Source organism: Pinus tabuliformis, chromosome Q (genome assembly GCF_031772625.1).
Source record: "Pinus tabuliformis cultivar Carrire ecotype Pingquan chromosome Q, CPIR1, whole genome shotgun sequence".
NCBI lineage: Eukaryota > Viridiplantae > Streptophyta > Pinopsida > Pinales > Pinaceae > Pinus > Pinus tabuliformis.
The window spans coordinates 715,111,742-715,183,830 of NC_142296.1; the positions used below are offsets into that span (position 1 = coordinate 715,111,742).

The window sequence follows — 72,089 nt, forward strand, 5'->3', positions numbered from 1 at the left end:
CTGCTCTTCTTAAGATAATATTTATTCTAAAAAGTATTTTAAGACTATCATGATCCTTTTTTACCTTGAAGTGTCTTCCCATTAGGTAGGGTCACCATTTCTTAAGTGCATGTAGTATTGCCAACATTTCCTTCTCATAAATAGCTTTGTGTAAATACTTTCCTTTGATTGGACGACTTTCGAAAGCAATGGGTCTTTCTTCTTGCATTAAAACAACACCAATTCCATTTCCTGAGACATCACATTCCACAATAAAGGGTTTTGTGAAATCTGGTGTAGCTAAGATTGGTGCTTGGCACATTGCCTCTTTAAGATGTTCAAAGGCCTTTGTTGCTTCTGGAGTCCATGAAAATTCATCTTTCTTCAATAATGTTGTTAGAGGTGCTGCTATTCTCCCATAATTCTTAACAAACTTGTGATAATACCCTGTCAACCCGAGAAATCCTTGCAAATGCTTTATGGATGTGGGGATTTTCCATTTCTTAATGGTTTTAATTTTGCTAGGGTCTAACTTAAAACCTTCATGAGATACAATATGACCCAGATATTCCACCTCTTGTACTCCAAAGAAACATTTGGAACTTTTTGCATATAATTATTTCTCCTCCAATAGTTTGAGCACCCTGTCAACATGTTGAATATGATCCTTCCAAGACTTGCTATAGATTAGTATATCATAAAAAATTAATAACACAAATTTTCTAAGGAAGGGTTTGAAAATGGAATTCATCAAACCTTGAAATGTAGAAGGTGCATTGATCAGGCCAAAAGGCATGACCAAAAATTCATAATGACCCCCATGAGTTCTAAATGTTGTTTTCAGAATGTCTTCAGTCTTCATTCTAATTTCATGATATCCTGAACGAAGATCCAAATTGGTGAAGTAAATTGATCCATGCAATTCATCCAATAATTCATCAATGACAGGAATGGGAAATTTATCTTTAATAGTGAGCTTGTTGAGATCCCTATAATCTAGACACATGTGCCATGATCTATCCTTCTTGTGAACCAATACTACTGGAGCAAAGAAAGAACTTTGACTAGGTTGAATTAGACCAACCTCTAGCATTTCTGTAACCATACGTTCAAATTCACTCTTTTGGGCATAGGGTATATGTATGGCCTGATGTTTGGAGGAACACTTACTGGAATCAAATGAATAGCGTGATAATGATCACGAATAGGTGGGGGGCCTTTGGGAGTCTCAAATACCTTGGAATGATTGTCCAAGACTTTTTGGAGATATGGAGAAATAGATGATTTCGATGTGGGAACCTCTAGTGAACATAATTGTGCAATTCTGCCTCGTTGTTATTTCTTTAGAAGCTTTGTCATTCCGTTAGAGCTGATTATCTTTCTCGATTTCCCTGTGATACCCCTTAATTCAAATTCCTTTCCTTTTGAAGAAAATTTCATGAAAAGTTCTTGAAAATTAAAAGCTATTATACCCAAGGATTGTAACCATTGGACTCCTAGTACAACATCAACACCACTCATTGTAATGGAAAGCATTGGGCTATTCAATACATATTCTCCCATGGATAGATTGATATTATGGCGCTTTCTAGAGCAATTTATGGTTCCTCCATTTGCAACCATCACTTGACACTCTGATGCTAGATATAGGAAGCAATTCAATTCCTTGGATATTTTACAATGAATAAAATTATGGGTACTGCCCGAATCAATAAACACTATTACCTTTTTCTTCTTGATATGTGCTTCTATCTTGATAGTTTTAGGAGTGGTAATTCCAGCCAATGCATTACAGGATATGGTCGGATTTATTTCTTCTTTCTCTAGGATTTGTTCCTGGTGTATATCCTCTTCTTTTGACGTTTCTTGTTCCTTTTCTTCCTCCTCTTCACAATCTATGTAAAATAATTTATTCTCAACACACTTATGATCTTTAATGTATTTTCTATCACAACTGTAACAAAGCCCTTTTGCTCTTTTTTCTTCCAATTGTTGTGGTGTCAACCTTGTAGGTTGTGGAAGGCTAGGGGCAACAACACTTCCATCTTTATAATTGTGAGTGGTAGTCTTCCTTGTTGCTATAATTTTGCTTTCCATTTTTCTTCCCAACCTGAATCCCTTCTCCAATGAATCAAGTTCCCAAAGGCGAACTTCATGTTGGATATTATCCTTTAAAGTCCATATGAACACATCAATCCTATGTTCCTCTGGAATATCTTTTACCCTTATATTCAATTTTTGGAAGTCCTCAATGTGCTCCATCATTGAACCCTTTTGTTTGAGATTTATCAATTGACTAAAAAAAGTGTTGCTTTTTATAAATTCATAATGTGTTATCATTTCATTCATAAAAATTGCCCATGTGACAATTTATTTATAAGAGAAAAGCCATCAATACCATACAAATTGATTTGGTTCCAAATATAAAGTTTCAATGCGTACCTTTTGTGTGTTTTGCACATTATGGAGATCGAAATATTGCTCCATCTGTAGTATCCATGTTACGGGATCCTTTCCATCAAACTTCCTCATATAGATATTTGGAACATGGTGGGTCTTCGATCCAACGTTAGAGTCTATTAAATCATGATTAACATTTATTTTATTCTCATCATGAGTTTCCTTTACTACCCTTTCACCATTAGTAAGCATTTCTTATAGTAACTTTGTCAAATCTATATTCAAATATTTCATCTTAGCTTCCACGCCATTCATCTTAGATTCTATGCCTTTCTTTAAACCATCCATCTTAGATTCCACACCATCTATATTAGCTTCTACGTCTTTCTTTAAACCATCTATCTTAGCTTCTGTTACTTTTTGTGAGAGTGAATTTTGTTGCATTTGGTCTCGCAATTTTGATATATCATGTTGCATTTCTTCCTCTTCTTCATGAGTCATGCTAGAGCTTCCAGGTTTCTTACAAAGTGTTTCCATTTTCTTTCTTCAGGGCATAAATTAATGATAATTATTCTTCACTATGCCCTTTGAATTCCTTCAAACGATTTTTTCAAACCAAACTTATGCAAAAAAAAAACTACACACATTTTTTCACTTTATAGGAGCTCGATATTGTATCTAGAGTATCTCTGAAATTTCGGATCTCCAAGGTTTTAAATTGCGCATTGTGGTAGCCCTCTGAGTCCTCTTTCTAATGCCACAAGTTTGGTCAAAATTGGATTCTACAAGAAAGTATTATACCCAATCTCCCAAGATGACCTGATTATACACTTTTTCAGTAGAGCGAACTTGTACGAAGTTCCACGTGTCACTGTTTCAACCTTCAGACCTAAAAATGATGCATAGAAAACTACAACATGTCCTCTTTCTGTAACTTCTTACGAAATTTCAATCTGATACTCAGAGAGAAAGTTATGATGATTTTCCCAAGATCACATGTTTGCGATGTAATTCGGGAGCATGCAAAAACCCTAACTTCCTCAGATCATATCTCCAAAAATATAGTGAGACAAGATCTGAAATTCAAACCCGAGGATCATCGAGATTTCGGCACAAATGGTTTTTTTTTTAGCTTCTGAAACGCCACAGAAAAAAGTTATAGCCAAAATTCCACGATGACCTGTTTTGGAGCAATGAAATCCTAAAATCCAAACCTCTGATATGAAATGTTATGAAATCAACTCACAAAAAGATAGAAAAGATAGATCAACGACTTAGAAATCAACCTCTTCGAGGGGGAAACCTCCTTTACATTACACAAATGAACAATTCTTCAATGATACAAATGACAAAACCTCCTTTCTATATATAGGAGTCTAAGGGGTCACAACATACTCAAAGCCGACATAACAATAATAATATAAGGGCACAAAAATAACAATACTGGGCTTCTATGGGCCACAATAATAACAATATTGGGACAATAGGGGCACAACTATAACAATAAAGGCTACAATGACAATAGTAATGAGGGAAGCACTAGTATTGCAGGGACCTAACACAAATAATTCAATCGAATCTCTTCCTTCAAATTATCATTACGCCCCACACATAGGACACCGCAACAACTTTGCATCGCACTATGAACGAAACAACCAAATAAAGAGGGGAGAAATGGACAAATTTAAAATGAAACTTTAATAAGGCCAGCATGGAGTCGGTGATAGGAGGTCAAAGATGGTCTTAGTTGGTAAGGGGGTGGCCCATTAAAACTCCATTAAAGTTATCAGCCAATGCAATATTAACTAGAAGAGATGTGCCAACTTACTAACTAATGTACATATGCGACAATTAAATCGTTATCAGTCAACTCTTTATCCCATAGACAGGGACTTGCTACTTTGCAACCCATCTTATTTAGATATTAAAAACAAGTCAGTTAGTATTCACTTCTTTTTCATTTAGGTTTAATGAGTTTTTTAAAGCATGATTATCATGTATTTATTTTAGTCTTAAATACATTTTTTCTAAATATTATTTTTATTATTTTGCTTGTTTTTAGCTCAAATTAATTATTTAAAATAAATTTTCAACTTTTTTTGGAAACATTTTATCAATATCATTTTTTTTGTTTGAATATTATAAATATTTTTTAGAAAGGGATGTACTTAATCAAAATTACTTTTATTTAACTTTTTCATTTTTTCTAATAATTTCTAATTATATGTAATTAAATTTTATTTTTTTTCCATTTCTTTTAACTTAAATATCTTATCTTATAAATTATCATTTTGTATTTGATTATTTTTATTAAAATGTATTTATTTCAATTGTATGATTCATGTATGAGTTTAGTTAATATAAAAATTAATAGGAATGATAAGTGTTTGTTTTTTTTGTTTTTGGTTTTTTGTTTTGTTTTTGTTTTTTTTTTGTTTTTTTGTTTTTTTTAGCTTAATCGACAACGGTGGTGGTATCGTACTCGTGTTACACGGGGTCGAATCCCACCAGCTGCCATTATAACAGCTAGGAGGAACTGCCCAACCCGCAAGGAACGACCCCTTAGGATAAGACAATACTTGAACTCGTGACCTGCACAACGGCACAAACGACTTAGCAAACCGTTTGCTGACCACGAGACCAAACCCCTGCGGGCACAGGAATGATAACTGTTACTAAATATTTTAGTTACTAAATCAATATAAAAGTTGATTTGTTTCTCATTCCATTTAACATAGCAGGTATAAAAGTAACTTTGCTATTCAACATAGTGATCTACATAGAAAAACATGTTATTTAGATATCTTATCTTATAAATTATAATTTTGTATTTGATTATTTTTATTAAAATGTATTTATTTCAATTCATGATTCATGTCTGATTTTTAGTTAACATAAAAAAAATAACAGGTAAATGACAAGTGTTACTCAATATTTTAGTTACTAAATCAGTGTAAAAGTTGATTTGCTTCTCATTCCATTTAGCATAGTAGGTATAAAAGTAACTTTTCTACTCAACATAGTAATCTACCTAAAAAAATATGTTAAAAAATCGTTATAAATATAGATAATTTTTTGAGTAGTAGTAGTAATATTCTTTTTATCCTAGTTACAATAACTTCTACTATCAATTACTTTTTCCATAAGAGGTAAGTTCTAAGTAGCAATGTTGCATACTACATTTTTATTTTATAGCATTTTTGGATTTTTATTTTAATATTGTGTTATTTTACATTAATCGTAAAGTTTAGTTTGTGACAATATATAAGTACTTAGGCGTTGTGTTTTTACAAACAAATGGTATTGATTGGTTATGGGGAGAGGATGTATGCATGCATAACTCTTTCCTCCTTTGTTTGTATGTATGTGGTTGTGAAATAATAATCAAATATACTTATATTGTGGTATCTTCGAATCGCTTGTATGATTTTAAAATTGCTTTCTTCTTGCTATCTCCAAAAATGCAATAGATTATTGGAATACATCTATTTTGTAGTATTTTGGGGTTGCTTGTAAGACTATAAAATATTCATTTTTCATGTGTTATTTTACATTAGTTGTGAGAGTTAGTTTATGACAATATATAAGTGTCCAACATATTATGATACTTTTGTCAATGGAAAGAATCACAAGGGAATGATATTGATTGGTTATGAGGAGAGTATGTTTGCTTGCTCAACCCTTTCCTTCTCCAAAATGTTGTATTTATGTGGCTGTAAAACAATAATCAAATACACTTATCTGGTGGCATCTTGGAATTGCTTTTACAATTTTAGAATTACTTAATTCTCATTGCTTTAAAAAATGCAATATATTATTTCATTATATTATTAAGTTAACTATACATTTTTCCCTTTAATGGTATTTTAAACTTGGTAATAATGTTGCTTATGTTAACTTTTGTTGTTCATATTGTAAATTTAAATGCACTTGGCAAATGAAAATAATTATCCATTGTGCCATTTAGTTGATTGGATATTTTTCTTCTTTACGCTAGTTTAATGTTGGTAGCTTTGATACTTATTTTACTATTTTAGTTTCAGTATTTCGTTATATTTTCTATGCCTTTGCTAAAAATTACCATCTTTAGAATTGTTTTGAAGATTGTCTTTTTATTTTCTTTAAAACCATAGATTTTGGCTATAGGAGTGCGTGTGTTTATGTAGGGCTACTATTTTTGTTTTATTATTTAATAAAAATCGTTGAAGATTTGTGGCACTTTTTTTTACTCTATGCTTGGATCACAACCTATATATCAGGGAATTACAGTGAAGCACTATTGAGGTCAAATGTAATTGAGTCCTCATCAAAACTACGTTTATTGTATCTAATTGCCTAGAGGCATGCCTATTTTTTACCAGGTCTTTGGAAGTATAAACTCTCCAAAATACCTGCAATACCATACAAAATCTACAATACATAATAACATAGCAAGTTCATATCACAATTTGTTAATTGGGGTTATCTCAGGTGGTTGGGTAGAATGGTTATTATCTTTCCTACCCAGGTTTAATTCCCTAAGAGTGACATGTTGATGAGAACTATTATTGTAATGAATACATTCTTGTGAATATTGATATTTGACTGTCACTCTCACAAGGATGATTCCCATTAAAAAATAAAAGTTCATATCACAATTAACTACATTCTAAACTTCCCTTTGCTACCATACGGACTTCCATGTCAGGTTTAACTTCATTGCCATTTCTTTCCTCCCCGAGATTAACAAAAATAAGAAGATACTGAATTGTTGCCGACAGATCCTTGATTTGTTGACACATACAATCCACCTCATTCTTTGTTTTCCTCTACGAGTCTTGTCCTCCTCCATTTGCTCCATGGAAAACAAGATTACATTAGAAACATGATTAATCTTCACACACAAAACTGTTCCAAATTGGTCTCCACCTTGTTCAATCTTCCTTTAATTGATTTCATTTTAATTATTGCTGAGAGATTTTGACAATTGCGAGCCTTCATTATACTCCCTGCCTCCAGTTGAGTCCAAAAAGGAAGGCAATGCCATGGTATCTTGTAAGAATTCCCATGTAAAGTCTAAGAAGGGGTGTTACTTTGTCTTAATTCTGAGAGAAAACAACAATCACATAGGGTGTTACTCTATCTCAACACCCAGGGAAAATCGCATGACCGCATCAGCCCCTTAGTTCCAGTGACATGAATAGAAACCTATGGGTCTTACCACCAACATGTTCACAACTACATAACATATGATATCGGGAAGGAGAATGAGCACCTCTATAGAGCCTTACATAGGATATCCAAACAACTATAGACTAAAACCCCTTCTCTAAAACCACACCAAGGCTGCACAACCAAGTTTTCACCATAGGAACTCTACTATAATTCCACCTCTTTACCATAATCACACCTATTTACACCACCAAATTGGAAACATGGAATACCGAAAAAAAAAGAGTGGGTTGAGTGGCTAACCAATGACAATGCCAATATAACTTAAACTTCCAATTTAACTGTATAGTAACCACTATAGGGAAGGGAACTTTCTAATAAGGATGAGGAGCTACTAGTTTACCTTGTTGATGCACATCAAGACCAATATCCATGAAATACACAAATCCCCCCTCCCCTCCCCCCTTGCTCTGATTCTGTTTGAGGAAGAGCATATGCATAAAAACAAAGAGCACAATGGAATTACCCTCTTAATGACTATAGGGAGAGACTCCAATCCAATTGATATGGCGACAAAAATAAATTTCACTCACTTCTTACTCCAATTTCACCAAAACATCTTCATACCGGTGCTTGTGCCACTATAATAATTGCTTATCTCTCTCAAAGGATCCACCAATGGCTTCATGAATGTACTACTTGTCAATGACATAACATCTGTTTTGTAGAATAAACTTGATCCTTTTAGGACTCCAACATTAAATATGGTGCAATGGGAGTACATTTGAAATGGTGACATATACTTGAGCTCAAGTCTCTTAGAGTATGCCTTCATGATTAGACACTAAATTTGATTGAAATCACTGATGTGTATACCTTCCTTTACATGCAAATGGGAGGGAGAGAAGACTAGGATGATTCGTGTGGTCACCATCGCTTATCCCTTACCTTTCTTTAGTTTAAAAAACTTCATGATTAAGGATTAATGGAATTAGAAGGGTTCCCATTGTAAACAATGACCCTTTCTTCTAACTTCACACCTTCATTTGCTTAATGATCCGCTTTAGGATTGAGAGAGCTTAAGACATGATAGAGCGTGATTTTGGCAAAGGATCTTTTCATGTCCTGAATTATTTCAATTATACTTATGAGTTTGCATTCCTTTGGCAAAGTATCTTTCAATAAATGCTAGATGACAACCAAGGAATCTTCCACCACAACTAGTTTTTTGATCTGAGATTTTTTAGCCAGAATTAGACCTTGTCATAATCCATAGGCTTCAATAGTGTTAATGGCTAACTGACCCAAACCTAAGAGTAATTTATTTCTATATTTCCTTTGAGGTTATAAATAACCCCTCTTGCTCTTGCCACCCATGGATTTGTGACACTTTTGAATATGTAGATGTAGTGTACATTTGGTTAAATTTATAAAAATATTGAAGTCATAAGGGGCAAGGCCTTTGAAGAAGCATAAGTAAATCTTATAATATATAGATCCTCTTTCTAGTGATAAATTTGATAGAAATTTTAGACATGAGTAGAGTTTTACCATGATCCAAGATATGTGCATGGTGATACAATACTCTTAGGGTTTTTGTTGAATTTTGAATTGATCTAGATCGTAAAAAAATCGATTAGAGTTTTGGATTGATTAGGACAATAACTTTCTATATTGCTAGATTCCAACAACTAAAAGAAAGTTTGCTACAAGATTAAATGACTCTTTTTGAAGAGATGAAAATTTGGTCGAAAGCTTGTAAAGTACCATAAAATTGTCCATATGGTGAATTCAATAATGGAAGGTGCCTCTTGTAAGCTATGAGGAGGGGATTGACCATGTGATTGGGTTGCCATGTTAACAAATGATGAAGTCCATTGTTTGCCTTTTCCCCTAGTTAAGAACATATTACCCATGACATGAGCAAGACATGAACACTTTCAAGTTCTATAAATGGACAATGTGGATATTTTCATTCACAAATTAAGAATAATGTTAGAATATGTTTAAATGTGAAGATGAAACATTCAAAACTCGAGATCGACTCCATGTAGGAAAGAGTTATTAACCAACTCAATCTTTTCAATTTTTTTTTTTTTTTTTTTTGAAAATGATAGCGAAACAAAGTTCCACATCCATCATTTTTTTTCAAAATATTTAATAGTTTAAGTCAACTTAAAAAGGACCAAAATCTCTAAAAAAAAATTCCATAACCAAAGTTGGACCAAAATCACTTAGGATAAAGTTCCCTATCAAAATTTCAAAATCCTTAACAATAAAATTCCATAGTCAAAGTTCTTACCAGTGATATCCAATTATCACCTAATATTTTTTTTAAGGAATTTAAAAAAATTAAAATTTATTTACTCATTAACTTACCTTTTTCTTATATAAATCTTAAACCAAAATACTAAGTCAAAACATTTCATCAAAATATTAAATCAATTTCTAACCATTAAATTATAAGATTTATAATTTAATTCTATTTTTTTTTTCAAATACTAATTTATTAAAATAGATAATAAATATTGACGAAGTCTAACTTATAGACAAAATAACTTTTTTCATGGGAACTCACCAAAATCCAACAATATAATTTCAAGATTTTTTGTTGTTTAAAATAAGTTTTTGAATGCATAAATGAATTCAACGCCCTGAAAATCCCTTGGACAATCGAATTATGCAGATTTAACAATTTAAACTCAGATTTTTAAAAATGTGCCGGATTTTGATTAAAATTACCAAAAAAATATGTCATGAAAAAAAAATATTTACTCTATAAATTAAATTAGGCCATAAATATTTTCTAAAAAAATTACATATTCAAATCTTAAAAAAATTGCATGTTCAAATCTATAAAGAGTAGAACATGGAGTAAAACATATGGTCACCTCTTTAAATAAATCCTTATTTTATAAACAAAAAGTTTTATACTCCAATTTAATTTACTATACCTTTAAAATAAAATTATTCCAATTTAATTTACTATATTTTTAAAATAAAATTATTCGAGTTGTCTTTAGTAAGATTTTTTGGACGCTTTTATGGTGGTTTTTTTCTGGTTTAGTTTGTCTAAAATCCTGGTGGAATTCATTGAAATCACAAGCTTGATGCTTGGAACAATAAAAATGCCCTAGAGCTTTTATAGGGTGTTGAATCCATATATATATATATATATAATAAAAAAACTAATTTAAATAACACAAATCAAGATTTCACCTGGGGGAAAATCCAAAAAATCTCACTAAAAATAACTCTAAAATTATTATTATAATATAAAACACAAAATTATTATTATAATATAAAACGTTTAATATATCACATTGCACAATTTAAATAACTTCAAACAATAAAAATGCCCTGGAGCTGTTTTAGGGTGTTGAATCCATATATAAAATAAAAAAACTAATTTAAATAACACAAATCAAGATTTCACTTGGGAAAAATCCAAAAAATCCCACTAAAAATAACTCTAAAATTATTATTATAATATAAAACACAAAATTATTATTATAATATAAAACTTTTAATATATCACATTTCACAATTTAAATAAAAGTCCTTATAACGGTAAATTAAAATTACACACCTTACTATTATTGTAAAAATTACTGCATTTTAATAAGAAAATCATTTTACATGTTAGGCATGCTTTAATAAGTTTAGTACAATTTTACATCTTAGGCATGCTTTAATAAGTTTAGTACAATAGATTTTATATTTAAAAAAAGAAATTAAAAAAAAGGAAAAAAGAAAGAATGGGGCTTTAATAGGCTGTCGTGGCCTTCTTACTGGGCTCATAAGATTTGAGCTGTTAGCATTTCAAATAAGAATGTGACACGTGTCAAAGTAAAAGTTAATATCACCACGTGGTGCATGCCCGGTTAAAGACCGGGAGTGGCGCCTAGCCCTAACACTCCGCCCAGTCTACGTCATAAGATTCCGTCCAATATATGAGATTCCCCGTCAGCAAAATGGGGCCCACACCAAGTGACCACCCCAATTACCCTGTGCCGCGAAGGGCGAATATAAAAACAAGAGGGGGAAGTACTCGAGGCTTTGCTAAAACAAAATCGAATTCGCTTTTGATCTTCCGCTTCCACTGCCTTCTCTTTTTCATTTTTCTTTGGTGATCGTCAGGGCAGATGCAAAGCAGGAATTGGCATCCGGCTAAAACCCAAACCCGCAGCGTCGCCACCGGAATTCCTCCCTTGAAGCGCAGACACCCGTAAGCAACAGGCTTTTAGCTGGGAGGGAGCCGAGGAACGGCCCGGTGAACCCAGATTACTTTTATGGAAACGAGGAGCCGTAAGCGCGCGGAGGGCAAATCGCAGAGGCCACCTGCTGGTGTTACTTCTGCGGCCACTGATAAAAGCAGCAGCGACGGCAAGAAACGAGCTAGAATCGAACCGCCTCCATCTGCCCCCGCTGCCCCTGCCCCCACACCCACTCGTCGCCTGACCCGATCCTCTGCTCGCATGGAACCCCCCGTGGGAGCTTCTGCCCGACAGAAAGAAGAAATCGATAAGAAAGGTAAACGGGAAGCGACTGTGGATAGGGTCCGTGAGCAGGAACTGGAGCGTGAACGTGAACGAGAACGGGACCGGAGGGAAATTCCAAGCGATTACTATGAAGAAGAGGATAGCGGTGAAGATGATTACGCCGACGATGGCGACGATGATGACCTCGGCGTCCGGAGTCATCACTACCCGCCCTCAGCGTTTGAGGGCCGGCTTCGGGAATTCGCTGGTTATTACGACGTTTTGCCCCCATCCGCCTCTCAGAACGGCCGGATGAAGGAAATTCTGGCGCGATTGCGGGACGACGGTGATTATTTTAGTCAGACTGAGGCGCTTACTGAATTGTGCAATATTTTGTCAATGGCGACCGAGAATAGTCTCGCCGGCTTCTCAATCGAGTCTTTTGTGCCTTTGTTGGTCGGTTTGCTGAATCGAGAAGGCTTTCCAGACGTGATGCTTCTCGCAGCGAGGGCTTTAACTCACCTCTGCGATGCTCTGCCTTCCTCTTGTTCGGCCGTTGTGCATCACGGTGCAATCCCTGCTTTCTGTGCCCGCTTGCTCACCATTGAGTACATGGATTTGGCTGAACAGGTATGCCATTTTTACTCAATTCTCTGTTGATAGAAGCCTTAGCATTATTTAGGTAAAGGCGCAGAATCTAGGGCCAATAGGTACGGCTGAGACTAATTCTAAGAGTTTGAGGAAAATGTGCATTATCTAGGGTCAATCAGTATACTAAAAAATAAGTGCTTTTTGAGGGAATTATGTATAATCTAGGGCCAATCCATATGCTTGACGGTAAGTGCAATAACATAAATTCCGAAACTTTGAAAAGTCTTCTGTTAAATGTGGGCAACCTGGGGCCAATCAGTACATATTTGACATCAAATAATTAATTCACTGCAAACTAGTCCACTTTTGTATTTCATCGTAAAATGCGAGTAGTTTCCTTTAGGTTGTCTAGAATAACTTCGTTTTCTCTAAATCATGCATTCACTGTAAAGCTTGAATTAAATATGCAGAATTTAAGACGAGTTTTGCATCCAGTGATTGACCTTAAGTCTTAGGGCTTGATTTAGTTTAGTTAAAATTAACCTTGTCGTGGTAAATATGCGGAATATAGGGCTAGTCAGTACCCTTCACATATATTCTGAAGTTGTAGATGCCTTTTTAAGGTAGATGTGTGGAAATTACGGTTAATTAGTACACTTGTCATCAAAGAATAACTTCACTTTTGGTCGAACTAGTGAAATGTGATCGTTTTTTTTGTCTGCTCTAGAATAACTAGTTCATTTTTACATGTCTGGATATAATTGCAATATAGATGCTCTTGCTAGATTGGAGTCACAATATAGCAAGTAGCATTTGTAAACATATAAAGCTTCCAATCTCGAGATCTTCAGTTTTTGGTTAATCTTTTGCACAAGCATGTCATATTGTGTAGATATAAATTTAAACTTCCACTTCAATCATGACATATCTGAGATGCTACTTTTGTAATTATGACTGAAATAATCTGTTTATTTGGTCAGTCTAGTATCGTTGGATTTCACAAAAGTATGAAGACAATATATTGATGTTTATGTAAAAATGCTTCTTGGGCATCTTAAAATATATAGGAAATAATGCAAACAATTAATTAATATAATCAGTCTTTGTTAGTTGGGTCTGATAAAGTGATACATTATGTTGCAGTCTTTGCAAGCTTTGGAAAACATTTCTCATAGGCATGCATATGCTTGTCTTCGTGGTGGTGCTCTTATGGCAGTACTGTCCTACCTAGATTTTTTCTCCACTGGTGTAAAGGTAAGATATCTTCCTTGTATATATTATGTTGAGTATGGAAAGTGGAATCATATGGCTAATATAAATTTTAAATTCTTCAGAGAGTAGCTTTGTCAACAGCTGCAAACATTTGCAAACAACTTTCATCTGATACTATCGCTTCTGCAATGGAAACAATTCCAACCTTGACCGGCCTTCTTTCAGATAATGATACTAAGGTATTTTGTATTTGTAATACATTTTGATATTATCTTGGGTGGTTTCCTTACACTAATATATAAAGTTGTGACTTCTTGTGGGTCTTACTTATATATAAAGTTGTGACTGCTAGTGGATCTTACTTATATATAAAGTTGTGACTGCTTGTGGGTCTTCCTTATATATAAAGTTGTGACTGCTTGGGCCTTACTAATGGATTTTAATTATGTTTTAGGTGGTAGAGAATGCATCATTTTGCTTGGCTCGAATTGCAGAAGCTTGTGCTTCTTCTCCAGAAAACTTGAACAAGCTCTCTAGCTACAGTCTAGTTTCGCAAGCTGCAAATCTGATATATGTCACTAACTCAGGCAGTGCCCGGGCATCTCTTAGTTCTTCAACATACACGGTAGTCTAACCTTTTATAAAGTACTTTCAAGCAGTGAGATCATTAATTTTTAACTCTAAATTAGGGACCTTTTACTAACTGGTCTACTCAAGTTGTTCTTTGGCTTGGTGCAGGTTTTAATTAGGCTTCTTTCAACTTGTGCAAGCAGCTCTGCTCTATCTACAAAGGAATTACTTGAAATGGGGATCTCTGGCATCCTTAGAGACATTCTAGCCAGCACTGGCCTTGTTTCACAGATAGCTGTTCCTTTTTCATCAAATAGGCCTCCTGATCAGGTTACCTTCTTGTCTAATTATTTATATGCAATAAGTGTCTGTTGTAAATGGGGGCATGTGAACTAAGTAAGGTCAGGCTAGGCAGTACTCAAGTGATTTTGATTTTGAATAAATAGTAATTTTTTTTTAATTCACTCATGTCTGTCTGGAGGAAAGGGTAGCAATGAAGTTTAGTCATGAATGATTAAATTTAGAATGAAGAAAACTGTTATGATATTCTATGGAAAGTGATGATCTAGCATTTTTAAATGCAAGACTCTTACTATGATAATTAATTATTAGGAAGCTATAAACTGTATTCGTAATGCCTGACAAATTTGAAATTTATTGAGTTCGAGATCTTAGTGTGAACTCCCTTGGGTAAACTAGTTGATTATACATGAGTTTATAAGAGAGGAAGATTCCCATTAATGTAGATTTTATTGGTTTGAAATAGTAAGACTGGCTTTGTCTATACTTTTTTGGAGTAGTTAATTGATGTCAATCATTTTCATCTATATCTTTTAATTTTTTTTGTACAAGTTAATAAGATTTATTGACTAAATCTTGTTTTCTAAAACAGTTGTATGAAATTGTGTCCTTGGTGAATAAGCTTCTTCCATCATTACCTCATAAGACAATCTCGCTTCCCGCTACTCATAGTATTGGTGCAACTCGTTCTACAAGAAAACAGATCCCCAGAAACAGTAGAGAAAACGTAGTGGGAACCAGTAAAACTGTGGCAGATATTTCTGATCACGAAAAACTGTTACGTGATAAACCTGAACTTTTGGTGCAGTTTGGAGCAGATCTCTTCCCAGTGTTGGTTCAGGTGAGATTGTACCGTTGTAGATATAACACGTGAATATGTTCTTGATATTTATGCATAATATGGATATGCATGGTATAATTTTATGTGCTTAAGCAGGTGCATGGATCAAGTGTGAATTCTCTTGTTAGACACAAATGTCTGGAAGGTATTAGCAAGGTGCTGTACTTTGGTACAGAGGACATGTTAAAGTCTTTACTACAGGGAACAAACATACCAAGGTATATGACATCTAATATGTACAAGATCACAAGGTTTTAACTTGTAATTTATTTTTAAGATTTACTGCTGACATGTGTTTGTGTATACCTGCAGTTTTTTGGCAGGAGTTTTAACTGGGAAAGATGTTGAAGTTTTGATTCCAGCACTGCAAATGGCAGAAGTTCTAATGCAAAAGCTCCCTCTCACAATTTCCAAGCTGTTTATGAAGGAAGGTGTTGTCCATGCAGTAGAGATGCTTATATCCTCAGATTCTTCTTTAGTTGTAAAAGAAAGTGCTACAATGCCACCAACTCTACGGCGTAACAAGCGACTACCTGGTGGGTCAACAAATGAAGCAATTAGAATAGAGGGATCCAAAGATTCAGTTTCAGGAAAAGGTGGTTCACGTCCATCTGTGGGGACATCAGCAATTGCAAATGTTAAGTTAGATATTAGTGCCTATGCAAGGCATTTTAAAGATGCGTATTTCTCTGCAGATTCAGGTGTTGATGCTGGAGCTACAGATAGTCTTTGCAAATTAAAAGGTCTCTGCACAAAATTAAATGGTTATTTGACTGACCCAAAGTCCAAATCAAAAGGCAAGGGTAAAAGGACTGAATTTGTTGCTGTTAATAATGATCAACTATCAAATATTATAGCTGATATTCTGAGAGAGATTAGTGAAGGGGATGGGGTATCAACTTTTGAATTTGTTAGAAGTGGAGTTGTGGAATCTTTACTAAATTATTTTTCAGGGGGAGCTTTATCCAAAGAAAACTTGCTGAAGCATCACAAGCAGGTATTAAAGAGGCTCCAGTCATTTGTTGAACTTTCTCTTCCGGTGAATTATGAAGGGAAAGAAACTCCTTTAACAACTTTAGTGCGAAAACTGCATGATGCGCTAGCCTCTTTGGAACATTTTGAGCTGGTTTTGAACCATATTCCAAATTCACACAGTGCTAATACTAGCATTTCATCAGTATTAAATGCATTATCAAAGCCTTTAAAACTACGTCTTTGTAGAGCACAAGGAGAAAAGTCTCTTCGTGATCACTCAAGTGTTCTATTTATGAACCCTTTGGCTAGTTTTGCTGATCTTGAAGATCTACTTTGGTCCAAAGTTCAGACAAATGAAACTGAAACCAGATGTCATAGTGGTGAAGTGCAACCTGGTTCCACATCTGTATCAACACCATCTCAAACAATACCTGCACAAGCTGCTGAGAGTCGGCCTTCAACAAGATCAAAATCATTGACAGTATTGGGAAGCACTACAAATGCCATGGACTCTGCACATTTGAAAGCATCAAAGGAAAAGGGCAAATCCATCTCAAGGAATGTCATTGATGATTTCAGGGGCCCAGAAACAAGGAGTGCAGCACGAAGAAAAGCAACAATGGACAGCTATTCACAAGTGAAGCAACAAAATGGAGAGTCTAGTGATGAGGTATTCATTCTGTTTTTCTTTTGTTACCCCTACAAAATAGATCGCATTGCTTTTAGGAATAATGGAATTGCTTATGGGTATTTAGTTGTAGGTGTAGATAATAATTCTGTCCCACAGAAGCATGGGCTAAGTACCATGCTTGCAAATATGACAACATGGTAACATGTTTTCCTAGGATTTCTGAACCTTTGAGTTTGAGCTGTATATATGATGCAGGAGCATCTAGACCTAGACAACAATGTGATGGTGTGGTCACATGTTGTGGCTAATGAAAGTTTGGAGGAAGAATTGGTTATTTAATTTGTATTAATATCAAATTATATAAGTAGTTAAATGTTGCCTAATTCTGAACAGAATTGGGAAATAAATGGCAAGTGATCCTCCATGTGTGGAGATCAAGCCAATTAGTTATATTGATTAGTTAAGGTAGGATATGATTTTCTAAGTATGCAGTGAATTATTTAATTTGTGGAAGGAGATGGTTAGATAGGACATATATGTATTTCCCTTTCTTTTCTGAAGGGAGGAGAGACAGAGAGAGATAAGATTCACGATGGAATTGTAAGCCTACGGGCAGATGAGGAACAGAGGCCGCTAATTTGAAGAATCAGTTCAGAGAGGAAATATTCAAGAGAGGATTGAGTAGAAAGAGAGCGAGGATAGTGTGTGGATTGTATTTTGAATAGAGATCTTTCAATTGTGTAATCGACCAAGGTGAGACTCTGTAATCGTTTTATGTTGAATGAATGATATTATGTGTGTGATCAATTATCGAGCCTGCGGAAACCCTCGCTATTCCTTTGTTTCCTTTGTATTTGGGCAGAGTGATCATCCCTTAGTTTTGTTATGTTTAATGCCTAAAACGTATGATTGATAGAAGTCGGGGCTTTATTTTAAATGTCATTGTTGATGCGGGTCAGCGAAGTCTATTTACATAGTTTTGGTCCCACAAGCGAAAAACCCAAATTACACTAAGAATCGACGCAAAACATAGTCGGATCTGAAATCCGGATTTGAAATTTTATAAAGAGTGGTTTATATCCATATCGGGTCCGTAAGAATATCGAATCGGCGCTTTAGAGCGGACAGAGCCTGGTTTGGAGGATTGCGACTATGCGATATGCGATCAAATCGTAGTTGTTAGATCATGATCAACCGTGATCGTTGGATCGTGAAAGTAGTTTTGCTAAAATGCGTGGTATTTCGGGTGACTGACGAACTGTAAGCGGTATTGAATGGTGGTCACCCGATCCCATTCACCCTTTGACACGTAGTAGCAAGGGTGAATAGGGAAACCGCTTTCTAGGGCAGTTAATCCCTGTGTTAATTGTCTGCTTGAAACAATTGCGAATCGTTGGATTGGAAAAGGGAATGGAGATCAGCTGTTTGGGGATTGGTGATCGGAGCGCGCAATGGGAAGGCAATGGATCGAGAGCGAACCTGTTGATATTTATAGAAGTGGGATTATAAATCTTGAGATCTGGTTATATGTTTGGAGCGGGGTTTTCCCTTTGCCCATGTGTATTTCGTTACAATGTGTTGCCTGGGGTTTTTATAACTAGAGCACATATTAACGCTCTTAATAGTGTTGTGGAATCCTGATAGTTTAAATGGACCCGATTACTAAAGAAATATTTGATAATGTGTTGTGGTCCGTCGTTAAAGAAAAAGCACCAAACTACGCTTCCGATATGCATATGTGGGCATGAAGCTTAAAGGCTAATAAGGGTGAATGAGTCCCGATAAGGTGATCTAGGGTGTGGCAGCCATATGGTTGCATCAATTTTGGTATCAGAGCAAGGAAAGGGAAGAAACTTCCTTGCGAGAAGGATGCCTTGCTTATGAAGATTTATGATACAAAGGTATGAAAGTTGCAGCGGTTGAATGAATGGCAATGTTGGGCACAGGACTACAGCAGTAGGACTGTAGAAGAACTTTTGGAAGTTCTTAGAGATTGTAGTAGAACCTCATTCTAGCTGAGGCTTGGAATAGATAGGGACAGAGGAGTCCTTAAGAGAAGTGAGTGGAGCAACCAGAGAGAGAGAGCAAGAGTGCTCGATGCAAGTTCTAAGGAAAGAGGACTTGGAGACCAAGCAGAGGAGAAGCTTGGTGAGAAGATCAACTTAGAAGGAAGTTGATTGGTTGCAGGTGTAGAGTTAACATAGAAGAGAAGATGGTTATGGAAAGTCATATGGAAAGTTCAGAAGAAGCCTACAAGATAAGAAGGGTGCTCAAACAATCCATAGGAAACAGACGAGTCAAGCAAAGATTGACAAGGAAATCACTGAGATAAGAGAAGAACTCAATGTGTTAGTAATGTTGCTAGAGGAGAACCAAAGACTAGGTTGGGTCTTGAAGAAGAAGTCAATGAAGTGGCCTAAGTTGTAGAAAAGGCTGCAACAAGAATAGGTAAAGTGGTTGATGGAAAACCTTAGAGAAGCAGAGGCAGAAATGGAAGTTTCCATTTGTAGACCAGAACAGGGTGAAATGTTGGGTGAAGAGGATAATGAGAGATCAATTGAAGATCTCATGGCCTATTGGCATAGTTCAGGACAATTAGAAGATATGATGACAAGGGAAGTAGATAAGGCAATGAAGCCTTGTGATTTTAATTCTCATAGTTTGTGTATGTTTGCAGGATATGCAGAGGATGATGGACAATCTAGTGAAACTATCACAAACAGGAATGAAGCTCTCGAGGTGAAGTATGATGGAGGATGTCTTTTAGAGGAAGAAGGTTGATCTGAAAATGGAATGTACTTGAAAAAGGGTGCAATGTATCCATTTTCATTTATGTAAATGAGTGCACAAATACTCCAAGTTTAAATTTTCAAATATGTGAACTTCTTATTTCTAATACAGAGATAGATTGTAGGGGCATTTACTGGATATGTCACCTCTAAAGAGAAGATGAGTTCCAGAAGCTACCTGGCCCTCTACAGACCCTGCCTAAAGACCTTGCTTGAACTTGACATTATGGGAAATTTTAGCTTGAAAGAGGTGTATGTCTTTTCTTTTGTTTGTGTTTTAACTTGATTTGTTTCAGTTGATATTAAACATATATATCAGACATATAAGGCAGCAAATAAACATCACACATAACAACAAATTTAACAAGGAGTTCACCCCAATCTCGTGGGCTATGTCTCATGTGAGTTCTAGTTAAGTAGACTTGGCTCTTTGGGATTATGGCTTGAATTCTTTTACAAGTTCAACACTCAACTCCAAAAGGTTACTAGCTGAACCTATGGGTTTAGAAAAACCATATACATCCCTGTCATGGCTGTCCTCTTTGTGCAGGCAGATCTAGGCTTCCTTGGACTTGATTCCTTCAGTAGGTGCACTAAGCTTCCTTGAGCTTCTTAATGGCACAAAATCCTTCAGAATGCTTCAAATGTCTTTGAAACCTTTGCTAATGTCTCCAGCACATATCTGATATCAACAAATGACTGTTCATTTGCTCAAAACGAGCACTGCATCCCTGATCTAGGCCTTCCTTCATGGTTGGATCTGGGCTGCCTGAAACTTCCCTTCAGCATCTCAGCCTTTAGAAGTCTCCAAATGGTTCTGAAAACACCTTCATTGGATTTAGAAGGTTCATTACAACAAAAATAGGCTTTTGTTTCACCAAAAATGGATGAATATAGTCTAACACAACTCAAACACTGAAATGGCCCCGGTGGCCCTGAAAGCTTCCCTGAAGCTAAACAGTGAGAAGAATGTCTCAACAGGCAAAATGAGCTATAGAAATGGATTCAAAACACTAAATTCATTCAGAAATGACTTTCGTTCCACATTTAATGGTTGCACACATCCCAATGCAGCTCCCAAATTGATATGGCCCTGGTGGCTTTTGGAACTTCTACGAAGCAAAACCACCTACAAATGACCTCAGATGGCTGTGAAATCTGTGCCAATGGCTTCAGAAGGTCGAAGAGACCCAAAATAAAAAAAATTCATCCAAAAAGGACTTTCCTAGCCAAAGTTATGGCTCATTGAAGTCTACTACCAGAACTGCCACTAAACTGACAGTTACGGTTGGCTTTAACTTCAGTTATATTTATGGCACATGTGAACGGCTGATGGGAACGACGGTTTTACATAGGAGTTAGCATCGGACTATTCGGGCTAACATTGCACTAACTCTGTGTTATATGCAATGTGAACACGTTGCATCAAACTATGCGGTAACCGTTTTGTTTCCGTTGGTGGTTTGGGGGCTTAAGCCCATGGTTTGGCGCCACAGTTGTATAATATGGGGGCTAGCCCCCTTCGGGCCCCACCCAAAACCATTACAAAGCTCTTCAACCGTTAATTTCAAAATACAAACAAATTCTGTCATTGTGGCTCAACGGTAAAACGATCAGTTAATGACCCGGAGGTCACGGGATCGAACTTCACTGTTGCCAAAAATTTTAAACCAATGCCATACATATGTTGATGTCATTGCCACGTGGCATCTTGTGATTGGTTGCCCAACAAGAATATTCTCGTGAATATTCTATTTTAATTTTTTTTTTAAAATTCAAAATTTCAGTGTCATTGGGCAATTTTTCTTTTTGGCATAACTTTCTCATACGGAGAGCGTTTTTCGAACTGTTCGCGGCGCCAGAATCAAGAGGATGAGCTCTTTCTAGTCGTTCAGGTTCGAACCAGTTTGAGCGCTTTCATTTTTGAGCATTTTTCGACACTTGGTTCTGAGCTCCTGATCACAACTCCCAAATGAGAAGGCTTTTAGTCCCCAAAGCTTACTGAATCTTTGAACTGAATTATACAACACTTGAGAGAACACAAACATCCTCTTTTGTTCAGGCAAATGAGCATACTGAAGCCAAATTGTCCTGCCTTGCCAATTGTCGTCATGGTGAATTTTGTTGCATAACCCTAGTACTTGTCAAATCTCGACCAAGCTTGCTCGCCAGACAAACTGAAAATTGCAGAAACCAGCAATGAAATTTGCTGATATATGAGCTGAAATCTTCCACTGACCATGCGGGCTTGCCAACTGTCACTATGCCCATCAATGGCACCTCCTTTCCAGAAGAAAAGCTGAAGGTGACTTAGGCCAATACCCACAACAAACTTCCAAAATGAAGTAGCTGTAGAAGAATGCTTTTAACGGCTGTAGCATGCTGTAATCCCCAAACTCTTGGTATACTTGCTGCAAAAACTTCTCAATCAAGTAAAGACCCATGTTGGAATTTAAGGCCTCTTGCTTGCATGCTTTTCCAACACATAGAATTGTGCACTGCTTTGCACCAATTCCTTCCCTGCACCAAATGACACCAAAGGTACTTGTGCAACAAGACAATCATCAACAAGAAGTTGTCCTGAAATATGCTGAACAATGGACTCAACCATAATAGTAGCATGTGTGTACACGACCGACACAAGTCGACAAATCATGTGCAACACAACCGATACAAGTCGATAATCAATCGACACAAGCGACACAAGTCGATAAACATTGTGTGAAACAATCGACAATGTAAAAGTGCGCTCACAAGCGACACTAGACCACTGATAACAAGATACATTTACAAACACATATGCATGTATCATGAACAATGAACTATATTTAGTTCGACAAATACACCTACAACCACTATGTACAGGTGCAACTTTCAAATATTCTTTCAAAGACCAACAGGTACATTAACCCAAAAAACAACATGTGGGTGACAAGAGCTGAAATGAAAGACATTGCTGCAATAATAGTGAGTACCATACTCATCTTTTACCTCCATGGCGAAATTTTGCAACAACATAAAAAAAACATGCATACATCCGAAGTTTGTTTATGTACAAAAGGAGTATGTCTTACTGGTTTAAGAAGTCCATCCACTTCTTACCAAGCCATTTCAATGGCGATTTTTGCCGTTGGTTCCATCTTTGCCAATCTTCCTGTCCTCTTGCGGCATGTGTGTGGAACGACGAGTTGGATGTAAAGTCCAACAATGAGAGACATGTCCCTTCTTTTGTCAAAAAGTGCAAATCTTATGCACCTTTTTTGAAGGTAGTCTTTGCTTCATCTGTTCCCTGTATGCTTTCTTCTCCATCCATCATCTTGAAACATGATGGTTAAATTGACCACAATATGTACAAGAAATCGTTCTTCCATTAAAGCATGTAAAAATATCATGCCTTGTAGAAACACACTCAAATTGATCATGAGAAGATTTATACCTCTTGTGCTGCTTTGCATGTTCCTCCTTTTTGATCATGAGAAGATTTATACCTCTTGATAGTATAATGTAGAGGCTTTAGCTTTCAATTGCAAGCTAACATCATCGTTCTTGTCTTGAAAACTGTTTAAAATTGCATGCTTGCCATAAGCTGCATGTCTACCATCTTCTTGCTGCGAAAAAGGCTTAAAGCAATGGCAATCATCTTTGAAACAAATTTGACATATTTGTCTCATGGAACTTGGAACAAAAGTTCTCTTTGAATTAGCCTCACATGCCTTCATGGCTTTTGAGTCTTCGCCATTTGATTGCACATAACCAAGTCCAAAATTCTTGGGTCATTCCTCAACAGAAAGGGGTTCAATTATGCCTTGTGCATGCTTTCCTAATCCTCTGCCTTCATAACCCATCTTAATCATTAACTTAGATCCTACTCCTTTTGTATACTTTTCGAAAGATCCAACACATCTTTCTAAAGAGGAAATTGAAGACAAATCAGAATGGATTACCTCTTTCTCACGCATGTTCCTGGTTAAAGCCTCTTGGGGTTTGATGAAGCTGCAACCAGAAGAATTTCTTCATTCTCTTGCTTCATGGCCAACAATTTCTCATGAAGCTCTGTGCTTTCTCTTCTATCCTCAAACAGGATCTGCACCATATCCTTCAATATAAGGAATTCACGCTTCATATCCTCATCGAAGAACTTGGTGAAGGAGGAAACTTCACTTGAAGAAGTTGTCATTATGATGCCAATGAACAAATTAATTTCAACAATGTTCTTAAAGCTTTTCGAAACAGATGACAATGCTTTTTTAACCCAAATGTCTTTACAACCATCACATTCAAGCAGCCAACAACTCACAAAACAAGTGAAAATCTTGTTCAAGCAGCCAACAACAAATCATCTCAATTGAAAATCTTGGAATGGTTTTGAGGTCCTTTGGGGTAAGGAAAATATCTCCTATTCCTTTTTGTCTTCTCCAAGACTTAGCTAATCAGTAGCTATCCCAAACTTTAGCAAACTCAAACAACATGCAGTTTGCAAAATAGTAAAGCAGTCAATCTTCTACACTGCTTTAAACACCTTTCAAGCGATACAATCAAGCTATTGTGATGTCAATCAAGCAAACCAAGTGCTCTGATACCAACCTGTAGGGGCATTTACTGGATATGTCACCTCTAAAGAGAGGATGAGATCCAGAAGCTACCTGGCCCTCTACAGACTCTGCCTAAAGAAATAAGAGAAGTAAACACTCAGATTCAATTAAAAAAAAACCTTGCTTGAACTTGAGGTTATGCGGAATTTTAGCTTGAAAGAGGTTTTTTGAACCATTCACGGCGTCGAAATCAGGAGGACGAGCTCTTTCCAGTCATTCAGGTTCGAAATAGTTCTGAGCAATTTCATTTTTGAGCATTTTTCGACACTTGGTCTTGAGCTCCTGATCAAAGGCACTGATTTATTGCAGTAGAAAGAACTCATAGATGAATTTTTGTTTGGTGTAAGACAGTCAGATGAAGTTGATATGGACCAGAAGTCTAATGAAAATGCCATAGTCGTATTCGAAGAAGGTAAGCAAATGAATTTGTCTGATGAAATTGATGAAAGAACTTTGCAATATGATAGTGCAGAAAACAGGATAACTCAAGAAGATTGCTGGAAAATGTTAGTTGTGATGAACTGCTGGAGAGATTTCACATGGAATTAGAATTCTTTGAAAGATTGCTCAAGGAGCTTGAAGGAGAAATGAAGCTTTCAGAACTTGATAAAGAAGAGATTATGGTTACTATGCATGATAAGGATGAAAGTTGCTAACATTTATAGAGTTAAGTAAATGTTTAGACTTTTCAGTTAATGATGTGACTGAAGTTATGGAAGACAACATTAATAAATATGATGCTGAAATCAGAGAAATTGAGCAGAGATTATTTGAAGGTGAGATGGAAGATTAGGAGCAACAAGGAAGTTATGTCCTTAGAGACATGAAGGAGACAGAAGTATTAATCCAGCAGGATAAAGATGGAAGAAACCAACAATTTAAAAGAGATGATCAACAACATGAGAGCAAATTTGAGGAAGGCATTAAATTGTAGGAGCATAGCAATTGGCAACAGAATGAAGAACAAGAGATTAGTTTGGTAGTACAAAGGAAGACAGATGAAGACCGAAGATACAGATGGAGAACGAAGAAAAGGGTCAAGTGGAAGCTATTGCAACAGAGGTGGAATGGCAAGTTGATAAACGAGTTCAAGGAACTTGAACAAATTCATATTGATTTGTTAGAGAAGGAGAGACTCAAAGAAATGGAGTCACAACAAAGAGGATTTGCTAAAATCCAGAAGATCTATGATGGAAGATTGGTGCTTGAAGCATCAAAAGAGGATGAAGGATCTTGTATTTTGAAAATTGATAATTGTTGTGTGTTTGCAGGTCATGTAAACTTGAGGGAAGACAAGCGGTTGTTGGAAACTGTCAAATCAACAGGTGAAGAGATGACTACCCATAGTCATAGGAAGAATAAGGAGAAAAGTTACAGTCAAGTGAAGGAAGATGTCCAATTAGATGACATCCAAAGGATAAGCCAAAAGGAGGATGGCAAAGGAATTATTGAGGTCAAAGGAATGTTTGGAAAGGAAGAGATCCATTCATATGAATATGGAACAAAGAGTTTCTCAGGAGAACTGATGAAGCTAATACAAACCAAATGGAGAATCTTATGAAGACCTTGGTGTCTCATAGTTTTGAAGCTAATATTTTGTGTGTAAATGCAAGATACATTGAAGAAAGGCAACTGTTTAATGTTGTCATAAGGGAAAGGAAAATATGATTTTTCAGAAGTTAGAAGAAGGAAATTCACATAATCTTGTGATGTAGAGGAAAGAGCAGTTGTTAAACATAGTTGTAGTGAATTATGCAAATATTGGACAACTATTGAGGACTGAAGCCCAAGGAGAGTAGCTACCGAAGATTGATATAGAAGACTTGATAGATGTTAAACAATTATTGAAGATTATTGACCTTGAAGAAAGCCAGAGTAAAGAAGGACTAAAGATAGATGTTGCAGACAATGAAGTTAGTAAAGATCGTGCAGAGCTTTTGGGAGAAATTACCAACAATGATATTTTGTCAGCCAGATTAGATTCTTGCGGTTGATCGACAATCACCAGTATATGATCATGTGGTCATTTTATATCCGTCCAGCAATCATATTTTATTGCTTTTGTTTGATTGTTGAGCTATATATATATCACATGATCAAGCATTGACTCCTCAGCCAGATTCGAGTCTTGTGGTTGATCCACAACCACCTGTATATGATCATGAAGTCATTTTACATCCATCCACAAATCATATTGGATTTCTTTTGGTGGAAGTAGTCTCGATGCGTCCAGCAACTTTGGTTCCATTTCTATATCTAGCATTCCATTTTTCTTCATGCTTGAAAGCCTTCCACCTCTTCCGTGATTTAACTGTGGGAGCTCTTCTCTTTTTACATCTTCAAGCCTTCCACCTCCTATGTCATTGGACAGTTGGAACTCTGCTTTCAATACATATATTTTTAGGCCTTCTGCCTCCTCCATTGCTGGAGTGTGGCAGCTTTGTTGCCACTAGTAATACCTGCACAATATCACATTATAATTGCTCAAACTTCTCTACTTCATTTCCTTGTGGGTTCATAGATTTGGTAGCCTCAAACCAGTGATCATCATTCCGATTCATATCAAAATCTCATTGGTATTTTGATATCAATATTTTTGCAAGAATTCACCGGCCTAGATACCTTCATTTTGTCAACATACCAAATAACCATTTATACACAAGCAATTAATCAATTATGTTTAAATGGTTTACCTTTGGTTTCATCTTTTTCGCCCAATATTCATCTAGAACTGACTTATCAACATTTTCATCATATCTGTAACTCCATTACTCCATTTTCACCATCATGTCTCTGCCTCCATATAGAGTCTACCACATTCTTCCTCTAGCTTTGCCTTAAGCTTCATAAAAGCATTTAATGAATCTATCTGTATTTTAAGAAAGAAGATCCATGATTTTTATGAAAAATCATCTTCTGCACTTTAGACTTGGAAAAATTTCCTAGGCAAGAGGGGTTTCCCTGTTGGTTCCTAGGTTCACTTTGTGTAGTAGGAGTAGGTGTAAAGAGAACTTAGCATTCATGTAGGTGGAAAATGGTGAAATAAGAGGAGCTTTGGTGATGAGTGAAAGGCAGACGGTAGACTAATGCCTCACCTACTTGGGAAATGGATTTTGGTGGTTAAGATTTTACAAAGTAATCGAGTTAGAGGGTCATTTGGTGCCTTCTTAAAGCAAGTGTGAGGTAGCCCTTTACCCCAAGAATGTATACATATACCTAATTTTTAAATATAGCATGTTAAATGTTGTGATCTTTCGGTAGATGACTGGATAGTATAACATAGGACTTAACTATATCACTATAAGCTGCCCCAATGTAGCAAGAGGCTCCTCTATGGTTTGACATTCAAAATCTTGCAAATTTTTGTCCTCTTATTTAGAGTAAAGGAAAACATCTCCAAAACTAATCAAAATCGATCTCATATACTAATGCTCTAAACATATGGGTGATGGTTCCTTTTACCACATCATCAAGTGCGTTGGTTTAAGAAAGGAGGACTGACTTAGGAAGGGGTGGTCCCTTTTTGATTCACCATATTATAAATATTAGAATATTGTATGGCCCTTTTTATATGTGACACTACTTGCCATTTTTGCCATTGTTTGAGTTAATACTTAACTTTCCTTCATGACATAAATGTGCTTTCCAAGGTGCATAACATGATCATAAGTTTAACAAGGTGACATCTCCGTATCAAAACTCACTGCAAAGTTCAAAGTTCAAACTCTCCTCTCAGTATAACACATTTCCAATTCCTCACGGCACTTTTTTTAGTTCCTCACTGTGAGTTTTCCAAGGCGGCAACTCACTTTTTCTTGTCTAAAATAGTGATTATTTCAGAAATGCGATATCAATGTTCTCTTATATAAGGAAGTAGAGTCCCAGGAATCCCATGGTATTGCTACTTTTCTATTTGTGTCTGATGCAGCTTCATTGAGGGTTATTTTTCTATTGTTATCTGATGCAACTTCATTGAGGGTTATTTTTCTATTATTGTCTCATGCAGCTTCATTGAGGGTTAATTTTCCTTGAACCTATTGCTCACATGTGCCATATGTTTCCATGAAATTTGGGCATGCAAATTTCCATCCTCTATTTCTAAATTGTTCTGGTTTATTTTAAAACTAATTCAAGCTTTATAGGAGTGATTTGAAATCACATATTCAATGACTAATGTTTCCACCAAAATACTTTTCTGGGGACATTCTTAGGGATCATGTTTCACTTTATCTCTTTTTTCTTGAAGGATGAGGATCATGATTTCACTCCTGTTGAGATTGGAGAGGCTATACCTATGGAAGAAGATTACTCTTCCGAAGAGGACGGAGAAGAAGATGATGAAGAGGATGAAATTTACTTGGCTGAACGAGTGCATGAGGCAGAGTTGGGGTATCCATCATATTCCAGTGCATTTGCTTCAAGAACTGCAACAACTGGTGAGAATACACTAGGACTTTCTTCTGTTGTTGGAATCATAGCTGTTTAGGATTAGAATCTAATGGATTGAGGAGCTCGGCAATCTCATGTGTCATTGTCATTTGGTGCAGCTGCTATGACTGGCCATGCATCTACCAGTGCCAAAGGAGCTATCAGAAGTAGAGACCACCGGACTGTTTCTAATCGTAGAAATGCAAATGTCTGTCCTCGATTGAACTTCTTTATTGGTGGGAAGCAGCTTGACAGGTCATCTACATTATACCAGGCAATTATGCATCATACAGTACTAGATGGATATGAGCAAAGGTATGCTGGTTCAGATTATTCTGGGTATGACAGTCGAAGATTTTGGGATGAAGTTTACACTATTACCTATCAAAGCACAGATGCAACAGCCAAGAGGGATTTGACTGGAACATCCAAAACGTATTGTACACCTAAGAATACTGAGCATATGTCACTTCTAGATAGCATTTTGCAAAGAAAACTTCCCTGTGACTTGGACAAATCAAATAGCACATATAAGATTTTGTTGTTACTTCGAATAATAGAAGGACTCAACCGTTTAGCTCCTTCTTTGAGAGCTCAGGCCTCATCTGATGCTTTTGCAGAAGGAAAATTGACAAACCTAGATGAATTGAAAGTCAATGGGCCTGTTGTTCCCCAAGAAGAATTTTTAAGTAACAAGCTTACACCAAAGCTGACACGCCAGATGCAAGATGCTCTGGCATTATGTAGTGGTAGTATGCCACCTTGGTGTCAAGAACTGACCAAAGCCTGTCCATTTCTGTTTCCATTTGAGACAAGGAGGCAATATTTTTATTCCACTGCATTAGGATTATCCCGTGCATTGCAGTACTTTCAGCAGCAGCAGAGTGCTGAAAATCCAAATTTGGTAAACAACCGTGGACGCAATGTTGTTAGACTGGAACGCCAAAAGGTTAGAGTCTCAAGACGGCGTATATTGGACTCAGCTGTGAAGGTGATGGAAATGTTCTGTTCTGGTCAGAAGGCTGTCCTTGAAGTTGAGTACTTTGGGGAGGTTGGCACTGGTCTAGGGCCAACTCTCGAGTTCTACACACTTGTTAGCCAGGAATTGCAAAGGAGTACACTAGGCATGTGGAGAACAAACTCATCACCTAAAGAAGTTGTAGAAAGCGATGTTCTGATGCCAGATGCTGAAGAAGATCATCTGTCTCTGTCAGCTACAAAGAATAACACACACCGTGGGCATACAGAACAAAGTGGTCGGTTTGTTCAAGCACCTCTTGGCTTATTTCCTCGTCCATTTCCTTCTAATACAGATTGTTCAAATGGAAGTGGATTTTCCAAAGTGAGAGATAATTTTTGTCTTCTTGGACGTCTAATGGCAAAAGCTCTTCAAGATGGCCGGCTTCTAGACTTGCCTTTGTCAACAGCTTTTTATAAACTTGTTCTTGGGCAGGTAATTTTTCTGTCTTTAGACCTTATCACTCTCAGTTTAGTAGGTGATTCTTGTTAGAGCTAACCAACGATGGGAATATTGTTCATTTGTGTCCATATAGGAGCTTGATTTACATGATATCCGGTCCTTTGATGCTCAACTTGGATCAACTCTGCAAGAAATGGAAGCCCTAGTCCACCGTAAAAAATTCTTGGAGTCAATACCTGGCGATACAAAAGAGGCAATATCAAATTTATCTTATCGTGGTGCAAGAGTTGAAGATCTTTGTATTGATTTCACTCTTCCTGGTTTCCCTGACTATCCTCTCAAACCAGATGGGAACAACATTTTGGTACTTAATGAAATCCTCATTTTTCCTGATTTCCTGAAATTTGTTACCTTTTAACTTCTCTCAAGTTTGGTATCTGTCATCATTTATGCATTCCTTTTTGCAGGTTAACATTGATAATGTGGAAGAATACGTGTCATTAGTTGTGGATGCAACTATCAAAACAGGAGTCATGTCACAAATAGAAGCCTTCCGAACAGGATTCAATCAGGTCCTTTAATGGTCACATTTGTTTGCATATTTTTCTGAATCAATTTTGTAGCCTTTTTGGTGATTAATGCATATTTATATTTTTGGATATTTTTCAGGTGCTTCCCCTCTCATCCTTGCAAATATTTACTGAAAATGAGCTTGATTATCTTTTCTGTGGTGTGCGTAACTTGTGGGTGGTACGTAAAATCTAAACCATTTAAAAATTTGAGCTATGCTTCATCAATGTTCTGTCAGTACAGAAGTCTTAATATGTGACATGTTTCAGCAGGCTGAAACACTTACTGATTACGTCAAATTTGATCATGGCTATACGGCTCAAAGCCCTCCCATTTTAAATGTGAGTATTTTTTCATGAGATATTACTGAAGGTTATCTATGGGTAAGCAGTATTGTTTTAATAGATATTGTCATATAATTTTTTGTGCATTGCCTGCAGCTTCTTGAAATCATGGCAGAGTTCACCCCTTCACAGCAGCAAGCATTTTTGCAGTTTATTACTGGTTGCCCAAGGCTTCCTCCTGGAGGGTTGGGTGCTCTGAACCCAAAGTTGACTGTTGTTCGGAAGGTAAGTGCTTAATAGTTTCTTGTGTACTTAATTAAGGGGTTTTATGGAAATGGGCTCTAAATGTTTTTCTTTGGAGTGCAGAATTTTTCAGGAGCAATTGGAGATCCGAATTCACAAAGAACAATGGATGCAGAATTGCCGAGTGTTATGACTTGTGCAAATTACCTCAAACTTCCTCCATACTCATCCAAGGTTTGAAGTTCTGTCAGAGTATTAGATGCTATGCATTAATTAACATATGGTGTTTCTAACTTGTGCAAATTACCTCAAACTTCCTCCATACTCATCCAAGGTTTGAAGTTCTGTCATAGTATTAGATGCTATGCATTAATTAACATATGGTGTTTCTAACGATGCAAAATTTTGCAGGAGGTAATGCGTGATAGGCTGTTATATGCCATCACTGAAGGGCAAGGTTCTTTTGACCTCTCGTGAGTTTCGTATGTAGAAGAAAAGTCCGGTATCCTTTTGTTCAAAAGCATGTGATATAATCTACATTTTTCGACTCTTTAAGCACCAAATTCTGGCAAATGGTGAAATCCATGACATGTAAATATCTGTAATACTTGATCGCAATTTGATCTGCTTACCACTCTGCAATTGTTGTTGACTAAGCATGCAACAGGATGCCTGAGGCTTCTCTTCCTTTCACCTACTATGCTAGTAGCAGGGAATTCAATTTGGGCATATTATATAGTACGCCATAGAAGTGAATGGCTATTACCTGATTTAACATCAGTTCAATTTGTTAGTGCAAAGAGTATTCAGTTGAGCCTGTTATATCTTATGGAAAAAAATTTCTCACCTGGTTAGCATCACTGCAATTGGAAATTGCAAATGCCAGGGCTGGAGAACCTGGTGTTGCTTTCTCTAATCGTGCCTAGATCATGGTTGTATTCATTATATCAATCATTGAATTATCCATTTCGTCTTTTATAATTATGATGTAAAGCTTTGAATTATCCATTTCGTCTAATATCTTAGAGAATGGTCATCTCAGATTTCTAATATTCAAATCTTGACAAGAGAAGTGGGTGCACATTATACCCGTGCTTTAGCAAATATACATAATAGTAAAAATTAATGCTTGTAACGTAGATAACATGTCATTTATTTTGCAAATAATATGTTTCAAAAGTATGATGGAAATCCCCTGGTATTCACTCATTTTGAAAATGGTATCTAGTTTAAAGTTGGTGGCTTAGATTTGGTGTGTCTAGTTTTGTGGAAATTGCTTTCTGAAGTACCAGTAATATTTTGGCAATATTGATGCCAACTGATTGAGTTAACGCTAAGGGCTAGTCTGATAGTCATCTTCTCTAATCCATTTATCTGAATTGTATCTACATCTATCTATCTCAAGCACCATATTACTATTGTGCTTGCTTCAGATGGAAGCACACAAAGATAAGGAAATAAGGTTTTAAGCACCATATTACTATTGTGCTTGCTTCAGATGGAAGCACACAAAGATAAGGAAATAAGGTTTTATATAATACAAAAAATGTGACTCTTTAAACTATTAACTTTTAATGTTGAAACCCTGATCTTGAGGTTTCACCCCAAAACCAAACCATTTTTTTTTTCTATGGAGGTAAAGCAAATGCATGCTTTGACTATAAAATCTCAAATAATCTTTTGTGCTGAACAAAACAAAATACTATAAAGTATGTTAAAATGATTTGTCCAATGTGGCAATGTGGCTAAGTGTGATTTAAGTGTAGAGGTTGTTTCCATGAATTCACTTTCCCTATAGAGATTTTCCAATTGGTTGGCAACTTCATTTTTCTAATTAACTGGGTTTCAACTTCACTCTATTGTTATAAATTTGGACAACCATGGGTTTTATTACTGCTTGTTTTATTAAATACATTTTTTATGCAACGATTGCTATTTGGTATATAATATGTATAATTTTTCAGCCTCTGTAAAACCTGAGGCTAAGATATTTCTTCTATGCATGGATTCTATTTGGTTTTGTAAGTTTGAACCCAGATTTTTGAGCTTTGGGTCTCCACTCTAGCATGCTTCCTCCTACCATTACCATTCTCCACCTTGGTTGAGCTTTTATATTATTCTATACTCAACCTACAACATTTCTGTATAACATTTTATCCCTTGATCCACCATTGCAGATTTGTCCTATGAGAATTGATTGCACAAGGTGGACTGGTGGTATCCTAATGTTAAATCTCTTATAGGACAACGCTAAAGTTCTTAATAAGGGGCAAGAGTGCTAAACACCTTTTCAATGCAAACAATAAATAAAACAATAAATAAAATAACTTTTTATTTAGGGTGGTTGCAAAAGATGAAGCATTTTTTTTGATAAAATGATTTGAAGCCAAAAAGATTGAGAGTGACAAATTTATTCACTAACGCATAAATAACCAACTTACATGACAATATAATTCACTAATTGAAATGTTGGAATTGATTTTTAGTCGTCATTTATCCAGTTTACTTTCACTTTTATTATTAAACAATTTTCTTCATCTGGGATTTTATCATCCTTGGATGCTAAATTTGCTAGATATTTAACCACTGGATTTCTCTTTCTTTTTTATATGTTCAAATCTGAACTTCTTATAACCTCGAACAATTGTTTTGGCTTTCATATCCCTTTTCAAGTTTGCACTTTATAGCCCTTTTGACCTTTTCAAGTTTGCACTTTATAGCCCTTGATTATTTGTCCTTCTTCCAATGTTTGTATTATTAAGGTCATATAAATTGTATATCCATTCTATTATTGTTTTACTTGAATTGCCTTTTTAGGTACCAATGAAGTTGAACTTTATAGATCCCATAAAGCACAGTTTCAGCATAGTTTTAATGTTTGATGGTGAACTTGTAAATTTTCTATCCCATATTTAGAAAGTGGCTTTTTGAGTTACTTTATCTAATTATCATTTTAACAATCCGTTTTAGATTGTGACTTTGTTTCATTAAATAAGCCCAATACTTTTGACACCCCATCATAAAGCTTATAATACAATGGAAAATATCAATGAAAACATTCTTTATTCTTTAGAGTCTTCGCTTTGACAAAGACTACTTGAACCAAGTAGGGCATCGTCAAGGTGCCTTTTAATCTTCATAAAGATGTAGCTTCCAAGTTGATATCATGAGTTCTTGAATTACTATCACTAAATTAAATTATTGGTGAACAATTCACATGCATATTGCATGGTACTCCCACACTTGATCCCTTCTTTGTTTGCCAATTATGGCGAGTCTTCTTGATGTTATGCGCGGGTGGTTCTTTTGTGTATCCAAATGTTAATTTAAAATAATTCTTTATTGTTGTGGTGATTTAAAATTGATGTATATATGCACAATGGAATGCTACACAATATTTGTCTCTTTTTGAATGAGCTTTGTTTCTTTATTGATAGAATAGATTTTGTGGATTCTTCTAATTGTATGGAGGATTCTTTTGATGCATTACATTTTTATTAAAATATGGCATTTTCCTTCACAATTTTTGAAGTATGGCTATTAAAAATATTTACTTCATTTTGCATTTATGTATTGAAGATTTCTAAATTCAATGAATGTACTTTCCTTGTAAATGTGTCTTTCCCCTTGAACTTTTGTATTGATATTTGACACTTTTTTGAAATACTTTTCAATTCAACTTCTTCCATTATTGTTGAGGAGCTTTTCACTTTGATAAGTTGGTATTTTTCTATATAAACAAAAAATTCTTGCAAAAATGATTATAAACATACTCCAAATACTGAGGCATGATTTGTTTTTATTACAATGAGTCAATTAATTTTTGGTTTGTTTGTTTCTAGGTTATCAAGGCAAAAACCTTGAGAACTTACACTCTTTTCGTTTCAAAGATGATACCAAAGGTCAAACTTATAATTCTAAGGACACAAGGTGAATCAACAAAGTTCAATGCCATTATAACAATATACTTATTATGAGTTCAACATGCCATTTGTAGAAACTTGGGTGGGGATGATACTAATCATTCCTCCCAACCACTTGAGATCTAACAAATGTAATTTAGTGTCATATATCTAAAACAATAAAATAAAAAAGAATCAAACACCATTAAACACAACTCAACCATAAACTTTTACTTAATTATATGAAAATTCTTACATTGATTTTTAAACTCTAACCAACCCATACATGAGTTGCAAAGGTACCTTTGATACCTTTTTGTGGCTTACCCATAAAATTAAACTCTTAGGAAAAAGCTTCTTATCATAATGGAATTACATGAGAATCCATGATTCAAACATTTGTTTTAATTCAATATTATATAGGTTGACCTATGAAGACATCAATGTTACCCATGTTACATATCCCTCAACCCAATTTATAAAGGCGCCTCTTAGTACACATGTAATTTAGCACCATAGATCTAACAATAAAATAAAAAAGAATCAAACAATATAAAAAATAACCCAACCATAGGCTTTTCCTTAATTGCAAGAATATGTTTACTTGATTTAGCGTGACAAGTGCATTCTCTAGGGACTCTTCTATTTGTTTGAATAATGAATGCAATAATAATATAAAACATATCAAACTTTTACTAACCAAACTAAATCAAGGAAAAGATTAATCCAAAAAGATAATAAAAGATTGTTGAAATTTGGTACCAGAGGACAGGTGGTTCCCTTGGGCTTTGATCTTTGACCTAGTGAAAAGTGTCCAAAAGAATTTAATTTTTCTCCTAAAGTGACTTTATAATTTTATAAAGTTAAATCTAATTTAAAAGTGACTTTAAGTGATAAAGTTACTAAGTCTAATTTTAAAGTGACTTTTATAAAGTCAATGAAAAATTAGAAAGGAAAAGTGACTTTGGAAATAAATGACTAAGTGGGTCCTTATTAAAGTGGGGTGAATTAAAAAATAAAAAGTGAGATTTAAATGAACATTTAATCTCAACCATTGATCTAAATCTATTTCAGCCATTGGATTTAGAGATCACCCAAAAGTCACTTGGATCACTCAAAAGTCACTTGGAGTTATATTAAGAGAGGAAAATGAGGAAAATATTACATTCGATTCAATTCTTTCATGAGCAGATTGGGAGAAGGAGAGCAAGAGAGCAAGAGAGATTTTTGAGCAGGGAGGAGGAGACAGCAGCTTGGCACACATTCCAAGACAACAGTTGAGCAAATTTGTACCGCTGATTCAGCACACAGTGAAAGGCAGATTTTGACACAATTTTCGAGGAGAGGTTTGCACAAAAATCGAGGAGCAGTTTGCTGGTTTTTCTGCACGCAAAACGAGGGCCATATAGCAGCATTTAATGCTGAAAAGTGGGCACGAAAATCGAGGAGACTGTACAACATTTATTGTTGTCCTGTTTGCTGTAATTTCCAGTTTGCTGTGAAGCATGGGAAAATAGATAAGTTGTAAATTTGCTTACTGATTTTTTGCTGAAAATTTCTCACTGTAAAAGACAATTTTTAGAAGTAAAGAAGAGCTCTCAAACTGGTTTTCTCCAAGAGTTGTAGGGGGTTTTTCTAGGGTCACATTAACAAAAAATCTCAGTGTTTAAATGTGTTTTAATGACTGTTTATTATTGCTGATTTTTATTTATGCAATTTCCAGCATTCTGTAAAATTTCCAGAATTTGTGTTTTCAGCAAATTTATTTATTTATTATTTTATTTTTATTTTTATTTTTTTCAGCTTGTTAAATGTATGGTTATGGGAAAGGGCATTTAACTATATGGGAGAAATAAGGAGAAACTGAAAACCGGGGTGGGAAAATAGAAATTTCTACATGGTATCAGAGCTTGAGTGTTGAAGGGCAGTTTGGGACAGCAAAAGGAAAAATTACAGTTGCTGATTTTTCACTCAGAAAATTTCAGCAAGTTGATTTTTTCATAAACAACAGTTTTATCTTTACTACAACAGTGCTATTTTTCAGTTTTAGGACAACAGGATGTCATTGAGATTGAGGGTGGAGGATAGGCTGGATGGGCATATAAATTACAGCGTTTGGAAGGAGAGAATGCACAGTATCTTTGAGGAGGCAGAAGTCTGGGATATCATGGTGCATACCACACAGAACCCTGTTGTTGTGCCTACTGATGCTACTCAGTTGACAACTTATAATAAAAAGAACAACAAGGGTAAGTGGCTGATTCTAGACAGAATCAAAGACCATTGCATTCCTCATGTGAGAGGAAAGAGCAATGCCTATGAGATGTGGACAACATTGTCCAATCTCTACCAGAGTACCAATGAGAACCAGAAGATGGTCCTAAAGGAGAAGCTGAAGAACATTAAGATGGGTAATGATAGTGCAGCTGGATATCTTACAAAGATTACTAATGTGAGAGATGAGTTGGCAGTGATTGAAGAGGCCATTCTACCCATTGAGTTGGTGCGGATTGCAGTGAATGGCCTCCCTCGTTCATGGTTGAACTTTGCTGGTTTGTGCACGTGAGACCCTTCCCACATGAGAGAGGTTTTGGGATGATTGCATTCAGACAGAGATCAGGAAAGGTCAGCTTGGGGCAGCCAAGCCAGTTGAGCAGGATGAGGATGTAGCACTGGTGGCAGGAGGCAAGAAAGGCAAAGTGAAGAAGCAGCTTCCACAAGCAGTGGTGGGGGCAAAGGCAAAGGTAAAGGTAAACATGGGAATACACAAAAGGACTATTCCAAGGTGAAGCGTTGGAATTGTCAAAAGATGGGACACTATGCAGTTGTGTGTCCGGAGAAGAAGAAGAAGAAGGGAAAGAACCAGGACGTGGCAGCTTCAGCAGAGATTGAGGACTTTGCTGGTCGTTTTGACCGAGAGTTTGCGTTCACTACGTGTGAGTCCTCTAGTGCAGGATCACCTGCCACACAGGTTCAGAGGGAGCATGCTTTTCCCTCGATTAGCGGAGCATCTTCAGGTATCTGGTATGTGGATAGTGGGGCTTCACGTCATATGACAGGAGTTCGTGAGTACTTCTCAAAGCTTTTAGAGAGTGACACTGATATTGAGGTAGTACTCGGTGATGATAGAGTTGTTAGAGTAGTTGGGGTGGGGACAGTGACATTTCAGAGGGAGTCCAAACCTCCCTTGAAGGTGTCAGAGGTTCTTTATGTGCTAGGGATGAGGAAGAACCTCATATCTGTCTCAGCTTTGGAGGACAGAGGATATGAGGTACTGTTCAGGGGAGGACAGGTGTTGATGTATCCCAGGGGCACTCCAGCTGATTCAGCTAGAGTGATAGGTGTACGCCATGCAAAGGTGTACAAGTTTGCATTCCAGCTCCTTTTGGCATTGAGCAGTAGTACCGACAACAGAGCTAGCAGTTCTGAGCTGTGTGAGATTTGGCACCGCAGGATGGGACATATGTATCATGGAGCCTTGAGGACATTGCGGGAGATCACTATAGGTGTGCTAGATTTCAGTACTGATCACTTTGATACTTGCAGAGGTTGTGCGATGGGCAAATTTTCCAAATCCCCTTTTCCCAGCAGTGACATCAGAGCGACGGGGATACTTGATTTGATTCATTCCGATGTGAGCGGTCAGATGTCTCATGTTTCCTTGAGTGGATATGAGTACTATGTTTTATTCATTGATGATCACTCCAAGAGGACTTGGATTTATTTTTTGAAGACCAAGAGTGAGGTCTTCAAGCGGTTTCAGGAGTTCAGAGCTTTTGTGGAGACTCAGACAGGTCGAAAGATCAAGTCCTTAAGGTTGGACAATGGAGGAGAGTACACCCTTGGAGAGTTTGTTGACTATTGTGCGGAGGCAGGCATTAGGAGGGAGTTCACTGTTCCTTACAACCCCCAGCAGAACGAGGTTGCGAAGAGGAAGAATAGATCCATCATAGGGGCTGCCAAAGCCATGTTACATGATCAGGGGTTGCCATTGTTCTTGTGGGCAGAGGCCTGCCAGACAGCTGTTTACTTGCAGAATAGGAGTCGGCATCGTGCCTTGGGGCACATGACTCCGGAGGAGGCTTTCTCTGGGAAGAAGCTTGATATTGGTCATCTTCATATCTTTGGATGCATTACATACTCCTATATACCCAAGGAGAAGAGGACCAAACTAGAGCCCACCGCAGAGAAGGGTATCTTTGTGGGCTACAGTGAGACCTCAAAGGCCTTTCGGATTTACATTCCTGCACAGAGGAGAGTTGTTGTCAGACGGGATGTGAAGTTCGAGGAGGACAGGGCCTTTAGGAGGTCATGGGAGTTAGAGTATTTGGATCAGCCAGACCCTCAGCAGCAGTTGAGTCAGTCGCAGGGATCCAGTGGGCAGGGATCAGGAGGATCCGGAGATACATCTATGAGGATGTCAGGCCCGTCAGTGAGCAGTGGCTCGCCGAGCCAGAGGGGTGGTGCTCCGGGCAGCATACAGAGCAGTTCACTAGGGAGTCCATTGATGGACAGTTCACACGGTGCCTCAGCTTCTACAAGTTCAGGTGCAGGCAGGAGGACAATAGACAGACAGTCAGGATTTCAGGCTCCTAATGATGATGATGAGGAGGAGTTTCATTCTCCTATGGGAGAAGCATGCTCAGGAAAGAGAAAGCCCAAGTGGCTTCAGGGCACCTTGAGAGATGCCACATCTGCTGTTGAGCCGAAGAGGCCGGTCAGAGAGAGTAGACCACCTGAGAGGTTTTGTAGCTATATGGCGATGGTTGCCAGCATCCTTGACTCTGAGGAGAGGGACCATTCTAGCTATGAGGAGGCAGCTAGCCAGCAGGTCTGGAGAGAGGCCATGCAGGAGGAGTATTCTTCTATCATGAAGAATGATGTTTGGGAGGTGGTACCGAGGCCTGAGGGCAAATCCGTGGTTACTTCCAGATGGCTTTACAAGGTAAAGCATGCTGCAGATGGCAGCATTGAGAAATTCAAAGCGAGGTTTGTGGCTAGAGGGTTCTCCTAGGTAGAGGGAGTTGATTATGAGGAGACCTTCGCTCCCGTGGCTCGATATACTTCGATCCACTCTATTATATCGATAACAACAGAGATGGGTTGGAAGATCCACCAGATGGATGTGAAAACCGCATTTCTCAATGGCTTCATACAAGAGGAGGTGTACATTGAGCAGCCACAGGGCTTTGAGGTGCATGGGAAGGAGTCTCATGTGTGCAGACTGAAGAAGGCCCTTTATGGCCTGAAGCAAGCTCCCAGAGCTTGGTACTCTAGGATAGATACATGTTTGCAGGGGATGGGTTTCACAAAGAGTGCGGCATATCCGAACCTTTACTTTATTGTGATTAGTGAGGAGCCTCTCATTCTGGTGCTGTATGTGGATGACTTGATCATTACAGGTGCTGAGAGACTCATAGAGCACTGCAAGAAAGATCTTGCGACGGAGTTTGAGATGAAGGACATCGACTTGATGCATTACTTTTTGGGTTTGGAGGTGTGGCAGGAGGAGGGGCATTTCTTCCTGGGGCAGGGGAAGTATATTGTGAACATCCTTAGCAGATTCCACATGGAGGATTGTAGACCCATGTCGACACCAATGATCACCAACTGGAAGAAGCTTCGTGCTTCGGATTCCGAGTTGGTGGATCCCACATTGTATAGGCAGCTGATTGGTTCCTTGATGTATTTGATCAACACTAGACCAGATATCTGTTTTGCAGTCAACACGATGAATCAGTTTATGTGTGAGCCTAGGAAGGTTCACTGGGTGGCTGCAAAACACATTTTGCGGTACTTGCAGGGGACAGTGGATTATGGTCTGGACTACAGGCAAGGAAATGGAGTGAGATTGGCAGGATACACTGATTCTGATTGGGCAGGTTGTGCTTCTGATAGGAAGAGCACTTCAGGGTGCTGTTTTGGGTTGGGTTCAATAGTAGTGTCATGGTTCAACTGGATGCAGCAGTCAGTAGCACTGAGTTCAGCGGAAGCAGAGTATATGGCAGCCAGTCTAGCTAGTTGTGAGGCTATCTGGCTTCGCAAGATGTTGTTTGGCTTATTTGGTCAGCCGTTGAGACCTTCAGTGATTTACTATGATAATCAGAGTTGCATTAAACTCACGGAGAATCCAGTATTTCATGACAGGTCAAAGCATATCGGGATCATATATCGTTTCATTAGAGACTATGTTCAGAAGGGAGTTGTGAAGCTTGAGTATATTTCCACTGATGAGCAGGTTGTAGATATCCTTACCAAAGCCTTACCACGGGGCAAGCATGTTTACTTCAGAGACAAGATGGGTGTGGTGAGGAACACCTTCCTCGGTAAGAGGGAGTGTTGAAATTTGGTACCGGAGGACAGGTGGTTCCCTTAGGCTTTGATCTTTGGCCTAGGGAAAAGTGTCCAAAAGAATTTAATTTTTCTTTTAAAGTGACTTTATAATTTTATAAAGTTAAATCTAATTTAAAAATGACTTTAAGTGATAAAGTTACTAAGTCTAATTTTAAAGTGACTTTTATAAAGTCAATGAAAAATTAGAAAGGAAAAGTGACTTTGGAAATAAATGACTAAGTGGGTCCTTATTAAAGTGGGGTGAATTAAAAAATAAAAAGTGAGATTTAAATGAGCATTTAATCTCAGCCATTGATCTAAATCTATTTCAGCCATTGGATTTAGAGATCACTCAAAAGTCACTTGGAGTTATATTAAGGGAGAAAAATGAGGAAAAGATTACATTCGATTCAATTCTTTCATGAGCAGATTGAGAGAAGGAGAGCAAGAGAGCAAGAGAGATTTCTGAGCAGGGAGGAGAAGGAGACAGCAGCTTGGCACACATTCCAAGGCAGCAGTTGAGCAGATTTGTACAGCTGATTCATCACACAGTGAAAGGCAGATTTTGGCACGATTTTCGAGGAGAGGTTTGCACAAAAATCGAGGAGCAGTTTGCTGGTTTTTCTACACGTAAAACGAGGGCCATATAACAACATTTAATGCTGAAAGTGGGCATGAAAATCGAGGAGACTGTACAACATTTATTGCTGTCCTGTTTGTTGTAATTTCCAGTTTGCTGTGAAGCATGGGAAAAGAGATAAGTTGTAAATTTGCTTGCTGATTTTTTGCTGAAAATTTCTCACTGTAAAAGACAATTTTCAGAAATAAAGAAGAGCTCTCAAACTGGTTTTCCCCAAGAGTTGTAGGGGTCTTTCCAGGGTCACATTGACAAAAAATCTTAGTGTTTAAATGTGTTTTAATGGCTGTTTATTACTGCTGATTTTTATTTCTGCAATTTCCAACATTCTGTAAAATTTCCAGAATTTGTGTTTTCAGCAATTTTATTTATTTATTTATTATTATTTATTTATTTTTTTTCTTCAGCTTGTTAAATGTATGGTTATGGGAAAGAGAATTTAACTATATGGGAGAAATAAGGAGAAACTGAAAACCGTGGTGGGAAAACAGAAATTTCTACAAAGATAAATTAAAACATAATAGTTACAACCTAGTTTATTTCGCAAGGATAATTCTTCCAATAATACTAAGCATTTTCAACAAAATCCTTGATAGTAGTGATGATATATATTTTGTGATGTAAGAGATTATTCTCAACAATAATAACACTTCCCGATGGAATCTTTGCACACAATGCTTTGATACTATTATGTGGCTTACCCACCATCACTCTTACTTAAGTAAGGGGTGGGGATATGGAATTTCTTGCAAACAACTTTGATAACAGAATTAAACTCTCAAGAAAATGTTTCTTATCATAATGGAATTACAAGAGAACCCATGATTTAAACATTTAGATCTAAAAAATAAAACATTAACAATGCAATTTTTATTTATTTATAATATTATATGGGTTGACCTATGATGACATCAATGTTACCCATGTTACACCTCTCTCATACCAATTACACAAGTGCCTCTTAGCACAAATGTAATTTAGCGCCATATATCTAACAATAAAATAAAAAATAATCAAACACCATCAGGTATAACCTATTTGTAGGATTTTACTTAATTAGATTGATTTATAAGTTGAGATCCATAGTGTGATAAGTGCATTCTCTAGGGACTATTTTACTTGTTTGAACAATGAATGCAACAACAATATAAAAAAATCAAATCCACGCTAAAACTAAATCAAGGAAAATATTAATCCAAAATAAAGAGCTTGATTAGATCGAACCAAACCAGAGCATAATAGTTACAACCAATAGTATCTAACACTTTCAACAAAATCTTTGATAGTAATAACAACACATTTTTTCTTGTAAGATATTCTTCCCAACAAGAACAACACTTCTTGATAAAATATTTGCACACTATTTTTGATGAAAAGTCTTATGTTGCTTCTTACACTCTAACCATTCCATACACGAGTTGTAAAGATTAACTGATGCTTTGATAATATTATGTGGCTTACCCACCACCACTCTTCCTTAAGGGGTGAAGATATGAAAATTTTGTTAACAACTTGTGACAACAAAATTTAACTCCCCAACAAAAAATTCTTATCAAAATGGAATTAGATGAGAACCCATGATTCAAACATTTAGATCTAAAAGATAAAACATTATATGTGATTGTTTTTTATTCAATATTATATGGGTTGACCTATGATGACATCAATGTTTCCCACTTTACATATCCTTGGTACCAAATTAGAGATGTGCCTTTTAGTACAAATGTAATTTACACCATAGATCTAACAATAAAATAAAAAGAATCCAACACCATAAAATACAACCCATAGACTTTCCCTTAATTAGATTGATCCTTCAATTGAGGGTCGTAGTGTCACAAGTGCTTTCTCCGGGGACTAATTTTATTTGTTTTAACAATGAATGCAATAATTGATCTGGATCTTGGGGAGAGGCCCCTAAGATCTAAAATATTGAAATGGATCTTGTGGGGGAGGCTCTGAAGATTTGAAGAATTGCAATGCTAGAAAGAAAATGACAGAACACGCAGCAAATAAAACCACAAAGAAACTTTTTATTAAAACCAATAATAACTATAAAGGCTACATTTTTGCAGACCATCTGTCATTTTAGAAAATGCGACTTGTTACTTATAGTATTTTTCAGTTATAATACCACGGGTCAATTCCATGGGTGAATGAATACCACGGGTAGATGTCTCAATACCACAGGTTAATTCCATGGGTGGATGAATACCATGAGTGGATGCCACTTACAATACCATGGGTAAATTCCATGTGTGAATGAATAACATGGGTGGATGAATACCATGGGTTGATGCCATTTTCCATTTGGATCATTCCTCCCTCCTTAAGAAGGAATGGTCCCCATTGCGTGAAGTTCCCTCTGGCGAAGCCTTTGTTGAATATGAAGAGCCACTGAAGAGAAGGGTTTTATGTCGTTAACCCATAACCATAATGAATGAAGATCTGAGGATAGAGATACCCTGTAATTCTTGTGTCCAATTGTGATATTGACAGTGTGCGGCCTAGCAAATGGACTTCGATGAAGTGTGGGTTTGTGGATGACCCATAACCATGATGAACGAATATCTGAGGATAGAAATACCATGTAATGCTTGTGACAAATTGTGATACTGATAGTATGCGGTCTAGAAAATGGACTTCGATGAAGTGTGGGTTTGTGGATGACCCATAACCATGAAAAACGAAGATCTGAGGATAGAGATACCTTGTAATGCTTGTGGCAAACTGTGATACTAACAGTGTGCGGCCTAGCAAATGGACTTCGATGACAAGGGCTTTCTGTAGTTGACCCATAATCATGATGTTGGTTGTTGATGAAGTAACATGTGCCTACATAGCCTGGGGTGGGAGGGCACGTTTCCAAATAACCCAAGCCAAATTTTGCTATGATGAAATTGATGAATGTGAAGCAAGTGCTTACTAAAGTGGGGTGGGAAGGCACGTCTCCGGGGGACCCGCTCCGAATGTTGCTCTAGAATTAAAATGGACATAACTTGGTCAATATAACTCAAAATATTTATTATAACCTGTTTTTGGAAGCAGAAAGATCATTTTGCATCTTCCCATGTATTGAAAATCCTTATTTGGACACCCTAGAATCTTCAATTCGCGCTGCAATTTTATTCACCATCACAAAAGTTCGGAAAAAATAGTTGATTTTAAATGAGCGATATCTCCCACATGCCAACTCGGATTCGACCCTTTTTTTTTTGAAATTGGGTGATTTTTCAAGAGGAGCTTAGATCTAAAATCATTTTTCTAAAATTCTGCACAAAAACTTCAAAAAATGATAGGAGAGTCGCTGTCCACTAGTTGTCAGAAAAAAATTCTACAACATAACTGATTTTAAATCAGCGATATCTCCATCATTCAGACTTCGATTTGGCCAATTTTTTTGTTTGTTTGAATTTTGGTATTTTCTCACAAGGAATCCAGATCTGTTATTTATTTTTATAAATATTGTACCAAATGTTTCAGATCTGATCTACAAACTTGCCGCAAAAAAAAAAAATTCCTGCAAAAAAATGAAAAAAGAAAGATTCTTCCTGCTTGGCCAAAGAAAGTCCTATGTGGAGGTCGCAACGCATACTTGAAGTTTGTTGAATATTGCTGCAAAAATTTGAAATTGAAATATGCATGAAACCCTCATTCCCATGGAATTGTAACTTGCTCTGATACCACTGATCTGTTTCACCTGTCCTGTGGTGATGTGTCTAAGGAAAACCTTTCCCTTATTAAAAATCACATCATAGCCACAGTCTTCCAATACCACGATGGAAACAAGATTCTTCTTTAGTCATATAATCAAATATGTGATTCTAAGAGGGGAGATAGACTCCCTCTGAAAGGTAACTGTACCAATCCTGGTAGCACTATACCTCCCATCATCTCCAAACTCTATGTTATACTTGAGGTCTTTCTCCTTAGAGTCAATGAAAAGATCTCTATTCCCCGTCATATGGAATAAGGCACCACTATCGAGATACCACACACTTCCCATTACAGCATTGGCCATGCATGAAATGAGAGTGAAATCAAGTTTGAATTGTGAAGCTAGACCTTCACCTTCTGTCACTATTGCTGGCTCCTTCTTGCTTGCTTTCTTCTGTGGGTAATTCACGGCATAGTGCCCATACTCGTGATAGTGAAAACACTTGACTTTCGACAAGTCCTTCTTTTCACCTGCCTCGCCTTGGGAATTCTTTCCCTTGGATTTCTTTTATTTTCTCACTAATGCAAAGTATTCTTCCACTTTTTTGGAAGAGGTCCCATCTCTGGTGTTTCGCTGAATTTATTCTTGTACCAAATCCGACCACAGCCGCTCCCAATCTGGTATCTTCTCCCTCCCATTAACAGAGTCTTGGTGACTATGCCAACTCTTGGGAAGTCCTAGAAGAGTTAGGCTCACCATATCATCTTCGGCAATAGTAATCCCGACACTTCCAAGCTCATCCCAATAATGGGTGAACTTGGTCAAGTAATTCGGAATTAAGTCGCCTTTCTCCATCTTGATCTTTTTGAGTTTGTCTTTCAATGCCAACTTCCTATGGTCATTGCTATTTTGAAACAGGTCCGTCAATGCCTTCCACATTGAGTATGGAGTATCCTTGCCATCGAGACTCGAGACAATGTTGTCTCGAACTCCTTCCAGGATAATCCTTATTGCTTTTGCCACACACTTTCTCCATTCAACGAGATCTTTAGCATCCGATGTTGGAATCTTAAGAATGTCATGATCGATGAATTCCTTGAGGCCATTGTCTTTTAGCGTTGCCTCCATCCTGTCCTTCCAAGCTATGTAATTCGAGCTACCCTCCAAGGCATACTCAAGTCGCAAACCGTAAATTGACATATTGCTGCTTTGAAGTATGAAATTGCAAATTCAATTTTCACCAGCACAAAAAATTCGAATTCTCCTCTTCTATACTGTCTTCAGCTCTAATACCATGTATATTTTTACTGTAGATTCAACAACTTATGTGATATGCTAAAACACAAGACAAGAGTCTACTCTTCAGTGGAAACTAAAATTGATCGATGAAAACAATAAGTACAAAAGGAAGAATATCAATCACACATAACACAATATTTCTATGAGGAAAGCAACTGCTAAAAACATCGACTATCTATATTGTATTAACCAGAAAATCTGAGAAGAAAATTTAATTATTTTTTGTTTTTAACAATTTTCGCACTAGTACAATTTAACTCTTTGCTTCACAAGCCAGTTCAAGCCAACACTTAGCCAAATATGCTGCCTTCCAAGCCCCTACTTCCTTGCGCAATTCCTGAGAGAATTCACCCATATTTAATTGGTAAAATCCCTCACCATAATTGCGTAGTCCATCATAGGCCTTCTACTGATTGCATGCACCATCTGTATAACTCGGAAAATTATACAACTGATAGTACATTGTCCCTGAACTCTGATCACAACTGGGTCTTCCTTTGAACTGACATGCATGAGTTATTTATGAGTGAATCTTCAGTTCACTGGTGTGGCACTGAGGATGCACTGGTGCCTGTCCCCACTATTAGACCCCTACTAGTTCCTCCAACAGTTAGAACTAGTTTAACTGACTATAACTCAGTTAGACTGAGTTATCTAATTACAACTCAAAAAACTCAACTTGGGCCCCTAAAATTTAGGGATCACTCTACATGACTCTAGATATACTTCCAACTCAAATTTCCTAAGTCAATTAAGTCATTTAACTTAATTAACTATTACAAGTTGCTATGAGAATATAATTACAATTTAATTCAAGGACAAATTAAATCAAAATTTCTAGATGTTATTTTTAACATTTCTTGTTGCAAATTTCAACAAACAATGGGTGTAAATTTAGGCTAGATGAAATAAATATTAATGACCAAATCGGGTATGATATAATTCCTTATGGTAAATGAAGTCTATTAAAAAATTCCCTAATAGCATTATGTGTTGTAAATTTTGTGTTTTGTTGAGGCAATTTTGTAAGTTATTCACCCAGAAAACCCTTCTTTTTCTTGTTCAAATATACTCAGTAATCACATATTTCTATTGGAAAAGAGAAAACAATGGGAAAATTTTGAGGAATTAGCTTTGTAATGCATAATGTATTTTTACGAACTAGACACATAATTATATAATATAAATACTCTTTCCAATTAAAAAATTATATATAGATTTATTTTTATTAATCTTAATCGTTTTAAAATATGTTTTATTTATTTATTCTTTTTTCTTAATCATTTTAAAATATGATTTATTTATTTGATTATAACGTAAAAAAATATAATAGAAGAGCCTTTGCATTAAAGCTTGTGACGTGAACAATATCTTTTGTACTACGGGTGCAAAATGGATTATTGTACTAAATAACTATTCTATAAAAGGTTAGAAGTGGGTTATCATTTCAAGTTATGACTCTCTAGGATGCCCTCCATTATTACTTTGATCTTTAACAAATCATATCTTTTGAGGTTCTCTTTTTGAAATCTTCAAAGTGTCTTTCTTTGAGTTTCCTTTTCGAAATCTTCATGTGTCTTTTTTTGAGTATATAATTTTTTTGTTTGGTGGATGGTAAATATCTTAATTTTCACAAGTCTGGTTCTTTTACTACGTTAAATTCATTTGTTTCGTCCATAGAATTCCATCTTGATTTCCATTTTCTTCCCTTGGAGTTAGAAAATTTGGCATGTTTGTTATTTCCTTTCAATTTTATGGGCATTTACATTTTCCTTTAGGTTTAATGTTAGGGTGATAGTATGGATCATTTCTTTACGGGTCATTATCATTTTTACAATCATTTGTTTATTTATTTTGACATAAAAGTTTAAATTATCATATTTATGATCAAATCGAGCTCTTGCTCCCGGTAGAGAGTGTTAGTCTGTGTAGCATTGGATACATGTTTTAGTTTTAGAAGATGCTAAGAGGCTAAAGAACACAAGATCTCCAAAACCCAGAAAGGGTTTTGCGAGATAAGCTTCACAAAACATCAATTAAATTAATTTGCCATAATTAAAATATTTCCTAAGTTTAACTTAGAAAAAGTGGTAAATTAAAGTTAATTGATTAAGGATGTTCAAGATTACTGTAGAGGCTTCTATTGATGAAGTCTATTTGATGTTAGCCACTGATGGAGATTAAATCATCGCCATTGAGAATCCAATGAGGCATTATAAGAGCGAGTCGAAGGGCTTGGAGATAACATCAAAGTGATTAGTTGTGAGAGGCATATCGAGCTACCCTGTTGGTAGTCTTCAACAAGGGCACAATTCGATCTAGAGGGAGAGCATCAAAGAGAGGGAGTAGTAGATAATTTGGGAGCAAGATTTCAGATACATTTCTAGTGCCGGTGGTAGAAAAAGGGAGGCTGAATGCATTTGCAGAGGAGGCTGTACAAGCAATGTGAATAGCCATAAACCCGAATCGAGTTACCGGAGGTTAGATAAGCTTCCAAGAGGCAGAGTGAGTCACTTCTAGAGGCAGAGGGAGGTTAGACGATCAAGTTGGAGGTAGATATAGGGCTGTGCATGTTGCTCAGAGGTTGTAGTGTGTATTCCTGGTAGCAGTGCGAATTTGTAGTGTGAGGTGCAAGCAGGCCAAAGGAGGCTGAGTTGATTTGTTGAGTAGATCTAGGATCTCCAATTTTTCCCGCTATTTGTGATATATATTTTCTAGAGGATTTCTAGTTGGGCATCCAATTGTATTATTTCTCAAATTGTTACATAACAAAATTGACCTTCATCTGTTGCACCAATTTTCCCTTCGGAGTTTTTACGGGAACTTTCAGGCCGAAATAACTGTGTCAAATTTTTATGTGTGTGCATCTATTTCTCAGTTCCTTTTTTTACTTCCATAGTGTATTTTTGTTGTGAAGAATGCATCAATGGTTTATTCATTATTTTCCCTAAGCAAATAAACTGCTAATCAATTAGAAGAATAAAATCTCGTTAGAGCATTTAAGGAAATTTCACGAAGACCCCAAATCCATTTCTTTTAGGAAGTGGTTGACTTAAATCTATGTGAGCACAAATTATAACACAATCTTTTCCTTCCTTAATGTTGATATATTGAAATTAATCCTTATTTTTTCTAATTAGTGTAAAAACATTCACAATCCAATATTTAGATAACTTGAAAATAAAATCTTACCCGCATTTTTTTTTAAACTGAAACGGTTGTGTTTTATTGAGAATTCCAGGTTGGGCAAAGCCTAATCAACCAAATTACAATTCATGGGTTTACATGAGCTCCTCTCCTAGTTAAGGGATGATTGCCATTTTCAAAGCGCCTGCGTTTATGCTGATCATTCCACTTTGTTGAGTGCAACCTGTGTTTGCCAATCTGTCCGCCTCCTTGTTTAAATCTATGAGGATATGAAATGTTTGCACCGAGGAGAAGTCCTTCAGAATTCTGTTCACTCTTGAGAGCTGTTTATTTAACGAAGGGTCCTTTAACCATTTCTTGCTTAATAATGCCTTATCAGCAATTCTGAGTCCCCAAAAATAATGATTTCTCTTTGGCTTTCTTTTCTGGCTAATTGGAAGGCTTTTAAGAGACCAAGAGCTTCTGCCTGATTGTTGGTTTTCGTTCCTAGTCCCCAACTGAAATCTTCTTTTTCTCCACTCGGATAGTAAATTACCCCTCATGCTCCTGATGTGCCTGGATTGCCTTTTGAAGCGCCGTCAAAGAAGCACTTGCCTTGGGATTTCCACCACTGCTGAAATCTATCCTTGGGTTCTCGGATCTACCATCTTTACTTGTGGGTTGGCCAAGTGATTGCTGAAGGTCTGGTGATGAATGAGAAACCGTCCAGCCAGGCCCTTTCCTCTGTTCGAAGGGAGTTGTCATCTTTGACTGAAGAATAATTCAGGGTTTCTAGAAGGAGTTTCTTTGCCTGTTTTTCCACTTTTTCTGCTGATATTTCATTTTGGTTGAAGATGATTTCGTTCCAGGCAAGCCAAAGCTTCCAACATACGTATTTTGGAGCAGCAATCCATATCTTGTACCATAGAGATTTGTCAGCAATATTATGTGGGTAACTGGCTTTCCAAGTGGTGAACATTTCTGCAATCATACAATGAGCTGAGGATCTCACATTTAATCCAGTCAGAAAGATAGTCCAGGCCTTCTTGGCATACTCACAATTAATAAACAAATGATCTGTGGTTTCCAGAGCATTTTTGCATAAAACACATCGGTGGGGGCCTGCTATGTTCCTCTTGCATAGGTTTTCTCCGGCCAAGACTTTGTTATGGAACATAGTCCAAAAGAAAAAGTTGATCTTAGGAATGCTAAAACTGTCCCATACTTGCTTCCATACTTCTTTTGGATGAGGCGAATTCTTTTCGCTTTGTATTTGTAGGTATCCTTGCCTTGCTGTGTACACACCCGTCTTCCCCCATCCCCAGGTGTCTTCTTCATCTCTATGGACTGGAGCGAAGTCTGTAATCACCTTTTTAAGAGCGTGTAACTGTGGGGTGAGTTGCGCTGGTGCCTTGGGGAAATTCCAGCATTGCCACTCTCCTCTGTTATCCCAACCAGCGATGTCTTCGATCTTACGGATTCCTTTTGACTGTAGCCATAATCTTATATCTGTGATTTCACTATTTTCTTTGAGAGGAGGGTGTCCCATGACTCTGTCTTTCCATAACAGAGTGTTTTTTCCGTTCCCAGGAATTTTGTGCAGGTGAGTTTTGACGAATTCGATACCTTTGCTGCATAACTTCCAGGCTTGCGTTCCTTTAGGGGCTTTCTCCGGAATGAAGGTTCTGATTGACTGTAGTTTGAAATATTTGTATTTTAATATCAGGCTGACAGGGTGACTAGGCTCATCAAGCAGTTGCCACAGAAAATCTTACCGGCATTTTAACTGTTGAAAATAACTCTAATTGTGGCAACTAAAACTTGGGAGGCTAATATTTTATATACCATCTTTTTATAATGAACTATTTTAAACAACATATATCTCTATCTTCTAAAGAAGATAAATTTACTAGGGAAAATGATCTTTAATTGAAAATCATATCCTTTTATTTGTAAGTTCCTAAAGATCGAGCTCAGAAACATTATAATTCTATAAATAAATACAAATTCTCTCAATTTAACTAAACTCTTTCTCAAGTACCCTTTTTTTTAAAGCCAAGGGTAGAATCCTCCAGGTTGATCCACATGAATAAATATTGACTTTACTGCGAGGGATATTGCATTTAAACTTGTCATTATCATAGGGATCATGGTAAGCGGAAGGGTGATAGTCCCCCCCCCTCCTCTATCATCGTCTATATTGAATTTTTTTAAAACGAATATAAGATAAACAACCTAATAGTTTCCTCTATCATAGTCTATATTGAGTTTTTTAAAACGAATATGAGATAAACAACCTAACTTTCTAGTACACGGTGCTATGCTTCACTAGTCACACCTCATTTCATGTCAATTAAGCAAATTTAATTATAACATAATTTAGTTGCCCTTTACCTTCTATTGCTTCTTTTTTGAGAGGTACAATATAAAGTCCACGAGTTACTCGTAAAATCTTATTTTCCTTTGCAAAGGTCCTTCGTGGAATGAAAAGGGAATTGAATGTTTTGTTAAAAATATTTCAAGCCATACATAATAAAATGAAGAAAATAGGGAAATTGAATAAAAACCAAGCAAGTGATTATGGAAATTTTAATAAGAAGAGTAAGATGTATTTAACCATTTAAATTTAGGTGTTTATGGTTATTTGGATTTTTTAAAAATATGTTTGCACTTTATTTTAAAATATAATTTATTTACTTGACTTTTATGGTAATTTGGATTCTATTTAAAATAAGATTTGTATTTAATAGGGGAATTGAATAAAAACCAACCAAGTGATTATGGATTTTTTTTTTAAAGCTAAGTAGAGACCTTTTTCTATTATTGTAAATTGAAATCACTACATGCTTGTGGTGATCTCAACCCGCCCCGAGGGGAAACCGGGTTTCTTCACCACCTTAAGTTTTTGATAGCAAGCCAAAAATAATAGGTTCTCATTCTGTCTTTCCATGCTTTATACACATCAACCTTATAGCTACTAAAACTATTTTTTGTCTGCATATTAGAATAACAAAAAGTCCTACAGATAACTAACTATAACTAGAGAGAGATTTTATATAAACCTCTAATTCTCTTTTGACAGTCGAGTTGTGGGCAACAACATCATTATAACCAGGGAATTGGTGTAAAGTGGAATATAAACACCTGAGGGATACTGTCTTCAAAGTTCTGGGGAGGAAACCATACACAGAATTCCCTTTCTGATCAGAGCACATGCCAAAACAGAGCATTCTCACCATGCCAGGAGGGTTTATCAGAAAGGAACCGTCGGATTCTAGGAAATTGCGAGAAACTCCCGAGGTGGTAGACCTATTTACCCGTGCCAATTGGATGACCTTCTGTGACAAAATCAAAGGTCATGATGATGAGGTAACAGAAGAGTTCTTAATGTCCCTGCAGCCTAAATCCAAGACACTGGCCACTGTAAATTTCATAGGGTTGACCTTAAAACTTACCCCACAACTCATTAGTCGAGTCACTGATCTGCCATTGGGGATACCCTGGAGCAAAGAGGAGAGGGCATCGGGCCAAAAAGCCAAAAAGGAATTATTCCTACCAGAGGAACAATTTTCAGAGGATAAAAATGGGGTCTGGAGAGCCAGCCTACATCCATTTTGGAGCAAGGTCAGCCTTCAGATCATGAAATACATTACCTGTGAGGGGCGGTTCAGTATTGTATATGGTTATCACTTCCGATTGCTAACTGAACTCGGACATAAGATGGATTTACCCATAGAACAAAAGTTAAGCATCCCATATTTCCTCCTACAATCATTAATGGAGTGTGGCACAAAATTGAAGGAAGGGACACCGGACCAGCTGGCCCATCATGGGCTTATCAAGCTTCTAGTAGAAGATGCCCTCCATACCTATACTGTCCCTCTCTCCTGGGAGATTTTCCGCAATATGTCCAAGGATGATGATATCCAAATTCTGGCCGAGGAACTCACTTAATCTAGCAGTGAGGAAAGGGAGCATATTGAGGCAGAAGAGAAAACCAAGGGGAAGGAAACACAGGTGACAGGACATACCACCACAGAAAGAGCAAGAAGAGAAACAAGAGAGAGGCCAAGCTTCGGAGCCAAAAATTGTGGGTGGAATAAAGGCACAAACGCCAAGGGAGAAACGGTTGCAAATCATGGTAGAAAGGACTGAAAAAGTCCAAGCAAGTGAGGGCACACCCAAGGAAACCAAAACAAAATTAAAAGAGAAGGCACCCCTAGCCAAGCAGGCCAAAACAGTGAAAACCGTTTCTACAGGAAGCCAAAAGACCGTTTCTACAGGACGCCAGAAAACCATTTCTACAGGAAGACAGAAAATAGTCAGCACAGGACTTTCTACAGGAAGTTTGGAAAAAGGGCAACAAAAGAAAAAATCGCCTGAGATTTTAGCCAGGGAGGCAACAACTATGTTGGCCACTCTAAGAAAATCCCCAGAGCAGAAGGGGAAGCAAAAGAGGGAGCCTTCCATGTATTTTAAGGCAATAAGGAGCATGAGGATTAAGACTGACAGACCCCAGCCACCGTCAAAAGAACCAATCACAATTGCAGACACCCATGCCACACAAAAGGAGAGGTCTCCCTCCAAGGCATCCATCACTTATGAACGGGGAAGCTCAAAGACATCCACCTGGAGAGAAAGAATGAAAATGTTGGACACAAAGGCCTCTCTACAGGATGGTGAGACTATTCTACAGGAAACATTGGCTAGGCTAAAGGAGACCAAAAAAATGGAAGGTGAGGTAGCTAAATCACCACAGGAGGAAGAAAAGGTGGAGAACATTGTGGAACCTGGCCCCCAGCCCAGCTTGGACTCCTACTATAACTTCTTAGAGGCCGGAAAGATCATTTCTCAGAAATTCACAGTGCCACTTTTCCTTGCACTAGAATAAGAGAGAGTGAGGACCCACACTTGGATGAAAATTGCTAAGTCCAAGGGTGTGGCAGATATAGGTCCTTTGGAGGAACAACTCAAAGAGGCAATAAGGGAATTGGCTATGGTACGACATGTGGAGAGCAGCCAGCGGGTCAAGCTACAGGAAGAAAATGAGCTGCTTAGACAACAACTACAGTTACAGGGACAGAGGAAGGAAGACAAGCCTCACATCTTTGGAGAAAAACAACAACAGGAGGAGCCCACAACAGCCAAAGATACCACGGATGAACAACAAAGAAGGGAAGGGATGCAGATTTAAATTGAGACACTGAATCGGCAGCTACAGGAAAAATAATTGCAAGCAGGCCTGGAGATACAGTCTCTAAAACAACAGGTACAAGAAAGGGAGGCCCAACTGGCCTGCATGACTAGCTGGGCAATGGAAGCTCTGCAATGTAGGCAGCCTGCCAAATCCTATGCCCTATACCTCAAGGATCAGTGGTTACTGTTTCAGATCAATACCTTGGACCAAAGGGGTATCACCCCATTCCAAAATTATCACCAGTTTGCAGCTCTATGTGGCAGTAGTTCATCAGAGGATAGGGCCAAATTATCAGAGTTATACTTGCACAACTTCGCCCTTCCGAACATGAATGCATGGGATCCCAACACTGTGATAGGAGATGTCCAACTTATGGCCATGGCCTCTTGGATGAGTCATGAGGAGAAGAGAGCAGCAGAGGTCTGCAGCATCATAGGTAGAGAACTTAGTGAGCCACTGATGATTAGAGTAGAGCCGGATGACCCCTCGGCAGTGGTAAGTGCCCACTAGCACTTGGCCAGTAGCCCTCAGGATCTACTAGAATACATTGAGCAACAGGCTCAAGCTATTGCCCACTTTGAGGACATGGAGAGACTGTTGGGAGAAAACTGCCTGCATGCCTGCATAAGGCGGTGGAACACACTTCCTCACAACTTGAAGATAAAGGAATACCACTGTCCCACCAGGATGAGGTAAGCCTTGGAAAGGGTACGTCTCTACAAACATTTGATGCAGAATCTGGAGGCCAATTGGATTGGTCTGAAAGTCAGTCCTCCTTTGCTTCCGGGATTGCTAGAAGGAGTTAAGGAAGAGGGGGAAGGTAGACAGTGGGAGGAAGTGGAAAGGAAGGTAGGATTCCACGACCGGGAAGAGGATATCATCGCAGAGGACTGGGATGTGAGGGAGGCAATCAAAGCCATAAAGGATGATGAGCTGGACTAGTTGCTCAAAGGATGAGCAACCCATTTAGCAGGGGGGTGATGATGAGCCCCAAATTGGGTAACTTATTGGTCTCATTTTGCCTAATTGTCCCTGTTCAATCCTTCATTTTTCATAGATTATGCATGTTTTTTTAGTATGTTTATGTTATTTGAAAGAATAAGGGTGGTCACTCTACCAAGGGGGCTAATACGTGGTTATTTCAGGTTTTTTGGACAAATTTTGGAGCAAAACCAAGCAATTATGGGACAGGTGATAGCCAAGCTTGAGGTGAGGATTCGTAGGGAGGTTGTCTCTTGCATTAAATGACCCTTCCTCGAAATATTGACCCTCAACTCCGAGCTCAACAAGCCACCAAAACGAATTCTAAAGGCAGTCGAGCAGCTTTGGGAAGAGTGACTGTTTACTAGCAGTTGGAACAGCTGAGTCCCTTGAATTTAGGAGGGCTGCTAGGCCCCTCGTAGTGCAAATAGGAAGGTCTCAGCCTTCGTAGTTTACTTTTGGAACTGTTGGTATTTGCACTATAGTGCTGTCCTTTTCTCAACTTGTTTTCTTGTAGCTACTGCTGTATAACTTTCTTGTGATGATTATTTTTGAGTAATGAGAAGCAGTTTTACTTGGCATCAGATCTGAGTCCTTTATAGGAGCCTGCAGCTCTTGGGGTTGGGCCCAACTCGAGTGCTAAGGCCTCCTTTATGTATTTTTATTTGTTCTTTACGTATTTGCAAAATCATTTCTGTTAAGTAGATTAAATCTTGTTGATTAACTAAGTCACTGTTGATGATTAGAAAGACTTTTGATGTTCAGATTGAGTTGATAGGTTATTAATAGGGAAAAGCTTCAGAAAGGTCCATCAAACACCTCTGATTTCACCTCTACCTCAGTGGGATCAGGAGCTGGGATCAAGGTGACCTTGCTGCCCAAAAAAACACTAACTTAGCTCTGCCATGCAATCATTAGTGTTTGATTTTCATTTGTAGAAGTTGGTTACATGTGTAGATTCTTGAGTGCTTCGTTGCATAGTTAATATACATGGTTTCCTTGCGAATAAAACTTCTGTTCATTCTCTTTACTGTTAGCTAGATCAGATTAGGTCAACGTAACTAGGTCTCAGATTTTACAAGTCTTCGTTGGTTCAGTTGGAAAAACAACTTGCAGAGCACCTATACCACTTCTCTATCTGCCCATACTTCATCAATCCCATCTGCTCCATCCCCTAACTCGGATTCTTGCCTCACATTTGCCATTTGCTCACATAACCCTAATTTTTGTGCAACATTGCTTCAGTCCTCCTTCAACAAATCCAGCCATCTACATCTTTCCTCAACTCCACCCACCAATTCCTTGACCACCTCAAACCATTATCCTACCTCCATACTCACTCCTTCACCTTTCCCTTTCCATCCATCCTCCAAAATTCCATTTCTGAACAACCTGTAGAAAATTACAGACATCCTGTAGAACCCCTGCAGACTTCCTGTAGAAGCGCACGAATGAGGTTCCTTGATAGCCAAACTCTGTGCAACTCTCTGGAAGGGTGTTAGGGACCCCTTAGGCCCTCTCTAAACCTTCTTGACCTCCTCCAAGCATTTCCTCTCGCCAATCCACCTCTGCACAGTAAAAAACAATCAAATCACCTGCATGATAATTCTGGCAACTGATTCAAAAATACAAAAAGATGTTTTTTCAAGATGTTACTGTAGAAGTAGCTTATATACATGTATTCACCTTCCTAGAAGTCAATGAAATCTCTTTCAGTAGCTTGCATCCTCTTCCTTGCATCAGTAGGGCTAGCTGGTAAAATTAGGGTTTGCTAGGGTTTACGTTTCCTTTCTGCTTTCCAGTTTCCTTCTGCAAGTAGATCAACCTTCTTTGAGTTAGCTTTCATCCATTAGTTAAAAAGCTTCTTCTTAGAGCTCATTGAATTTGGCTTAATCTCCTAGCGGACTTGTGCCAGCTGACCAAGTGACAACTACGACAAGAGCTAGTACTTGTGCATACAACACTGACGCTTCCAAGTTTGTTACGAACTACCAGTTTGATAAAAGTAAATAAGGGAGTCCCAGGAGTTGCAAAATTATTGTTGCAATACTGGAGCTCACCACTTGTAATCTGATCTGAATTATTTCTCAAGGCAGAACTGAGTCTTGGGTAGTTGGGCACACTACCTTGGACGAGGTGATTCCTTGAACATGTAAATTAGTGTAATTATGTGTTTATTTATTTTAATTTCAATTGTCATTCCTTAAAGTATACTTCCTTTATTTTAACTTATTTTTTTTTGCCGCATTTTCTAGATTTGTTTTTGTTAGTGTTAGTGTCTTCACACTGCCATCAGTGATCAAAATTTTCTCTTTTTCATTTCATAGTAGGAGTCCCACACTGATGAGTTTGCATTCCATTAGGTCAGGGATTCACTGATGGTTGTGTTTTTACTTCCATTTTCTCCTCATGATCTGTACTCGCTGATCCTCTTTCATATTTCAGTCATGGTTCATGATTTAGTCTACAGTTTATCTTATTAGGTCTTAGGGTTTGGTGTCTTAGATTTTAGGGTTTGATCAACAAGGATATGAGGAGGCTAATAATGATTTTTAAAACCATAATTTATCAGTTTGAGAGCTGAATGTAGTTCTCAGAGTATTATGTTTTTTTATCTTTCTTTATGATGTAATTTTATTTTTTCTATATGTAATATTTGTTCCCGGGCTCCTCCTAAGCTTGTGATGTTTCCAAGTATCTGCCACTGCAAAAAATCAAAGTGATCTAGAGCATTAGTCCACTTGCAAGCAAAAGAGAATACACTTGAAAAATAGAGTATTGAAAGAGACATTACAAAGATGGGTTTTCAAAAGAAAAAATTAAAAATGGATCATATATGAACTCATTGTTTTCTATTTTTATGCCATTATGTCATTTAGCAAATCAAAAGAAACCAAGGAGAGAATAAAATCAGTTTTCTAAGTGTTATTGAGCAAAAAAAAGGGTGGCGCTGCACTTAGATGGTAAGGTGTTGCGCTTTTGGAGATTTGGCCCGGCGTTGCGCTTTTGGAAAAGGCGTTGCGCTCCTAGCCTGGCGCTATGCTCCTAGCCCGGCGCTGCGCTCTTGGGTGGTGGTGGTGCATTTAGGCCAGCCAAGCCCAAAATCACTCCTAGCTTCAGTTTTCTCCAAAATTTCATCTTGTTTATCACTTGCCAAGTAAGTATTGTTGCTCCTCTTCTCTCTTAGTTTGCATATGTATAAAATTTCATGGTTTTGAAACTTTTACATGTAAACCCTAATCTCCACTAAAACCCTAGTTCTTCATTCTCCGTACACTCACCTCCTAAACTAAAACCATTGTCCCTATCATATTATCCCCTTCTACCATCCCTTCATTACTCCCTAAACCTTATCCCTCACATGTTTTGCCCATAGCCTCATTTACATCCATTTCTCCCAAACCATTGCACATACCACCCATCCCAAATTGTGAAAACTAAGAGAGTCATCCAAATCATGGACAAAGACCGTGATTATGAGGAGTATGAGGAGGAGACAGTCAATGATAGTTCTGTAGAGAGACATAGGCAGAGAAAGCCTCACAAGGGAGGAAAAATCATAAGAGAAGAACCCACTAGTTTAAGAGAATTACAGGCTTGCCCACTTGCAGTCTCTTGTTTTAGGCACCAAGGATGTTTTGAATTCTGTGAACTAGTGGAAAGAGCTCAGTTTCACCATGAGTTGGCCAGAATTTTTGTGGCTCATTTACATAACAATGAGGTGACACTTGTCGGGGTAACCTTCAAAATATCACCAGCTATCATTTTAGAGGCCACTAGAATCCCTAATGTGGGTGAGAAATGGTACAAGGGTTTCGACCTTGATGAGCATTATTATGAACCTTACATCAGAGCTCAGTTCAGGAGATAGGTGAAGAGGCTTTTCCCCTTTAAATTTTTGGAAAGCAGGTATGTTCCTTTGATGAGGATTATTATCAAATATTTTACTTGTGAAGGAAGATTCTCCTGGTTGTATGCTTACCATATCAGACTCCTCATGCACTTCACCAGGGTAAATATGATGAACCTCCCATACTTCTTGTTTAGAAATATTAATAAGATAGCTTACCTTGTGCAGAAGAAGCCATACCCTCAACAGTTGAATAACATCTACCTTTACTCCTTAATCAAAATCATTATTCTTCACCATATCACTCTTCTTAACATTCCTTGGGAGACTTTCATTGCTCATGAGATGTTCAAAGGTCCATAGATCCCATCACCAGTACATCAAGAAGAAGGTGGGCCATCTAGCCATGGAGAAACAAGGAAAGAGGTTAAGGAAACCAAAATTGCTGAGATGCCAGTGTATTTGACATATCAGAGAGGCACAAGAAAACTTTTTGCAATTGCTAGGCAAGTGTTTGCTCCACAAAATGTGGAAGGGACCTTGCCTTCTTCTTCAGTTCATAGGAAAATGTTAACTCCATAAGGTGTGGAAGGGGCTTTGCCTTCTACATCGACCAAACAGGTACAGGTTGAGTAGTTGAGCAAATGCAAGGAAAAAGTGCAGGAGGAAGATCTTGGTGATGAGGAGGAAAGAGATTTTGACTTGGTTGAGCATGAGGAGCCACAACAACACCATACTCATCAGGAAGTCAACATCATTGACTTGGAAGCTCAGGATGAAAAAACTATCAAAGAAATCATCATTCAAGAAAGGGAAGCTCAAATAAAATCTTTGGCGGACAACTTAGAGATAGCCAAGTTCATCATAAAATATTTAGAACAGGAAAACAAATAATTCAGTGACAAGCAAGTCCTCATGGAGCTGCAAATGATCGAAGCAAATAGGAAAATGTCCAAAGAGGCTCATGTCACATTTACTCCTATTGAGCAAGAGATTGAAAATGATAGGGAAACTTGGCTTGAGAGGGTCAACATACATCTTTAAGGACTAATTGATAAGGCCAACAGGGATAAGAAAATGCTTCGACACATGGCCTACCAGTACATGACTCGCAACAAAATATGTAACATGAGGATTAGAAAATTGAAGGCAAGGCTAAGGAGAGCTTTGGAAGGAAAAAAGAAGCAAGATAGATTGAGAATGTTGGCTGAAGCCTCCCTAGTCCATCAAAGCAGCTGATGGTGGTGTTCCATGCCAAATTTGGGCAAATTTTGGAAAGTTTTTGCATTTTTGGAATTTTGTAATTTATAACACATAAATTTTTCCCAGGAGTGCAATGCTAGTCTTCCCGGGGCATCCATTGGAGGAAAAGTTGACATATTTGGATTTAGCATGATGAGGACATACACCCTGGAAAGTTTCAGAAGTTTTGGAGTAGATCTGGTCCACCAAAAGGTCCAAAAACTACTAAAAAATGACCTCTCTGCCTCTTTTTGGACACACAGAAGCATTCTTGGGAGATTCAAGCTTTTAGTGGGAAAATGACCTCCAAATTCACAAATTCTAGGTGTTTCAGAAACTAGACTTGAATACCTTTCCAATGAGCTATCATAGGCTCAATTTTTCTAAGGATAAGACCTTCAAAAGTAGATGGAAAGTGGCATTCACTTAGGACCAGTGACGCTACGCTTTTGACCATTTTGCTTAGAAAATCAAAATTCGTCTGTTTTGACAGTGAATTTGATTTATCTCTCCTCATTGATGATTTCACTGATGTAATTTATCACATGGCATGCAAATGTAATGGTAAAATAGTGTTAGAGGGTAGATTCATTAGTTATAGGTGGTTTTGAGGCAAATGAATCAATTTCCGTACTTATATAGGCAAGTTGTTTGGCTGCCTATATTCCTGGTCCTTGTTTAGAAATGGTTGAAACAACTTCTCTTCTCATGGTTTCGACCCTTGATGGTTAGGATGAGGGATTGTAATGTCTATATTATGTATTTTCTTTCTCATTTGCAAGGGTTGGATTCACTTGGATGCTCTGAACTATATTGTACATCATTGTAAGCAGTTTGGCAAGGAAATTAATAGGAGTTGCAACTATTTTTATGGGATTCCTGTGGTATGGTGCTTTTGCATAGTTTCTTCTTTTGTTATTAGTTTTTTACATGTTTTATGTATGCCATCATCTATTTCACTGCTTCTAACTGAATGATATCAAGATAGATAGGTAGAATTCATTGTTTGCAGTGCTCTACCTTGGGAAATCATTCAGTATTCTATGTTTTCTGTTGTTTGAGAAGGATACATGATTGTTACATGCCCTCCTTAGCTCCTCACCAGTCTTAGACATCTCACCTCACTCAATTTCAAGTGCTAAAGCCTATACCTACCTTGCCCCATAGAACACCCTACATTCTGACCTAATTTCCCAGACCTAAATTGCCTAACTCCATCTGATCCAGCAAAAACCAACAAATTCAATAAAAAACTTTCAAGCTACTATACCTAGCCTAAAATATTTACCTAATCTAGTCATCTCGACTGGGATTCATCAGGAGAGAGCCCTCTCCTGACCTGGTAGGGCTAGCTACCAGGTTAAGCTTGGTTTGTGGTTACCCTAGAATTGCCTTCCTTCAGCCTGAGGTCAATCTAGGCTATAACATAGTGGCAACCATACTGGGGAAGGAAATATTAATCACCTCGGTAATATATTTCAATCAAATTCTTGAACTTCGGATGATGAGTTTTAGAATTTGCTAGGCCGAAACAAAAAGTTGTGAGGAAAAAAAAATTTCAATATCTCAACACACTGGCTTCAAGAAGGTACACGAGGTCCAATCCTGATCCAAATCCTCCTCCTATATTTGAAAATCCTAATCTCATTCCGCGAATACTCAAACAAGAAAGTTCACTAAGCCCTAGAACTATTTTCAGATCCCATTCTTGTCCTAGTCAATGGTTGTTTAATGAAGATCTCCCTTTTGACGAGTATTTTGGTCTTTCTTTGTTTGAAACCAAATTTGAAACTGCACTTGATAATATAGTTCTAAATATGGAATTTGTTGAAAATCTTGAAAAGGAAAGCGCAAACAGATCAATTAACGAATATATCTTAAATTCTCTTCAATCATCCATCATAGCTACCAATATCCCTGAGCTTTTAGAATCGACATCCACTACTCTCAGTTCATCAGTATTCCCATCAAGTTCTGAAGTTCATTATCAACCTCAGTTTATACCTACCCTTCCCCTTCAACCTGTCATATCTGATCAAAGACCTATCACCCCTACTCCTCCATCAACCACTCCATTAAACCCAAGAAGTCCAACCATTGTTTCAAATCCACCTCGAGTCATAGCTGCCCGATATGCACCCCTCATTTTGCCTCAGAATTTGGATGATATGCCCACTCAAAGTATTATAAAGCAGCAACATGTTGACAGAATGAATGACTTCTTTGACCTTCATGAGGTAGATGCAGAAAATGTGACTATGAGATTATTTGTGCAAAGTTTTGGAGGCGAGGATCACAAATGGTTCTGAGCTTTACCAGCAGCCTCTATCAACACTTTACCAGTTCTGCATAGACAATTCCTCGACTGGTGGGAGCTAAAGAAGAACCCACTCCAAATTTTATTTGAGTATGAAAATATCAAAAGGAATACAGGTGAAAGTGTGCAAGATTACTATGTGAGGTTCAATGCAGTCTATAATGCTATTCCAGCTAACATTAAACCATCGATGGGGTTAGCATTGCTCAAATTTCTAGATGGTTTCGATGCTGATATGGCATATCAGTTACGAGAAAGAGATCATACCACACTTGAAGATATGTAGAAGAACATTGTAAGTGTAGAATCAAATCTGCTGGCCAAAAGAGCAAGGATGAAATCTAAAAAGAAGGTGACTATAAAGGAAGAAGCATCTACCTTAGATGTTAAGGCAGATAATTTTCTCCGGAAAATTGAGAAGATGTTTGACCGGTTGACGGTTGTAGATAAACCTGAAACACCAATCAGGAATCCAAACTTCAGAGGACAACAACAACCTCAATTCAGGATTAAACAAAGGGAGCAAAAGGCACAAGATCAGTTAGCACAATAGCAGCAGGTCAGAACTCCTTTACAACACAACTATGTGCACAGAATAGAGGATGAAGATGATGATGATCTGGTGGTTGAGGTAAATCATTTCTTCACTGCTGATAGTTTGCCCATTTTTTTTATCAGAAGATGAAGAATATTGAGAGGTTCTAGATACCCAAAGGGATGGAGATTACATACTAGCAAATGAGGCAGTGTTGGAGGATAAGTTGGATGATTATCAGTGAGGGTATATGAACACCTTGATAGCACAACAAAATAAATACTCATTGAGAAGAAGAGATGTACCAATAAGTCCAATTCACAAAAGAAAGGAAGCACAATCCAAAAACGACTCTACAAACATTCAGAAAAAAGGGAAAGAGCCTGATGATCCGACTTCTAGCAAAGGACCATCAGCAAATAGCATTTTAAACAAGAAGAACAATTAGCAAAGTGTAGCAAAAGAAAGAGTAGAAAAGAAGGATCTTCCTGTCAAAGAGGTAGAGAAAGTTTCAGCTTTTCTCTTAGAAAATGAAATTGCTAAATTAAAGGTTTCAATTCCTTTGACTAAGTTGATTAAGAACAACAACTATAAACACCAGGTGTCCAAAATTTTGCATATAGATCCTTTATCTGATATGGTTAATGTAGAAGATGATCACCCTGAGCTCATTTTTGGCCCTGTCTTAGAAGGTTAGTCTGAGGATAGTGAAGTTCCTCCATTTTATATAAGCCTTAGAATACACGAGTATGTTCTCCATAATGCCATGTTCAACTCCGGAGCTTCTCATAATCTGATGCCAAAAGCCATTATGGAGAAACTGGGCCTTGACATTACTCACAAATATCATGACCTGTACTCTTTTGATTCCAGTAGGGTTTGTTGTATTGGTCTTATCAAAGACTTGGTGGTATCTTTAGACCAAATCCTGGCCATGAATGTTCTTATGGATGTGGTTGTTGCAGACATTCCACCACGGTTTGGTATGATTTTGCCCAGATCGTGAGGTGAAAAACTTAAAGGAACTTTACAACTTGATTTACCTTATGATACCATTCCTGTGTTTGGCCAATTAAGAAAACTATACAGGGAGAAGAAAATGAAATACACTATTACTAGCAAAGAGAAGCCACTCAATCATCCAATTAATGTTGTAAATACAGATTTAGAATCATTTGTACTATATTTAGATAGTGGTTTGAATGATGTTGATAGTCAGTTAGTTGAAGTAGAAGATGTTCCAGAGATTTCAGAAAATTTTAGAGCAGCCCTTGATCAAGAAAGATAGAAAATAGAAAGTTCTTCTGAGTAGTCCACGTACCGGCAGCAGCAAAAAGACAGTGAACAGCAGAAAAATGAAGAAATCAGTCAAAGTAAGAAAGAGAAGGAAACAAAATTTCAGCATCTAGAAGAAGAGGCAGGTCTTTGGAGCATGGATTTTGACAGAGTCGTGGGTAAGGATGGTGCTGGCATAGGGATTTGGATTCAAAACCCTATTTTCCAGCCTGACAAAGTTCCTAGTAATGTTAGAGTATGTTCTTACAAATTTTCTTTTTTCTGCTCTAACAATGAAGCAGAGTATGAAGCTTTGATTGCAAGTCTGAAGATTTTGAAGAAGTTAAATGCAAAAATTATTTCGGTCTATGGAGATTCAGAGCTGGTAATCAAATAGGTAAAGGGTGAGTATCAAGCAAAGCACCTGCAGATGAGAGCCTACCGAAATGTAGTCCTAGATATCTTGCGAATGTTTCCTGATTATACATTGACAGAAGTACCCCAGACTCAGAATATTATTGCAGATTCACTCACCACTACTGCAAGAAATTTGAAGATCCCAGTGAACTCCAGCAACAAGTTTGAAATTCATGTCAAACACTGGCTTGTTGTTCTAAACAATTTAAGGTATTAGCAAGTGTTTTGGGATGATAAGGAAATCAATACCTTTTTGCAGAATGAAGGAAATTACAAGGATGCTTCCATAGATGATGACTATGATACCGATGAACAAGAAATTGAGGTGAACCAAATGGAGATATTGTAGCTGAAAGACAACATTATTCCTAAAGGTCTCATACCTTTAGAAGAACTTTTTGATCAAGATGATGTGGCTAGAAAGCCGAGCTTGGTGCCTATAGATAAAGGTGTTGAGGATGTCAATCTTGGAACAACAGATAAGCCCAAGTTTGTGAAAATGTCCAAAACATTGTCTTCCCAGGTAAAGAATAAATATGTTAGATTGTTATTTGAATTCTCTGATGTGTTTGCCTGGGATTATTCAGATTTGAAGGTGTATGACAAACATATAATTCAACACATGATTCCCATTAAGCCAAATCAAAATCCGTTCAGACAGAAGTTGAGAAGAATCAATCCCAAGTTGCTGCCTTCTATTGAGAAAGAGGTAAATAGATTATTCAAAGTTGGTATAATTGTCTCAATCAGATTTTCTGATTGGATTTCGAACCTGGTTCCGGTACGAAAGAAGACCAGAGAAATCAAATTATGTATATATTTCTTGAACCTTAACAAGGTATCTTTGAAGGAAAATTACCCACTTCTGAAGATGGATCATATCCTGCAGAGAGTGGTTGGAGCATCGTGCATGTCACTACTCGATGGATATTTAGGTTATAATCAGATTCTGGTGCATGAAAATGATCGAGACAAAACTGCATTTACCACACCTTGGGGAACTTTTCATTATGCTAAAATGCCATTCGGTTTGAAGAATGCTAGAGCCACATTTCAGCATGCAATGGACATCGCTTTTTCCAATGAAAAGGATGTATTTCTGGTTGTGTATTTAGACGATTTGACAGTGTTTTCAGGTTCTGATGATGAGTATCTTCACCATTTAAAGATTGTGTTTCAGAGATGTAGGAAGTTCAGGATATCTCTTAATCCAAAGAAAAGTCTCTTCGCCATGGATGAAGAAAAGCTGCTTGGTCACATTATCTCAAAAGAAGGCATTCACATTGATCCTTCAAGGGTAGAGGCAATTTAACAATTAGATTTTCCCCAGAACAAGAAGGAGATACAAGATTTTAATGGTAAGATCAATTTATTACGCAAATTCGTACCCAATCTAGCTGATCATTTAAGAGAAACAACTAACATGTTGAAAAAGGTCAGCACGGTAAAATGAACGGAGGATGCTATGAAGTCATTTAATCTGGTAAAGTATGATTTATCTACAACCCTTGTCATGATTAGTCCTGATTATACTCAAGATTTCATCATATTTTCATTTGCATCTGAGTGTACCATGCCTGCAATATTGATGTAAAAGAGAGATAAGCTAGAGAAGCCCATTGCCTTTTTCAGCAGGACCATTAGAGATGTTCCCTTGCAGTACAATATAATTGAAAAACAAGCTCTTGCTCTTGTCAAAGCTTTGAAGGATTTCAGAGTGTATATTCTTGACTCACACATCATAACATACGTTCCCAACGCAGTAGTAAAAGATGTGCTGATACAAACTAATCCGGAAGGAAGGCAAGGAAAATGGATTGCAGCAATGTTGGAATATGATCTAGAGATTAAGCCTACAAAGCTAATCAAAGGACAAGGCTTGGCGAGGTTAATGGCTGAATCAAATTTGCATGCTTTAGATATCAATCTTATCTCAGCTATGTCAGAAGATGAAGAAGAAGGCTCTCTGATTCAAGTGTCTGAAATGTTTCTTTAGTCACCATGGTATTCAGACATAGTGTATGTACTTCAACACCTTTCACCACCTTCGGGGATGACAAAGAACAAAGGTAGATCACTGTTGAGTCTCAGACCTGCACTTTTTTTCACATCCTCTCAGCCTCCTTTTCCATTCATTTCCTTCCTTTATCACTCATTTCCTCCATCAAATTGCTTAAATCATTGTATTTTAGGACTTTTACATGGTTTATTAATTATGCTAATGACTGTGTTGTTGGATTAGAATTTTGGTTCAAGACCTACACTTTCCGCAGCTCTCACAAGGTTTCCGCAGTTGATCCTAGTTTCTGCAGTTGTTTTATTAAACGGCATGATCCAGGTGTCCTCCGGTCAGAAGAGCCACATGGGTAAGTGCATGGAACCAAGGACATGGTGTGTGTCCTTCCAGCTCAGCCATAACAGTCATAAACACCCATGGTCAACGAGGGGGCAACTACGGTCAACAAAGGTCATTGGCGGTGGCACGGCTCTGCGTGTTCGGTTTTAGAGCACGTGAAGCACAGTTGGCCTCTTCCTCAGCCACGAAGATGATGGGGAACACGAATCCAACAGGAGATTTAATGCCCACCACGACCGTTGCCTAAATCCGTGGACTGTGCTAGATTACGTGTTTTTCACATAGCTGATAGAATAGCGTAGTTTATGTTAAGTTAGTTTCACTTTCTCTGCTATAAATAAAGCGTATCTGAACGCTGATTAGTTAGCCGCTGATATGTAATTTTGAACCCCACTGTAATTTCCATTTTGCTACGTAATATATGAGAAGACTGTTCTTCATTTGTGCGTGTAATTGATCTTTGAGCTGGCTGGAGTAGGCAGAGGGCCCCTGTTTACTTAAGGCCTGTACAGTGCTTTTCATTTCTTGCATTTCTTCTTATCAGTTTATGTATAATAGTTGTACAGAATGCTTTTGATTGCTATGCTTTGATCATGTACAATAGCTGTATATAACTCTGAATTCTGCTCATTTATATTTCTGCACTTTTCCATGACTGATCAGTGTGTTTTTGCAGATTTCTTAGGTGTCCGGGACAGTTTTCTTTTTACTCTTTTTACAGCCAGTGGCACTTGTGATCGTCTTATCTAAACTGCTGATCTTTGTTTTTGATTTCCATTAGCATCACTGCTTTAGTTTTCACTTTATTTTCTGCTCATAGCTTATCAAGTTGTTTATCTTTTGATGGCTCTTTTTATCATAATCAACTAACTTTTCGTGGAGCCAGAACATCACTTAAGTACAGCTTGGTTATTTTTTTTAAGACTCACATTGCTAACTTGCTCATAAATCTTTCTTATATGATCAATCCAGCTGAAGGCAGAAAGGTTAAAGGAAAATTAAGTAGTGTGATTTGTCACTTAGATTGTACATTGCTTGAGATTTCATAGAAGAGTTAAAGTAGTTGCTCTTGTTTTTGAGTTAATGTAGATGTCATTTTCAATCTCATTTTTATCAGCAGTATAGGTACTGGGCCAATGCCATTGGTCTTTTAATTGATGCCTTCATTTTTCCTTTAAAAGTTAATTTCATTTCAGTTGTTGTTCAAAGCTTTCTTGTAGATTACTTTTAAGTTTTAAGAAATCATCTAGAACTCATCACAATTACACACACCTCACTCACTTTACTTCATTTCCATCACATCACTGTAGGAGAAATAGATTTGAAAACAATCTTAAAAAGTTAAAAACGACAAAAACTTAAGAAATAGTTGCCTAAGTACATACGGTACACATCACTTCATCAGCTTACGAGCCCCGGGTTGACATTTAAAAGTTGCAATTTAGACAACACTAAATTGACCAAACATTTTGGCGCCGTTGCCGGGGAAGTGAAATTAGGTAGCCAATTTCTAAAAAAAGATTAAGAAAATTTCAAGAAAGGGAAATTGATAACCTCTCAAAGTATGCTCTCCTCTTGCACTTAGAGTGATCTGGAGGATCAGAAAAGAGAAAGTTATTGATTTAATAGTTTCTTAAGTATGCTCTCTTCTTGCACCTAGAGTGACCTGGAAGATCAGAAAGAGAATTATTACCTTGACTTGAAGAAAAATAAAAAATGACATGCATAGAGCTAGAGATTCTAGGGGAAGGTTTTTAGCTAGAGCCAAGAGTTCGATTTTTACAAGTCCATCTACTTCAAGGAATAAATAAGAGACACCTCCCTCATCTCCAACTGACACTCCTAGCCCTAGGATTCCCGGAATTCAAGAAGCAGGAGTCGACTCTCCCATACCTTCCATTGAGTCTGAATTAGAGAGAGATCCTTTCCTTCTTTCTCCAGAGAGACAAATTATAATTGAAGAAGTAGAATCACCTGAAGAAGAAGGAGGAAATCCTTCTCATACATCCTTAGTAGAAGAACCAGAAGACTCTGAAGTCTCCAGGGAAACTACCATGACAGAGGAAGGTGCACCTGGATTTGGTAGAGGTAGAGGTAGAGGAGGAGGAGGAAACAATGGAGGAGGTAGAGGTAACATTGGAGGAAATAGGGATGGGGATAACTCATTTGGGTTCCCTATAGTCGATGAGGATTCCCGAGCTACCATGAAGAACATCTCACCATCTGTCCTCCCAAACTTCCATGGGTTAAGGAATGAGGACCCTGAAACATTTTTATTTGAGTTTGAAGTCGTATGTCGAACTTATGATTATCTGGATGACTCTCAAAAACTCAAATTGTTTCCTTCAACATTGAAAGGACAAGCTTTGAAATGGTTCATGGGATTACTCACTCAATCCATTAGGTCTTGGAATGATATGAAACAAACATTTTTGGATAGGTACCTGGACTATTGTATGCCCACCAATCATAAGGATGAGGTATTCAAAATGGTACAAAAGGAAGATGAAAACTTGGAGGAATTGATTGAAAGATTTCAATATAATCTGAAAAGAGCAAAAATGAGTAACTTGGATGAGGAGACCTTGAAAGCCCTTTTACTAAAAGCCATTAGAGATGAATGGATAGACCTTTTGAATATGATGGGGAAGGGAGATATATCTCAACTTCCACTTTATGATATAACAGAATTATGTGTCCACCTCTCAAGGGGGAAATCCAAAACTCAAAAAGGGCCTAGAGATCCTTCTCTCCTCAGAGCAAACAAATCTGCAACTGGATCAGTAAGTAGGGCTGAGATTGGCAGTATGCTTGATGAATTTAAAACCGACATCTTAGGGAGTCTCAGTGAACAACTAGACACTCTTAAGATTCACAATAAGCAGAAAGCAGAAGCTGAGGCTTTGGCCATCTTTTTCCCAAAGTGTAGAAAGAAACATGCTCTAAGGGAATGCCCCTTGGATGCAAAAGTTGTAGAAACATGTGTAATCTGTTCAGAGAACCATGAGACCAAGGATTGTCCTTCAATCCCTGGGCTCAAAGCTGTTTTTCAAGAAGGTCCAAGTACACTTGAATCTCTCTATTTTGTTGCAAGGAGACCTTGGCAAGGGCAACAAAATCAAGGGTTTAACAACTCTATGAATTTTCAACCCCCACCAAATTGGAATCCTTGGCAACAACCTTGGCCCCAACCTCAAAATTCTTTTCAATCATGGGTACAAGGTATGAAAAATCCTTATGGGAGATTTGCTCAGTTCTACCAATATCCTCCATCTTTTCAAAATCAACAAGCTCCGCAACTTCCAAATCAAAATCCACAACTATCATTGCCATTTCCACAACAACAACAACCTTCTCAACAGAATCAAAATTATCAACTCTTGCTTCCATTCCAACAGAAGTCAAATCAACTTCCTTCTCAGCCATTGCCAAACCCCAATAATAAAAACCCTCAAAATTCTTACATGATGGAAGGTCAACCATTTCCTACCTATATGATTGTTCCTC

At 37.4% G+C, this 72,089-nt stretch overlaps 1 protein-coding gene across 3 annotated transcripts; it reads left to right on the plus strand.

The window, feature by feature from the left end:
• Positions 1–11,583: 11,583 nt before the first annotated feature.
• On the plus strand, positions 11,584–32,188 carry LOC149221529 (E3 ubiquitin-protein ligase UPL3-like). Of its 3 annotated transcripts, none has more exons than XM_089385134.1 (17): positions 11,584–12,641; positions 13,746–13,856; positions 13,937–14,053; positions 14,269–14,439; positions 14,553–14,714; positions 15,277–15,525; positions 15,622–15,743; positions 15,838–17,170; positions 28,759–28,948; positions 29,060–30,393; positions 30,494–30,724; positions 30,828–30,932; positions 31,030–31,110; positions 31,200–31,271; positions 31,371–31,499; positions 31,581–31,691; positions 31,869–32,188. In XM_089385134.1, the coding sequence occupies exons 1-17, from the start codon at positions 11,823–11,825 to the stop codon at positions 31,932–31,934; spliced, it is 5,403 nt and encodes a 1,800-aa protein (XP_089241260.1). In that variant the 5' UTR covers positions 11,584–11,822; the 3' UTR covers positions 31,935–32,188. The 3 variants fall into 3 exon arrangements, with proteins under 3 accessions (XP_089241260.1, XP_089241261.1, XP_089241262.1); XM_089385135.1 differs by having other exon boundaries at positions 31,203–31,271; XM_089385136.1 differs by having other exon boundaries at positions 15,493–15,525.
• Positions 32,189–72,089: the final 39,901 nt, after the last annotated feature.

Coding starts and splice junctions, on each gene's coding strand:
- LOC149221529 (XM_089385134.1), top strand. CDS start 11,823: ATGGAAACGAGGAGCCGTAAGCGCGCGGAGGGCAAATCGCAGAGGCCA. Junction 13,857..13,936: donor TTTTCTCCACTGGTGTAAAG/GTAAGATATCTT, acceptor TAAATTCTTCAG/AGAGTAGCTTTGTCAACAGC. Junction 30,933..31,029: donor TCCGAACAGGATTCAATCAG/GTCCTTTAATGG, acceptor GATATTTTTCAG/GTGCTTCCCCTCTCATCCTT.